Source organism: Crotalus tigris, unplaced genomic scaffold, assembly GCF_016545835.1.
Source record: "Crotalus tigris isolate CLP2741 ecotype Arizona unplaced genomic scaffold, ASM1654583v1 scf7180000018172.2679963, whole genome shotgun sequence".
NCBI classification, from domain to species: Eukaryota; Metazoa; Chordata; class Lepidosauria; order Squamata; family Viperidae; genus Crotalus; species Crotalus tigris.
This window is the reverse complement of record NW_024096864.1, coordinates 908,220-980,104: the sequence shown is the minus strand read 5'-3', so window position 1 is coordinate 980,104 and position 71,885 is coordinate 908,220. Positions and strand designations below refer to the sequence as shown.

Genomic DNA, 71,885 nt, shown 5'->3' with positions numbered 1-71,885 from the left:
GCCTGATCCGCCGCTTCACCGAAGGGCGCTTCGCCCAGGTCTCCGACCCGACCGTGGGCGTGGATTTCTTCTCGCGCCTGGTGGAGATCGAGCCGGGCAAAAGGATCAAGCTGCAGATCTGGGACACCGCCGGCCAGGAGAGGTTCAGGTGAGCGGGGGGGGGGGGAAGGCGTCGAAGCCAGGGGGGGTCCCTCGCTCCCCGATCGGTCCTTGGAGGAGGGGGGGGCAAGAGGCTTTACCTTTGCTTGGAGGGAGGGGCGGACCGAAGGAGGGGAGACCCTGCTGGGCCGGGATCTTGCCTGGGGGGGGGGAGAGAGAAAGGGGCATCTTTCATTGAGTCAGTGCTCCGGGGTGGGTGGTCAGATTTAAGCTCCCCCCTCCAAGGCCAGGTCTGTGGGAGAAAGCAATGATCTTACTTGCTTTCCAAGAAAGGAGGCTTCCCCCCCCCCACCGCACAGAAGGATCTCCAGACCTGGAGAAGAGTGGGGGGGCAGGGGTTCCCAAAATACGTCCCTTCCAAAGGTTTTGAGGCAGTAGGGTCTCCAGACAAGCTTGCTCCTGTCCTTTGACTCCTCCTCCTTGACGGGGAGGGGGGGGGGCTTGTCAACAATTTGGGAACCCAACTTCTAGCCACCGTGGACTTTGTGGGGGCCATGATTAAAGTGTTGCGTTAGAACTGGCCAGACCCGGGTTCAGATCCAGCCTCAGCTCTGGAAACTCATTGGGGGACTCAGGACCAGCCGTTTTTCTCTCAGCCCTGCAGACCTTGCAGGAATGCAGAGGCCTGCCCTGAATTCCGAAGGGGGAAAAAAAAAAAGTGGGATGTAAATGCACAAAAACCAAACTTAAACCTTCCCAGGGACGAAGGCGCCACGATTCCTCCATCAAGGGTCCATGCCACCACCTTGTTGTTGTGTGCCAGACAGGTCGTGCTTAATATTCTCGGTTACAAAGCTAGGGATGCCAGAATGTCCGAGGTCCATTCCTTCTGGGATGCAGATTCAGAGGAAGGCCACCTGTCTAATCGTGGCTTTACCCAACCTGCATTTTTTTCTTCCATCAGAGACTGTGTAAGGTTGACATATTCCAGGTGATCTTAATAAGTTAGGGAAGGTACTCATCCTGGATCTGTGTTTCAACGATCTACAGTCAGTGCCTCCTGCAAATATCCCCCCTCAGTTTCCAGCAGAATGCCCTTTCCATATTTCTTCAGAGAGAAAATCAAGGAGTGGGTGATGCCAACGAAACTCAGGACTGCTCCAGACCCCGTGCTGGAAAACAAGTTGAATCTTTCAGCCAGGAACATCGTTGAATAGCTGCCATTGTCTATAATATAGCTGATAGCATCATTGAACGTCGATTTCTAAACCGGTAGTGTCAAAGAGAGTTAAGAGAGATGCTTATAGAATCAACAGAGCGGAGGGTTCAAGTAAATTCATCAAAACCAGTTCTGGAAAGTAGGGTTGAAGCTATCTTCTTTGTTAAGATCATCTTCTCACAGAAGTCCCAACAGAACGTCCTAAATTCTTTCTGAGTTCTTCCTAAGTTCTATCTAAGAGGGCATCAAGAGATGATCCGGAGTAACAATGGACTGCTTACATTGAAGCCAGATCTGCAACTCTGAAATGGTGGCATGAAGGGCCAATGTCTCAAACCTTGGGAGATGCATCACCAATGAATTGAAAGCCAGCCACCTAGCAAAGGTCTTCTGGGGGGGGGGGGGAGAAGCAATTTGAAGAATCAGTCAACTCGGTTGTAGTGGAAAATATAAAATCCTTGCCCTGAACTCTAAAGGAGAACAGGTGTAGAAGACTTCCTTCTCTTTCAGAGGCCAGCAGGATAAACAGAAGCAAAGAAGGTTGAAGACAATCAGCTCTACATGAAGGAACCAATCGGTCCCAGATCAGATGATGGCAGAGTAGAGCTGCTTCCTAGACAAAGAAGCTTCTATGTTATGTTTTCCATTTGTTTATGGTGCTGAAGGAAACTGGAGCCATCTTGAATCTCAAAACTCCAGCCAGGCTTTCTCCCTTGAGATCCCCAGATCTGATGTGGAATGAGCCCAGTTCTAATTCAGCGCACTCCCTCTTGAACTAGCTTCTGTGCAAGTGATATTCAATTTATAACAGGACATCCTAGAACTCAGGATGGCCAGATCTGTTTACCAGAGCATCCTCGATGGAGAAAAGAGCAAGCAGATTCAATCTGATACTTCAGTAACTCCTGGAGCACATTTTCAGGGTGGACTTAATTCTGCACCATGGCATTAAGATAGAGAAAAAGAAATTTATCCTTGTTTCAGGAACAGACCTCCAGCGTCTAAGGACTGTCATAGAAACATCCAGGAAGTCAACTTTAAGGATGCTGGTAAAATGGCAAGGGATGATCACTGTGTATCTGGGCTCAATCTTATGGGACCATTTCTTCTCCTGTGACTCCAGGACCACATCACCTGTAAATTCTGTCTGCACATCATAATGTCAAACAAAGCATTATCTCAACCGATCAGGCATAAGGAATACTACTCAGAGAACCAATTAGGGATCAGATGAACAGAGACGCCAGCTTAATGGGATGGAGAGCAATTTCCAAAACAGGTCAATAAGGGACGAGTCCACTCTGTCTATCAACCACTAGGATGAGAGGACAGCACAGCTGGTTCTGGAGGTGCTTCCATAACAGATGGGTGGGCAGTGTTATAATTATGCAAATGGACAGGGTGGACCCAGATCAAGGGCCCTTTAGAAAGGGGCCACCTGATTAAAGGCATGAATGGAGAAATTCCTACTTTCCCTATCAGCAGAATATCCAAGAATGACTGAATACCATAGCTGATGGGCTGAGCGGTCAAGTCCATTGTTTCAGGATGTAGAGGTTCACAGCAGTGGATGCTAGGCAAGTGAGAAGCTGCTTCTGATTTCAAGACAACAGAACAGTGACCAATGTCATGGGTGGAAGCTTGTCAAAGATTCAACGTAGAAGAAGACACTTCCTGACAATGAGAACAATTCATCAGTGGAACAGCTTGCTTCCTTGGGTTGTGGGTGCTCCATCACTGGAGGTTTTTAAGAATAGACTGCCATTTGATTGGGATGGATAAAAGCTCCCGCCTTGAGCAAGGGATTGGATTAGAAAGCGTTCAAGGTTCCTTTTAGCCCTATGATTCTATATCCTAGTGGCCCATTTAGCAGAAAAACTGACCTGTGCTTTCCCTCCAGTTCCAGTGCTACCCAAAATAGTGCACAAATGAAGATGCTTGAGGCATGGGGGATTTTAATTGTTCTATTCTGGCCCCAGAGAACACTTTAATGCAGTGGTTCTCAACCTTTTTAATGCTGCGACCCCCCAACTGGTCGCAAGTCGAGGACTACTCAACTGGTGCAGCACCGTTTGCAGAATGGGACTTTTGGCAGGCTCAGCAGGGCAGAGACAGCCTGGACAATTCCTATTGGCTTTTGAAAGCCAATAGAATTAGACTCTATTCAAGAGAATCTATCCTATTGGTTTTCAAAAGCCAATAGAATAAAAGGGAGTAGCACAGCTAAGAAAAAGGGGGAAAAAATGGCGGACTGCGTTGTTTGGCGACCCCCGTGAAATGGTTGTTCGACCCCAAATGGGGTCCCGACCCATAGGTTGAGAACCACTGCTTTAATGGATGAGCAAGGAGGCTGAAATTCACAGATTTCCTGTCCTCCAGCAGAGGTTACAGCTTATATAGAGACGGGGCACCGCCGTCCTAGACAAAGGCGCTACCTGGTGCAATCCAGTTATTCATTGTTTTCTCCTCCTGGGACTTGTCATTGCTTCTTAGGGTTTTCATGACTGTTCCCTTTCAACTTGTCCGACATCCTCCCAGGAACAGGCTTGACTAGAAGCCAGCAAGGCCGTCCTAAATCCTGTCTGGGAGGATTGAGGAGAAATGAGAAGGGATTTGTGTGTATTCCGTTAAGACAGAGTGGGGCTAAGATTGGCTCTCTACTTCGTGCCCCTGGTCAGTTCAAGATTCCAGCAAATGTAGGAGATTGTATTTTCCCAGATCTGCCAGAATGAACCAGGCACAAGTCAGATGCCTGCAAGGGTATCAAGAAAATCCTTCAACTCAAGCAAGACAGAAGGTTGAGAGCCTATTTGTCTTCTACAGCAGAGGTCCCCAACCTTCTGGGCACCAGGGACCGGTTTCCTGGAGAGAAGTTTTTCCGCGGACCGGAGGGGATGGGTTTTTGCATGCTGCCTGCCTCATGCAGATGGGGCTTTGCTTGTTTGTGCAGACCGGTTGCTGGCATGCTGCGGACTGGGACCGGTCCACGGACCGGGAGTTGGGGACCCCTGTTCTACAGAACAGGAAGCCTGAATGAGATGAGTGACGTGATCCACCATCAGCAGGAAGGTCAGGAAACACTCTCGTCCAGTCAGCCAGCAAGACATCCATTGGCAACAGGATGCTTGGTGGTGGGTGGCTGGACTACCTTGATGGGCAAGACATTTGGAGTCCCATTAATGGACCTTTGTAGAGCAATTGCCTGGACAGAACTATTCATGTTCACGGACACATTTGCCTCCACAAACGCAACCTTTGAACACATGGTGCCATTTACTGAGCCTTCCTGGGAAATCTAACATAGTATATACACCCTTCGTGTCACCTATCTTTTCAGTAACCCAAGAATGGTGGTAGAACCTTTCAAGTGTACAATTGCGATACTGGATTGAACGCACAGAAAATTGGGCAAACCCGAGAAGGAAAGAAATACAGATTTAACGTTACAATCTTTGAAGGAAGGAATTCAAAGCTTCCTTGTTTAACATTCACAACAAGATAATGTGGAGTGGAAAGGGACTGATGCAAAGTTATCCAGAGAGAGCTTTGTTGCAGAATGGAGGATATGAATTTGGGTCTGCCTAATCATTACCTACAGAGGTAACTGGATTCACATTAGCCTAGGGCAGAATGTGGGGATATTTGGTTCTGATTTAACAGTTGTTTGAGTCCAACCTTTTTTAATTTATAGTTTAGCCTGCTGAAGATTCGGCCATTTGTGGCTTATTTCATAGACCGTGAATAAAATTATGGCTCACTATGATGTATGAATCCAGTTACAGTTGGGTTCAACATTCCAAGGTATAATGTGCTGAGCATGTTGTGGCCATTCTGGCTTGTTAAACCATGGTTTAGCAAAACTTTAAACAATACAGGCTATGTTAATATCACACTGAACATCAAGCCAGTCAACTATATTTTGCCTAATGTGTGTGAATTATGCTGGGTGGTTAATTGAAAGTGTTCTATGCACCCATGCGGAACGTCATATACAACAGCCAACACCTTAGTCACAATATTCTTTAACTTACTCTAGAAGGATCATGTCAAACTAGGAATCTTATTAAACATTGTGCTCTGCAAATCAGGTTCAGTTGATCAGTATGTGAACCCAACATTAGATACAGAATCCTGTCATGGATGAGTTACAGGTAGCAAGAATTTCTGTGGTTAAACAAGGCAGTTGTTAAGTGCATCATTCCCAATTTTATGACCATTTTTGTCATAAAATTGCAGTTGGTGGTTGAATGAATCGTATGGTCTTTAAGCAAATAATGGCTTTTCCCATTGACTGCTTGCTGAAAGCCAGCTGAGGTTGTCAAATAGCGATCATATGACTCCAGGACACCACAACCATTATAAATACAGGCCTGATGCCAACCAACGAAATTGTGATCTTGTGACTGTAGAGATGCTATGTCGGTTGTGACAGCTGGTTGTAAATCACATGGTAACTTTGAACACGCCCTAAAAGAATGGTTGTAAGTTGAAGACTAACATATTATGCTCTTGTGGGAACTGTTCTTCACAACAATGCATTTTTGGTGAATTATCTTTATGCTAGTCTTTAAAATGTAGCATTAATCAGGTAATGAGCATCAGCTGGTGGATTTGGGTAACATGTTAAACCGTGAATGCAATTGATAAGCTGGAATGGCTGGGTTCATTCAGCATAGTTAGCCAGGGTTTGTATAGCCAGCTTGTTAAACAAGCCACGGTTGATGTCTATACATAATCTAAATCAGTGGTTCTTAACCTGGGCGATATTGCCCCCCAGGGGGCGATTTCGTTTTTCAGGGGGGCGAAGGAACAAAATGGGGGCGATGGAGCGAGAAGTTTTGGGGACACTTTTGAGACTTTTTCATACAGTGAATCGCTGTATATCTGTCGTACAAAAACATCAGATTGCTCGCTATTAGTGGATTGAATTGTGTTTTCAAATGTTCCTCCAGCTAGCTTCAGTACAGAATGCCAGACATATGTGAATACGCATCGCTTATCTTCATGCACGTTGCGCAGCAGCCTCTACCCTTTTTATATTTATTTTTGCATCTTAAATTTCACTTGTAATTCAATCATTAAATGTTACTGTTTTTCTTTTCGGGCATTTCATTTTCTTGCAATTGAATTTTGTTTTCAGTGGTCATTACATTTAAGTATCTTGAATAAATAAGATAATAATGAAATACACGTATCACAAAGTTTGGGAATAAAGTGACGGGTGGCATCAAAATTTTTCACACAATTGAGATATGGGAAAAAGACTGGAAATAAATTATTTGCATCGATATGTCCTGATGATAATTTTAAAGAAAACAAAACAAGTGTTTGCATAAATTGAAGAATTATTTCCTATGTTGTGATTGAGAGGTTATGTGAGGGGAGGGGGGCGATGACATCTTCCTCATTGGCTCAAGGGGGCCATTCGTTCAAAAAGGTTAAGAACCACTGATCTAAATCACAAGCCATAGTTTTATTGCCATAGTGGCTGGGCCAGAACCGCACACTAAGCCCAAAGGAATCCGGCTTGGATTATAGTCATACGGCAAACCATCTTTGGGATTGAGTCGTCTCTGATCGGTGCCCGCAGGACGAAAAATAGCTGTGATTTGCTGCTTGCATTTTAATTCTTTCTGATGATCTTTCTTCCTCTCTTGGGTCTTTGCTCCCTTCCAGATCCATCACGAGAGCCTACTATAGGAATTCCGTCGGTGGCTTGCTCCTCTTTGACATTACCAACCGCAGGTCCTTCCAGAATGTCCACGAGTGGCTGGAGGAGACCAAGGCCCACGTCCAGCCTTATCAGATTGTCTTCGTTTTAGTGGGCCACAAATGTGATCTGGACACGCAGCGGCAAGTCACCCGACATGAGGCCGAGAAGCTGGCCCTCGCCTACGACATGAAGTACATTGAGACCTCGGCCCGGGATGCCATCAATGTGGAGAAGGCCTTCACTGACCTGACTCGAGACATCTATGAACTTGTGAAAAGGGGGGAGATAAGCATCCAGGAGGGCTGGGAAGGGGTCAAGAGTGGCTTTGTCCCCAACGTAGTGCATTCTTCGGAAGAAGTGGTGAAGTCAGATAGGAGGTGCCTGTGCTAACTGGGGAGTCCCCGTGAGAAGGAAGGAGGCTGACTCTTTGAGTAGCCCCAACGGGTTCCATTCTACTCCACAAACTTGGTGGGAAGGCGGAGAAGGTGCGGTTCGGGAGGCAAAGCACCAGCGCTTGGACTGCTGGAGGACAAAAGCCCCAAAGGAGGCCACAACCCCATTATGTACGAATCAATCCGGATGCATGTTAATGTGGTAGCGATAAGGCCATGGGAGTCTGGAAAACTGGGTAGGGTTAGTTGACCTCAGTGGGTTTTATGTACCCTGGTTTAAATAGATTCATATATCACCGCTTTTCTTTCTTTTTCTTTTTAAGCCACAGTCCAAGTCGCCTGCAATTAGGAAGCGTATTTAGAAAAAGAACAAGGAAAGAGACCGAAATCATAGCTTTTCCAGGAACCGTATGCTTGCTACCTTTTAAGAATCACCAGGGCTGAAATAATAATAATTATAAAGGGCTTGCTGCAATAGAAATTAAACAAGTGAAGACACTGCAGAGCCACTAAAACTGAAGCCAGAGAGACCGTTACTTTATTAGGAGTTGGATGTCGCAGAAGTTTCCCGGAATTTGATAGTTCAGGTTCCACTATTAATCTGGGAAGATCTCACCAGCTGATTTGGCAGGGTCAACATTTATTGGTTCTTTCTGAGGTGCACAGCCACGTTCCTTCAAAAGCCCTCGTGCTCCCCCCCCCTTATTTTTCTCCAGAAAAGCAGCCCCATGAAGAAAGTTGGGAGTGATTGGCCCAGAGCCAAAGTCATCCATGGTTGAGGGGCACTAGAAAGACTCTGGGTGTCCCTGGCCCTAGCCCAACGCTTCAACCATTAAGAATAGCCATACTGATTCGCAATCCTGAAAGGATTCCCAGGAAAATATTTGCTAACGGCTCTACGAGTTGGCTGTGCAACCCTTTCCATTTTAATTAATTTGCTTTAATTAAAGTAGAATTACACACAGTGGTGAGTCTTCCCTGTGTATTTCATGGTTTCCTCCCCTTATCACTTAAACTACGTCCAGTTTGAAGAAATCTTTCAGTTCTTGCTGGATCTTTCATCCAAGATCTGAAGGAATGGAATCTCAGTTGTTAGATTTCTGCCATGGTGCAAGAAGAGGTAACCCTATTGACTTATTACTAATAGCGGTTATTAAAATACACAATTGCATTTATATTCTACCTTTTTTCAGGGAGTTCCTGCAGGTTTGTGTGGGCTCTCTTTCCCAATATCACAAACCTTCAAAGCAGGTTGGATGAGGAGGTTAACTGGCCCAAAGTCTCGCAGCGAGACCTCGATCACCCCATGATCACCTCATTAGATCACCCTGATCTAACTCCAGTACATCTATCCACTACATCCCTTAATGAAATATTGAAGGTTGCTTGGGCCACCTGGAAAGTTACATTCCTACAAGTCATAGGAAGAGGAGGGCTGATGTGTATGTGTGTCTGTGTGTGTGAGAGAGGGGTATATTTTGATCAAGGGTGCTCTAATTTTCTTCTGGAAAAAGCCAAGATTGATTAAAGCTGAAGTAGCATTGAATCCGTGCTTCCTGCTCTTGGGACGTTGCATTTCCTGCAGGTCCCAGCTGAGAAGAAAGAGGATGCATAGTAAGATAGGCAAGCGAGAAGGGATGCAAAGCAATCGTTTTGCAACTCAGTGAACTTGCAAGAATTGTAATTTTAATGGCCTTTCTTTCCCTTCTGAACATATTATCAATCGTTTTAAGCATTGCTTAAAGAAAGCAAGCTAGATCAGTTAAGTGAGGGAGCTCATGACACAACCTGGAATTCTTAAGAGGAAAATCAGTGTTTACTAAATAAATAAATAAATAAATAAGATTGGTTTGGTTGTCAAGAGATAGGTAAGACGTGAGCAGAAGGAAGAAATCTGGGAGATGCTGAGTGATGAGAAACTGCTTTTAAAGGCAAGATGAATCTGCATTTTTAGCAGCAGTTCCACTTTTTTTTTTTTCTTGATCATTTTGCATCTGGAGCTGGGTTGTTTTTTTTTTTTATGGCCATCTGAGAATCTGAATGCAGAATGGAAGGAAAGGAGGGTTGGATTCCTCCAGAGCAGTGGTTCTCAACCTTTTTCATGCCGCGACCCCCAACCGGTCGTAAGTCGAGGACTACTCAACCGGTCGTAAGTCGAGGACTACTCAACTGGTGCAGCACCATTTGCAGAATGGGACTTTTGGCGGGCTCAGCAGGGCAGAGACAGCCTGGACAATTCCTATTGGCTTTTGAAAGCCAATAGAATTAGACTCTATTCAAGAGAGTCTATTCTATTGGCTTTCAAAAGCCAATAGAATAAAAGGGAGTAGAACAGCTAAGAAAAAGGGGGGAAAAAATGGCGGACTGCGTTGTTTGGCGACCCCCGTGAAATGGTCGTTCGACCCCAAATGGGGTCCCGACCCACAGGTTGAGAACCACTGCTCCAGAGCATTCATTCTTTAACATTTCTGAAGAATGTTTAGGAAGCAGCCAATGTTAAAGGAAACAATGTTAATTGGAGTGTTGGTTTCTTTTCACGAAAGTTTGCTCTGAGGCAGAAAAGGGCTACACTGTTTTTTAATGACCTACATACATGCAGAGTGTTTACTTTTCTTTCTGGAGGTGACAGTAATGATTTTGTGATCTCTTCCCCACCCCACCAGGCTCAGATACAAATAGATTGCGCCTGGCTCAGACTGCAAGCTGCAGAAGTCACAAGTAAACCTACATCCCATTTGCTAAGGACACTGGGAAACATTTTTATAGGGATGCAATAGAATAAGGGATGAAGCCCACATATACTCAAGACAATATTTTTAAATCAATAAGTCAGATCTAGACTAATTTCAAGAATGTTGCTAGCGTTGAACCCAGGAGTAAAATAGATTGTAGGATTGGTTATATTTTGCATGCTCTGGCTCAAATTGTAGCTTTATATACGGAGTAAAGCTAGAAAGGCAAACTCTTCTGCCTGTTAACTAATTAAAGACGTTTTAGTCAATCATCTGAATTTCTGCTGAATAATTGGGGGGGGGGACATTTCTATGAAACAAAGAACTTGGGTTCTTTTTAGATAGTATCTGCGTGGGTGTGACAAACAGACATTACTATTGTAGAAAAATTCCAGCTTCTTGCATAAAGGATTGCTGCTTATGATCTGGTATGTGCTTGCATTGAATATGCTTTTTTTTAAAAAATAGGCCTATTTCCCCAGGAAGGGAGGGGGTGTTAGCAGTTTAAGTCAATTAATCGAATGGATTTTTAGAATCACTCTATCCAGTTGACAAAATGTTGGAACTCCTTTAAAAACTAGTGTTTTTTTTTTTTTTCCAGATAGCAGAATAAAGGGTGGGAGGAAGTGATGATAAATCCACGTAATACTTTAAAAGAGTGTCAGTACGTTTGTTGGAACCTTTTGTATCATTCTGAGTTTTTGCTATAGTTTTCTGTTTCTGCATGATTCACAAGTGACTTCAAATTATTTCTGTGATCAAATTAAGGCAATATTTAAACTACTTTTTAAAATGCCTGTTTATCAAGTGTTGAAAGATATGCTTAAGTGTCTTAGGTTACAGTTGCTTGTAGATTTCACCTGGACTTGGAATAATTGGTCCGTTAAAGCAAAATAATTCAGAACTGATTTTATACATATGAACCTTATGCAGTATACTATTCCATGTGCTGTTCAAATTCTCTGTAGTATATTTCATATACATGTACATTGTGCAAATGTGCACACAGAGATTAAAAATTAGGCTGTTACAGACCATGTACATTAATGGGAGATAAACAGAGGAGAGCAACAAAGATGATTAGGGCACTGGAGGCTAAAACATATAAAGAACGGTTGCAAGAATTGGGTGTATCTAGTTTAATGAAAAGGACTAGGGTGACATAGCGTTATTCCAATATATCAGGGGCTGCCACAAAGAAGAGGGAGTCAAGCTATTCTCCAAAGCACCTGAAAGCAAGACAAGAAGCAACGGGTGGAAACTAATCAAAGAGAGAAGCAACCTAGAACTAAGGAGAAATTTCCTGACAATGAGAACAACTAATCAGTGGAACGGCTTGCCTCCAGAAATTGTGCGTGCTCCAACAGTATAAGTTTTTAAGAAGAGATTGGACAACCATTTGTCTGAAATTGTATAGTGTTTTCTGCTTAAGCAGGAGGTTGGACTAGAAGACCTCCAAGGTCCCTTTCAACTCTGTTATTCTGTTATATTCATTTAAGTGACACAACTCACTTCCTCTGGATTTGAGGATGCATTCATGCCCAGTTCGGTGGTGCTCTTACAGCAGTGGTTCTCAACCTTTTTAATGCCGCAACCCCCAACCGGTCGTAAGTCGAGGAATACTCAACTGGTGCAGCACCGTTTGCAGAATGGGACTTTTGGCGGGCTCAGCAGGGCAGAGACAGCCTGGACAATTCTTATTGGCTTTTGAAAGCCAATAGAATTAGACTCTATTCAAGAGAGTCTATTCTATTGGCTTTCAAAAGCCAATAGAATAAAAGGGAGTAGCACAGCTAAGGAAAAGGGGGAAAAAATGGCGGACTGCGTTGTTTGGCAACCCCCGTGAAATGGTCGTTCGACCCCAAATGGGGTCCTGACCCACAGGTTGAGAACCACTGTCTTACAGCATCCTAATCTTTGGTAGTTTTAAACTTGTTTAGTACAGCCAATGGCACTAACTGATGTTAAGACAAAATTTAACATGTGCAAATTCAACTAAATCTAATCTGAAGTCTAAAATCAAGAACATCTCCTAAATCAGCCTTTATGGAGCCATGTGCTAAGATTATTTTATGTGATAAGAAATTACACTTTTCTTACTCTCATTTAAAAAAGAGCCTGGATCCAGCACCAATCTAAATCAAGATCTATGAACTAGCATAGCAGAAAATGCCTTTTGAGTGGGGTTCTTTTCTATATCTCTGGGTTAATACTGACTTAAATTAAGAATAAACATCTTTGATTTGTACTACCATGTATTAGGATGACAAAAAGACACACATAAAATATATTTAAATGAAAAGGGAAGTCTTAATAATCCTGATAAAAAGCCGTGACCTAAGTCTTTTTCTAATGATTTACATTTTTAACCCCTGTATACATTTAGCAGTGTACCAAGGGTGGGGCAGAAAAAAAAGGATTCCTTTTTAAAAAAAAAATAAATGGAAGGGGCTTGATTTTGTAAACCTGATAGAAACGAGCCCAGTTTATTGGTTTCAAGTTCACAATCTTAGTCTGCATGCTGGACCTCAAGAAAAATCCAGACCCTCCAGATATATAAATATACTGTACATTTTTGCTAGCTTTCTGTTATATGCACTGTAATGAAATGTGATGCAATGTTGTATTTAGCTGTGTGTGAATGAAAATTATGCTCGTTTAGCAAAGCAGTTAGCGTGAATATGTGACATGCAATATGTGTAAAAATTACTTTTTATTTTCTGCCATTTTTCATGAACCCTCAAGTAACTCTGTATACATGAACTGTGGTGGGAGCTTCCCTCCCCCTTCCCCCAGATTAGGTTAAAAATAAACAGACCCACTGTTTACCATGGAATCAGTATTTTTTTGTTGGGTTTTACTTGTAGGCACGTGCCTTCATTTGAAACATTTTAAAGTGTCTCTTGTTAAGCACAACCGGGATGAAAAGATTCTAAGTGACATAAATAGGATAACAGTCCAATCGGACAACAGCCAAGGTAACCCTTTGCAATATTGGCTGATTGGTATCATGTGTAGTTACAACTTCACTGGAATGCATACGTTCAGTGGGTTTACTTTGCAGATAAGCAGCCCCTTTCTGACATTCTACAATTCCAGTGTCAAGTGAAGATATTTTCTATTCCAAAGATAGTAGCCTTTGCTGAACTCTGCCCCTGAACATTTCATGGACATTTTGGCAGTCCACGGAAGAGGATATGCTTTTGGTTGGCTTGGCGTAACTCTCTACTGGGACCCTGAAGGAGATGCAACCAGTTGTTAGACTCAGATCACAGAGACAGATTGGATGGCATTTTGGCCAGAACCTATTAGTTCTTCAAGGACTATCCTTTTTGGTTGACCTTATAAAAAAAAAATCCCTTGATCGCTCTTAGTTCAGCTAAAGATACCATGAGCTGGGTTGAAATCTAAATTATGAATTACGTGGCTTTTCATGAAACGTAAAGATGATCTGAGTCCAACAGATATTTGGATTACCAAGTTATTCTTTTCATTCAGCCTTTTTCACCTTGGTGTCATGATAGGAAGCACTGATCTTTAGCTAAATTACCTAGAAGATTGACTGAACACATTAGCAGGGCAATCAGAATATGGAAGCCTGGATTAATTTCTTCAGTCTGTTATCCTACAAGTTTTCTGAACATCAATACCATGGGGGGGGGGGAATCATGTTTCCCATCTCCCTTAGAAGATGAAAAAAAGATAGGACCAAAGAAATGGACAGATAGAAAAGGATACGACAGAAGAGATGATAAAGTTTGCAACACTGCTCCAGGAGAATGGATTGAGACTTAATTCCCAGAATTTTGCTTCAATAGCTGCCTATAGCCATCTTGAGTTCATTTTTATTGAGAGAAAAGACTACAGATCTTCATCAGTACACATGCACTTCTGATTTCATCATGGTGCAAAAGCCATTATTGATCTTAAATGTTTCTAAAGTATTATAGTTATTTTTAATAGTAATAAACACTGGTTTTAAGTAAGTTTTGATAATCTAAACCAAACTGTATGTTCACTTTGGCAGTACTGCAAAGAAATCTTTGGATTTTTTTAAAATAATAAAATAATTGGAAAGTTGCAGGTTTATTTAACAAAGTAGATTTTTGGCAATATAAGCAGGTTAATGTCTTGAGTTTTTCATAATCAGAAGGATTTCTTTTGTTCCTGTTGCAATTGAACTGAACAAAATATCCTTTTTTTTTTGGTAAAACACAAATACACACTTTGGAATCCTAAGGAGGTAACAGCTTGAGGCTCCATTCCTGAACATATCTGTATAGTCTTCATTTACTTATCCTGCTTTTATTTTTTCTCAGCTCAAGCACTGTACATGCCTAATGCTCCTGTTTTGTTGTTTCTCTCTTCATTATTTTAACAAATGTTTTAGAAATGTGAGCACATTTTCAGTTTCGCTGTTTTAATAGAATGAAATAATAGTACAAAACTTTACAGATATTGTTTATTAAATGAAACTAGAAGCCAGTTAACATTTGCACTGAACGGTGAGGTGAAATCTGAGCAGTTAGTTATACCGCTAATTTGGCCATCAGGTGTGCTTCAAAGCAAAGGTGTCAAGGCAACATTTTCGCAACGCTTCCTTAATAAGCAACATGGGAATAACGTTCAACCTGAAAACACAGCTGAGCTGCCATATACCAGTTACGTTCCAGAGGTTGCAGCAAGTATCTTTGCAAGAGTTGAGACATCTGGCCCAAACAGGAGGAATGGCCAGCATGCCAGTAAAATGGAGCAAAATATTAAAAATTCTGGTTGCCCGTTTGAAAAAACGGGAGGAATTGATATTTACGTATACACAGAACCAACTACAACCACAAACAGGAGTCAGTGTTTTATTATTTAACCTTTCAAAAGCCAATGGTGTTCTTTTGAAGTACTAAGATGAGCCATTCTCCAGAACAGAATTAAACAGAGAACGTCTGGAGGGCGAGATTAAAGGGATCATTTGCCAAAAGCACAAGGATGTATTCAATTCCCTGACACTCTTGTCACACCAGCTGTATGTTTGTCCCCAAGATATATTCTGTGGACCTCTTTAATAAATCCTAAGCATCAAAGAGTGCCTGTGAACCGTTGTAATGCCCCTGACTCAAACCCCAGATTGATGAGGGGCTTCTTCACTACATACTGTTGTGCCTCCTTTTCCAACAAGCCAATCGCATGAAGCATGCATGGGATCAAATAAGATTTGCCCGTTTTAAAAAGTAAAAACAAAAACAAAAAACAAAGATGCTCACCATTATGTCAACAACCAAACAGATTAAATTAAACACAGTCCATCAAAGGCTGAACCGAACGGTAGTTTAAAAATAAGACAAAACAAAACCGTAGTTAAAACTAGCAGAACTATGCCGTGTTCTTAGCAGGCTCATCCTTGTTTCTTCGCTTTACATCCCAATTATAAACTCTGGCCATATCTGCAGACAGAGATTAAGGAAGGTATGGTTCGAAAGCAGACGCAATTGCCTTGCATTTCCCTACTGCTTCGCTGACACCAAGGCAGGTTTATTTATGACTATAAAGAGCTCCTCAATGGTGCTTAGGGAACAGGAGAGCTGATTTTCTCAAGCCAATGCCTCCCAGAGGGATTTGAAACTCCCATAATGCCACAGCCAACACAGATAGGCCAAGGAATGCTGATAACAAATTTCATGGAGGCTTTTTCGCTACCCCCTGTGAAGTTCCCCTTTTAGTACATCCCAGATCACCTGCTTGTTTGGTGAAGCAGCAATGCTCATTTGAGTGAAATTGCTCTCAACTGAGAGAATAGAATATTGATAACCAGACAGTTTATTAGTCTGTAGTGTTGAAAAATATGTCTGCTGATATTTGTTTAGAGGATCAAGTGCTTCACCATCTACTAAAGAGAGACATGGGGTGAAATTCTTCCCACATGATGCTCAAGTAGCAGCTTATAATGATACTTGGGGGGGGGGTTTTAACTCCAGGCTCCAATTCATTAGAAGAGGGAATCCTTTGTTCTTTTAACAAGCAGCCCAGTGAGAAAATAGCAACAATACAGGAAAGAGCATAGAGATAGGCAGAGATGCAAATCGGTCTACTCAGCAATTTTCCATACCTGGTTCAGAAAAGATTCTATAAGTGACTGTTTGGAATTTCTCCTGAAAGGGAGCCCTAAAATAAGCAATATTTTTAACTAAGCACACGGAAGACCCATTTGCTTTTCCTGTACAGGTCAGAGCTTGAAGTCCAGGTTGAATCTGCACATCATCAAAAAAAAAAAAGTTAAAAATAATAACCTAAAGGCTTAAGTTTATGCAAGAAGAAAGAGCTATGTTATCACTGATCAAAATAGGGATATTTTGTTTACACAGACACTCCGTTGATTATGCATCCACTGTAGTTAAATGGATTTGATGGTACCTGGCTCTGAGAGTCCATTTTGGCTGAAATAGGCAACAGAAATACAACTTTTGGAACTGCAATTCCTTGACACCCAGTGCTTTCTTGAAGTAGCTTGAGAGCAAAGGCAACGAACAGCCTACCATTGGAACCTTAAAAAGGATACTGACTTCTGTGGTTGTAAATTGATCTCTAAGGAAATCCAAATCTTCTTCTAGGGACTCGAGGTTTTTTGTAGCTGTGCTAAGATTTTTTTCTAGCAGTGCCTGGGCTTCGTCAATGTCATATTCCAGCATAACATTGGCCTAAGGGCAGTATTTAAATGAAAAACAAATATTTTTTTATGAATTCTTGAAATCAAGGTAGAGTTGAAGCTTTTGCCATTCATATTAGCTCTAGGCGTTACGTAGAGGCATGTAATTGGGACTAAGGATGGTGAACTCTGAGCTCGCTTGTTCCTCTCCTTTTGTCGTGTTGAACTTTATACCACAGCAGAGATGCACCAAATGCCTGAGAAACCAGAAATCTGACACCTAATAGATTACTAAAAATTGAAAATTGCAAATATAATGGACCCAGATGATCTCTGAAGTATGTCACGGAAGATCAGAATCACGTTACTGACCAGCAACTTTAATTCTTGACTCATACTTTGTTTCAGGGTATAATTCTCTGTTTAACAAATATTTCTAAGCTGGCAAACTATGCTTTACAAAGAAGCCGTGGAAGAAAATTACATTACATTATAATTTGCCATATCAGATATAATAAATAGAAAAGAATAAAAAGAAAGAGTTTCGTAGTTTACTCTCAAATTTCAAAGTTTGGTGTCAGCATCTAAAACAGGGGTGTCAAACTGCCGGCCCACAGGCCAGATGCATCATAGCGAAATCGCGCCCACCCCATTGCCAGCAATGGCAAAAAAGTCACAATACGTCACAACACGTCACGTGACATTGCGAGTTTGACACCCCTGATCTAAAATAAGTTTGTTAAAATGACATCACTGGGCTTCCGTGAAAGTGACTTAGGTATTTTTGTGATTTAAAAAGTCCTGCCATGTAAACAAATGAGTCACATTAAATTTTTACTAGAAAATTCCCAATATGTTACAACCATATTTAGAAATACAATATATTCAGCATCAGAAGAGGTGCTTAACTTTCTACTAATTACTTACCCCTAACCAGAGACAAACTTTATCTGTAGGAGGAACTGATGCTTTACAGTAGACATTATCAGCCAGTAAGAATCTGGTTTCCATCAGATCTGTAGATTCCTTTGGAAAGAATAAATCAACATAATCAAAGTAAAGGTCTGTAGAGTACTTTTTAATTTTCTATCATGATGAAAATACTTAAGATCTAAAGCTAGCCTTTTTTTATAACTAATGACGTAATGATGTATACAAGATATTTCACTGAATTTGTCTAGGAATACATATATCGCTTAGAGCTAATGAATTCTTTCATTTTTCAATTGGACATGGAAAATGATACTACATTCCAATACAAATTCGCTCAGATAAATTATATGACTCAAAAGTGGTTAGAGTTAGCCGTAAAATTGGGCAAGACTTAAAAATCCCCTTGCTTACCAACGGAAATTCTGGGCCCATATGTGGTTGTAAGTCAAGGACTACCTGTACTTACCTTTTTCTTTTGCATGTGTTTTAAGATCTCTAGTGTCTGTTTAATTTCAGGAATTTGACTTTTTAACCTGTAAAATAACATATTGAAAATATTATTTTTGTCATTCTTTCTTTTGAAAGATTTGTATTAAAAGTGTAGAAAGTAAGGAAGATGACCTTGACAGAAATATACAGAAACTGTTACCTAGGCAAAAGAGATGAAGCATTTTTTAAGCTCTGAAAGATGAGATAACATTCAGAAGTGGCTCAGGTAGACACATCCCTGATTTACTGGCGTACAAGAAGGGGATGGAAGTACAGCACAATCAGACTTGCAAAACTGTGTTATTATAACCAATCTTAATAAAAGTACTTTTAGCCTTCTGTGGAATTGATTTCCTAGACAGTCCAACCAGTTGGGCTGGCAATAAGTGAGACAGTGGATGTTAAACTTTCTCTCAGGAAGAAAATAGCTGAGTCACAAATAAGTTACTTGCACACACCATTGTGACCATGCATAGCAACCCCTCATAACACCTAAAAAGAAAAGCATTCCCTTCAGATATAAATGTAGGAACCAGGACCTACTGCCAGTTTATCTATCTCTGAGCTGATACAGCATTCTTTTTTTTAAATAACTTTCAGTGTTCCCCATTACTGGATGGGGAATGAGCATCAAAAGCTCTACTTGTAGCAGAATAATTGTTTTACTGTATTTTATGCAATTTCTTCTATAGCCTCAAATGTATTTCAGGACATACAACATATATATGTGCAGTTATGAATATCTGAAAACCAGTAACCACAAAGCTAGTTGTAAATATGTGTAAATGTGGTGTAAATGATTTTGTTAAACTTTTCATATATATTTAACAAAATAATTTATACCACATTTATGCTTGGCAGAGATGGGCCCAAATTTTAGAACAGCCTTTGTAAAAGAATATTGGAAACATACCCACCTTCTTTTCTTCTGGGCAAGGTTAAGTTCCATAAATTTGTATTTTTGATATTGTTCATCCAGCTTCTTGAGCACTACATCTGCGGTTTCATTTCCTGGCTGTTTCATGAAAGAATCTACATCTTCCTTAAAATAAGAATACATATATATTTTAATTCCAAAAATGCAAGATCAGGGCTGATGAGCCAATATCTTGTTTGTTTGCTTTTTTCACATCCTGGCAAGAAGGATTGGCCAAATTGGACAATCGGCCCACGACTGAAATGCTCTTGGATCTGCTCCTCAAAGTCATTTCCACCTACTGGTTCACTTAGTCGGTCTCATTAGCTGAGAGGGAAACAAACACTGGTGGAGAAGACACAAAAGTAAAGCGCTGAACTGAACTCCTAGAAAATGTATAGACCTGTTCATGCTCTCTCCTAGGCAACTACACAATATGCTTCTTCCAGAAAATTTCCTGTCTTCCCAGACTGGTCCAAACTAAGAGCATTATAGCATAACAATAGAGTAACAGCCTAGATTTAACTCTCTTTTTGGTTACAAAATTGGTTGAGAAATCTTGGATTGACCATTATCCCTCTGCTTAGCATATTTTATGGAATTAAAAAAAAAAAAAGAATTAGGTGGATGAAGAACCAGCAGTCAATGGAAAAGACCCTGCAATCTAGAAAAGATGGCAGATGAGTATGATACAACCAAGAAAGCACTTTCTGTATTAAAAGAAAAAAAATTCTTGGACCCAAGAACTGCTCTGCCAATCAGGTTTGTGATGTAGATCCACACCAGGAATACAATAGCTCCATTCAGCTTGGCTCTTTCAGTATCTGGCAAGGCAAGCATTGGCAAGAATCCTGCTTTTTGGGGTATTTTTTTGTTGTTGTTTTGTTTTTTGTGCCTTTGAACCCGTCTTGACTTCTGGTCTTGACCTGAATGAGTCTTGCCTTGCTTTCTTCTTGGGTTGAGAATGACTGAGACCACAATTAACTGGCTAGCTTTTTTCTAAGGCTGGATAGGACTCCTGATGCCGAGCCTGGTGCCTTAGCCATGAAACCCAAGCTGTTCCCTACTGGAAGTGGCTTGTTCTTACTCGTCACACTACTTTCTTCATAAAGCTATGAGAGAGAGATTGCCCCAAGGTCCTCCAATTATCTTCATGTCATAGGCAGGACTGTAACTCAGTCTACCAGTTCCTAGTCTGGTGGCTCCAACCCCAATGTCAAACTGGCTGTCTTTGCCTTTAAGCCAGACACACTCTGGGCAACTGCCTAGATCAGTGGTTCTCAACCTTTTTAATGCCGCGACCCCCCAACCGGTCGTAAGTCGAGGACTACTCAACCGGTCGTAAGTCGAGGACTACTCAACTGGTGCAGCACCGTTTGCAGAATGGGACTTTTGGCAGGCTCAGCAGGGCAGAGACAGCCTGGACAATTCCTATTGGCTTTTGAAAGCCAATGGAATTAGACTCTATTCAAGGGAGTCTATTCTATTGGCTTTCAAAAGCCAATAGAATAAAAGGGAGTAGCACAGCTAAGGAAAAGGGGGGGAAAAATGGCGGACTGCGTTGTTTGGCGACCCCCGTGAAATGGTCGTTCAACCCCAAATGGGGTCCCGATCCACAGGTTGAGAACCACTGGCCTAGATGAGTCCCTGCAGGGGCTCTTTTGGGCAACATTTTTGGAAGTGTTTTGAAGATGAGGGAGAATGAGTGGCCCAAAGTCACTCAGCTGGTTTAGTACCTAAGGCAAGACTAGAACTCACAGTCTCCTGATGATTGGCCAAGAGGTACCCAACTAGCATTCCTGCCTCAGGGAAGAGTAGAAGTCACTGACTCCTGGTTTCCTGTCTGCTTTCTTTTGACTCCTGGGCCAAACCGGCTCTTGACCACCTCATCCTCCATAAACTTCCACCAACTCCTTTGAAGACCACACCACTTTCAGTCTCACCTCTACACTACAGGGTCCCAAAACCAGGCAGGAAAACTAAGCTCCCCCACTCATTCCCACCCTTACCTGCTGGGGATGCTCCCCCAAGGATAACAAAGGCAGGACAGGACAGATGCCTGGGGCAGTGGATGCCCTGGATCTATAGAAGCAAAACTGAACTAGCTCCTCTATAGGAAACAGTTTATTTTATTTATATCCTTTATTATATTTAATAATAATAATATTTTATAATTATTTTATAAAATTATAAAATAATTTTATAATTCAAGCTACCTAGAGTAGCCCCAGAGCAAAACTTAACAAATAAAGTGGCAAACATACCTAAAACTCCTTTCCCTCTTATTTACCCCAAAACAACCACCCTGTAAGGTAGGTTGGGCTGAGAGAAAGAGGGGGGTGGACTGGCCCAAGACGGCCTTTGAACGGAGCTGAGCCTCCACCTTCAAAGGCAGTATACCGGTTAAGTTAGGCAGCAGGTTCCCCCATTGTCACTTCTTTCCCAAGAAACGGGATCTTTCCCCAAAAGGTGCCCTTGACTACAGCTCCCACGGACTACAGTGCCCAGAATCCGCAACCAAAGCTGTGGGAGTCACCCACCCGCACCCCGGTCGGGAAAGGCCGCGGCTTCGGCCCTTCCCACCCAGGAACAAGGAAAGATCAGCCTCGCCGACCCCGGCCGGAGAGGAGCCTCCATGGAGAAAAGCAGTCTACCTACAACGCCCGGCCGCGCGGGCCCTAACCGTCCCTGACAGAAACGGAGCGCGCATGCGCAGGAGAAAGCGGGTGGTTGGAACGCCGCCGCCGCCTTTCCCCGCGTCCCGGCCGCTTCGCCGACCCTTTCCCCGCCCCCCCTTGCTTACGACGAAAACGGCCTCGGGGATGCCCAGGTGAGACCTCTTGCCGCCGCCGTCGCCGGTACCGCTGACCGGACCATCGCCGCAAACCGCCTCGCCGCCGGTGGCCGCCGCCATCTTGGGGAGGGAAGGCAACCGCGGCTGGCGCGCGCCGTCACGCCCGCGCCCGCATGCGCGCTGCTGCGGCCCAAGCCTTCCAGAGGGGGCGTTACCAGGTGTCACAATCGAGCCGGGTCCTAACGCTCCTATTGGCTAAGGAGGCGGGCGCTTGCCTGCCCCCCCCCGGATTTGTTTAGGGAGGGGGTGGCTGGAAGAGGGGGCATCCCGGACGAGGATGCCAACGCCCGTTGGCTTGAATGGTGGCTTCTTGAACAAGCCAGAATGGACTGGTTTAGGGGAGAAGTTGGCAGAGCTGGTTAAGGCTGGAATGCATCGGAGGGACCAGGTTGCAATCTCAGTTCAGTGCAAACACTGGGAGCTTGTCTCCTCTCCTCTTCCCCTATTCCTATTCCAGATTCCTAACTGCAAAACTTGACCTTCAGGCTGTTCCATCTTCTTTCTTCTAGTGTTGTGGCGATGCGTGGTGACCTGACATCCCCTTTGCATCCTGCCCTTCAGATATGCGTTTTCCTTGTGTGGGGTGTAGTTGCTTTTTCTGGACACGAAGGGGATCTTTATCCATAAGAATTTTTTTTTGTTGTTGTTAATTGCAAAGTCATGTCCAACCCATCGCGACCCCATGGACAACGTTCCTCCAGGTCTTCCTGTCCTCCACCATCTTCTGGAGTCCATTTAAACTCACGCCTACTGCTTCAGTGACTCCATCCAGCCATCTCATTCTCTGTCGTTCCCTTCTTCTATTGCCCTCCATCTTTCCCAGCATTAGACTCTTCTCCAGTGAGTCCTTCCTTCTCATTAGGTGGCCAAAGTACTTGAGTTTCAACTTCAGGATCTGACCTTCTAAAGAGCAGTCAGGGTTGATCTCCTCCAGGCCTTCCTGTCCTCTACCATCTTCTGGAGTCCATTTAAGCTCACGCCTGCTGCTTCAGGGACTCCATCCAGCCCCCTCATTCTCTGTCGTCCCCTTCTTCTATTGCCCTCCATCTTTTCCAGCATCAGGCTCTTCTCCATTGAGTCCTTCCTTCTCATTAGGTGGCCAAAGTCCTTGAGTTTCAACTTCAGGATCTGACCTTCTAAAGAGCAGTCGGGATTGATCTCTTCTAGGACTGACCAGTTTGAATTTTATAACTGAATAAGAATTTTAGGAAGCTTTAAAAACGCCAGTTGCAGTCGAAAGGTGCGGACAAGCTTGGAATTCCACTTCCCCCGCATCGCTGTGATTTCATTTGATTGAGCCCCGGAGTTTAAGAAGCCCTTCGTTCATTTATGCCTGCTGCAAGCCAAAACGTCTGCAGTCTCAAAGGACCAAAATTTTCCCAAAACAAACTGCAAACACTTTGTGGTGGGAGACAGAAAAACACAGGGAGTCTCAAACATGAAACTAACCCCTTCCCCCACCCCCAGCAAAAAAAAACCTTCAGGGGAAAAAAATTGTTCTGCTGCCCAAAGGCATGACTGTTCAGTTTGCAGCATCACTTGTCAAACCCAGTGTTGGTTCCCATATCACTAGATGTGCTGCCTTACATGCGCACACATCCACACATACCCTGGGCGAAAGGGATAGAACTAAAATAACTAGTTTGCTTCTTTCAGAACCTCTGCTTCATCTATTTTCCTTGCATATTTATAAGATGGTTCCCCATTCTCTAATTTTGAAGACCCAGCTCTCTGGAAAAGGCTTCTAATGCTGGGAAAGATGGAAGGAAAGATGACGGACAGCAGCAAGGTGGAGGGACTCGGTTGCAGTGGCATTGAGGGAAGGGAGTTGGCTGACTTGAAAGGGTCAGGCTATTCTCCAAAGCACCAGAAGGTAGGACAAGAAACAACAGATGGAAACTGAACAAAGAGAGAAGCAACCTAGAACTAAGGAGAAATTTCCCGATAGTGAGAATAATCAACCAGTGGAACGGCTCGCCTCCAGAATTTATGGGTGATCCAACACTGGAGGCTTTTAAGAAGAGACTAGACCAGTGGTTCTCAACCTTTCTAATGCCGTGACCCCATAATACAGTTCCCCATGTTGTGGTTACCCCCAACCACTTATACATCACCGGGTGCCAGGGGCGTGGCCAAAGAAAAGGGGGAAAAATGGTGGACAGCCTTGTTTGGCGACCCCCGTGAAATGGTCGTTCGACCCCAAATGGGGTCCCGACCCACAGGTTGAGAACCACTGGACTAGACAATCATTTGTCTGGAATGGTATGGGGGTCTCCTGTTTGAGCAGAAGGTTGGACTAGAGCAGTGGTTCTCAACCTTTTTAATGCCGCGACCCTAACCGGTCATAAGTCGAGGACTACCCAACCAGTTGTAAGTAGAGGACTACCCAACCGGTCGTAAGTAGAGGACTTTCCCTGCCCGGGAGCGCTGCGCATGCGTGGTGCCGCCCCCTGCACCGGCTGAGGCGTAGCTGGCAAGGGGCAGCGACGGTGCTGGGCAACCACCAGCTGGGCCACCAGCTGGCCCAGCCCAAGGGAGGTAAGGCACCCGCCGGGCCCCATGCGTGCCAGCAACCCTCCCTGCGCCCGCCGGCCTCCCACCTCCCACCCCTGGCCCTCTTTTACTTACATTTTTAGTAGTTGCTCAGCAGGGAGGGGTGAAAGCTTCCAGACAGCTCGCCTTCGCTGCAGATAACTTACCGCACCGTTTGCAGACTGGGGCTTTTGGCGGGCTCAGCAGGACAGAGACAGCCTGGACAATTGCTATTGGCTTTTGAAAGCCAATAGAATTAGACTCTATTCTAGAGAGTCTATTCTATTGGCTTTCGAAAGCCAATAGAATAAAAGGGAGTAGCACAGCTAAGGAAAAGGGGAAAAAAATGGCGGACTGCGTTGTTTGGCGACCCCCGTGAAATGGTCGTTCGACCCCAAATGGGGTCACGACCCACAGGTTGAGAACCGCTGGACTAGACCTCCAAGGTCCCTTCCAACTCTCTATTAAGATAAGGGACAGATCATTGTGGAGAAAATTGCTACGAGTTGAAAACGACTTGATGCATATATTGGATCAATTTTAAAACTGAAGTCCAGAAAGCCCTTAAAGCATGTGGATGCAATGAAGCAGAAGCAGAATCTGCTTTGCTTTCTAGGCCCTTTGAAGTAACCTTAATGAGCCATCATCTAGAATGGTTGGACTAAAACTCCCATCACATAAGATGAACTATGAGACAAACTGAAGTCTCTCTAGTTTAGCAAAGACTGATGCTAGAAGTGCTCAAAGATTACTTTCTGAAAACTAGTTCAAGCCCCAAATTAGTTGCTCTTTGCTGACACCTTTGAAGAATGTTTAGGCATGGTCTCTTCTGCTAAAGGTTTACAGTATATTAGATTAACATGATTAAATCTTCTAAGGAAAGGCAGGGTTGTTGTTGGTTTTTTTAAAGCTTTCCTCTTCAATAGCACTGTAGGGACTTAGCAGCTGACTAGCTAATGTTTCAGTTGAGCAAAATTAAAAATTATCAAATTGACTGAATACAAAACGGAGCCAAAACACTTTGTGCCAAAGTTTATTTTCCAAAACCTGTTTCATTAACAAAATGGAGTCTATACAATAGTCTCAACCACTTCCTTGTTTTATATGCTGTCAAGCCAGTTAGCGCCAAAATCTTTGAAGTGTTAACATGGCAAACAAAATATTTCAGAAAAATATTGGCGGGGGTGTGTGCTTAAACTGAAAAAGGTTTTGATGGCTAGATGTGTTCTCCAACACTTTTGCAATCTAACATGAGCTGGGCAAAATAAATACTTTGAGAAATTCAAACAGAAAATCACAACATACTTAATTATATTTCAAATGTTGAACAAAAATGTCAACATAGAAAAACATTTCAAATATGAAAAAATACAAACACTTTTACAGAAATTCATTAAGCATTTTCAAAATAAAGGTTACATTCCTTCAGTAGTGCCTTACTGACACAAAAAACATCTTGGAATTTTAATTGTACTTGGATTTTAGGCTTACAATTACTTCAAATAAGATCTACATACAAGTATCAATCCTGGTAAACTGCAATTTACAACTAAATGGTTCAAGTGGTTTTCACTAGAACTACTGTATGAAGTTCACAATAATTTCAGTTAATGAATGAGAGAAATTTGTGTGAATAACCGTACATTTCTATTATATTCTAATTGAACATTTTGTAATTTGGCTACATGATACTCAGACAACATTCAATAACTTTGTCATCTGTCACCCAAGTAACATGGCAACTACTGCCGGCCTTTGAATTCTAAAAATATGCATTTTGGAGAACCAAAACAAGGTTTTCCACCTACTGAATTTATATTCAACAAGAGTGGGTTATTTTTTCTGAATATCATTGGCTTCCTATAGGCAAGAGCTGTAGGGTAGCAAGGAGACTTCAAATTGCAGACTTTACTTACAAAGTATCTTTACCTTTATTTCCAGAATAGGTTTGTCGCAACCAAAGTACTTGTATTGGTGGTGCAGATACATACTTTGTAAAAAACAAACAAAAAATGGCTTACAGGTTAAGTAGAATTAGTGGTACAAGACGGACAATTTACCACAATTTACCCTGCTTCCACCAATATTGGGTGTGTGTCACTGGCTCACCAAGTTCACCAACATAAATGACAGGCAAAGTTCTCTCCTTGGCTGTGCCAGTCTACTTTGGCAGGGAGGCCTGGCACTGAGACAAGCACGGGGGGGGGGGTCTCCATCAACTACAGTCGTGAGATTAACTTAGCTTAGTTTTCCTGGCTGTTCAACTGAACACAAAAAAGGCCCTACAAACTAGACACCATGAGAAATGTGCAGTTGCATTTTATGTGCGTCTTAAAAAAAAGGGGGGGGAATTTAGGAGCAAAGCTGCAACCCTTTCCTAAATACTGTCATTTGTACAGGGAGCAAAGCTCTGATGCTTTTGGCAAACTTGGGAGTTTCACAACAGAATCAGTACCTAGCCAGTCTTAGCTGAACTAAAAAAAAAAATAAAAAAACTTGGGTCAAATCAAATTAGTACTTGGAGGTACTAATTAGAAATTAGAATTAGAAACCGCCAGGCTGTAGACTACATAGGAAGTCACACACACACACACACATACCCACACCCAAATTAGGCAGCCACAAACACTTCTACAAAGCTGTCCCAAAATGTCCATTTAATCCGAAGAATGTTAAGAATGACTCAAGGGAGTCTTCACCTTTTGGCCCAGAATTATTTTTTTCTCTTTTGCATGTGCATGTGGGGCAGGTCTTGCCCTTCTCACTCCCTAGCACAGTGTTTCTCAACCTTGACAATTTTAAGGCATGTGGACTTCAACTCCCAGAATTCCACAGCCAGCATTGCTGGCTGTGGAATTCTGGGAGTTGAAGTCCACATGCCTTAAAATTGTCAAGGTTGAGAAACACTGCTAGCAGTATCTTAATCCACACCCTGTCCTACCTGACAATGGTTTAAAAATGAAAGTAGGAAACGTGACCTTTGTTATTTCATTTGCCCTTCCAACTCTGCCCATTAACCGTCTAGAATAGATCAGTTTCTCAACCAAGGCAACTTTGAAGATGTCTGGACTGCAACTCCCAGAATTCCCCAGGCAGTCAGCAGCCTGGAAAATTCTGAGAGCTGAAGTCTTCCCAGGTTGCTGAGCTTAAGAAACATTGATCTAGACCAGGGGTGTCAAACTGCCGGCCTGTGGGCTGGTTGCATCATACGGAGGCTGCACCCACCCCAGCTCCTGCAATGCAAAAAAAAAAAAAAAGTCACGATACCTTGCAACACGTCACGTGACATGGCGAGTTTGACACCCATGATCTAGATCAGGGGTGTCAAACTCACTTTCATTGAGGGCCGCATCAGCATTGCGGTTGCCCTCGAGGGGCTGGGTAGGTGTGGCCAGGGTGGGTGAGGCCTACTGGGTGGGCATGGAGTGGGTGTGGCCTACTGGATGGGCGTGGCCAGCTCTACATCGTTCGCGTCAAGGGTGCCTGTGGGGGTCTGGGCAGGAGTGGGACAGATCTGAGGGTCTCTGGCAGAAGGGGGTGGGACAAGGGCAAGTGATCCTTGCTGTTTCCAGATGGCCTCGTGGAGCTAAGACTGAATGTGTTTCAGCATAGATGACCACCACAAAATTGTACATTGGCTCCAGGCTGGCCTGGGCCAGGGCCAAGGCAGCGGGGGCCGTTTCCTCACTGTTTCCAGGATGGCTTTGCGGGCCACATGAAACCACTTCGCGGGCCGCATCCAGGCCCCGGGCCTTGTGTTTGACATGTCTGATCTAGATAGAGAAGCTCAAACAGTTGTCAATTGCCAGATACGCAACAAAAGCTGAAGCTGCCCCTGCCTTCCCAAGTGAACAGAGTACCCGAGATGGGGATCTTCAGATGTTGCTCAACAGCAGTTCCCAGCAGCCCCCATAAATATGAGGAACAGTAAAGGGTGCTGAGAAGTAGCACCATCTTGAAAACTATTCAAAAGCTCCCCACTGCAAGCTTGCTGATGGACGTCTGCTCCACTAATTCAGCCTGGTGGGTTAGATGAAGACAAAGTTACTTTCATTTCACTCTTACCTGTTTAAATGGGAATCACATTACAATCTTTTTCAGCAGGATTCAAATGCCACTACTATCGTCTGAGTCCAACTCTACACACGGCCTAAAATCTGCTTTAAAGCTTAGCTAAACTGCAAGCCTTCTACGGCTTTCGTAGCAAAATACTTGGGGGGGGGAAACAAAATCAGATTTAACGATACTGCAGGGCTGGCTCAGGAATTCTGGGAGCTGAAGTCCACGGGTCATAAAGGGGCCATAGTTCCCCATCCCTGCTCTGAATCCTACAACCATTGGATACACGAATACAAATACACCCAAAGATTTATCCGTTTTGGAGAATACTATAGAAACAACTGTGAAAGACTAGGACAAAAGGAGAAGAAAGACTGCACCAGTTATTACAATATTTAAAATGAGTGACAGACAGCCATAGAGAAAATGAGTGACACAATACGTTTTTCAATCGGTACCTGACAATCAAAACGTCAAAGTACACCAGAATCAGAAGCAACCTTTCTATTTCTAAACATTTTCTAGAAACTGCAGTGAAAACATAGTTTCCCTAACTCAAAAATATAATCTTTAGAATGGAAGCAAGCAAGCAGTATGCAAAGCATTTCAGCATTATCCTCAAAAATGTAGACTGCTTGAGGGAAAAAAAAAGGATTACCCTTTCTTGTACAAATAAAAGCACTGATCCACAGTGCATTCCAGTCAAAAGCTGATATCCCAACAAATTCTCAAACCACGCCTGAAAAAAGAGCAAACCAAACCACAAAAGCAAAACCAGTTCCTGTACGTACACCCCGTATTCAATTTTAAAGATAACATTTCAACACCCCCCCTCCCCAAATAGTCTTGCCTTAAAAAATGGTACTTATCTTTACTATATACAGAGGACTAAAAATATTTATTGTTCTTTGTAAAATGTGTTATTTAGAAAAAGGAATCTTCAATTCAGAACAGACTTTTTCAAGTATGACAAAAATCTAGCTTTCCCCTCGTGTAGGGCCAGCCAGGCAGAACAGTGGGATGAGAAGGGCAGCTCAACTGGGATGCCAACATGCCATATGCCAATCAGGAGACACACACAGGACTTTGCCCCAAAATGTTAGTATTGGGCAGTTCACCAGCTGCAGGATATTTCTCTACACCAAGTTAATTTCTAGCATCAGGGAGCAACTGTTGGGGAGGGGGCAAAGGTAGCTAGAAGATGGCCCATGGAGACAGGAGAGAAGGCAAGAGAGAGCATATCTTATCTGTCACCTCATTTCTGGATGCCAAGACTGACTATACTACCACATACATGCCCAGCATTCTGAGAGATGTTGCCACTGTGCATGGTGCTGAAATAACACACTAGGCGTGCCCAACCGCATTTTCTAGAATCTCACTCAACTTCCTAAAAGCCAGACCGCAGTCCAATTGTCCACAGCTCTGCCTAACAGCTTAACATGGAGCTGTGGCTGTGCAAATGTTCCCAAGCAAGCATCCAGCCATCTTCAGATTCATCCTGCTTCTTTTGGAAAAAATCAAAAACCCAAATCCTAATGTTACTATTATAAGGGGGAAACAAGAAATCACGTTGACATACAAGGCCTTGTTAGTGTATGTATGTGCAACAGGCAGAACCTTTGATAAATATCTGAGTATCTACAGTTCATTTCTTTCTATCTTAATTTTGGCAATTCATAAAAGAAGTATTGACAGGATGTCCCAATTTCAGACTGAGATTACATGCAAATAAGGCCTGCTGGACTTAACTGGGCTGATTTCCCAGTAAATAATAATGGGTAGCATAAAACAGGCAAATTCATCTTATTTTGGGTTAGTTTTCCTTTTCTTTTTTTTTTAAAATAGAAACCTTAAATTCACCACTGGTGTAAAATGATCATAACAGGAAGCATCCTTTCTCTTATACCAAACATTTGAGAACTAGAAAAATTTGCAATAAAAAATGTTCATGGGTGAAATATTACATTCATTATTACATTATATTAATCTTCTTTGCATCACCAGTATATTTGCAAGAACGTGTTCAATACTGGATAGGCAAGTGCCAATTCTGAACATGATTTTTCCTCCTTAAAATTTTGTACGCATTATTTTCATATACTGCACTGCTGTGGAGCACTCAGGAGCACAAAGATGGAACTTCCTGGTCCCTCTTTAAAGCAGCACCGTCTTTTCCTGAGGCCCTGAGCAGAGAGCCACCACACAATCCTCCAAACTCAAGTGCTTTACAGAGTTGCAGTCAGGTGTTGCATTTGTACTCCGAAGCACCTACTGAGATTTATTTCTGAAGGTCTATCCAGCCCTAATGATAACCTAAGGCATATGAAATCAGGTGCATTACAATGTTAGTTCATGTGCTTAAGTCTCAGATTGGAGTGTTCCTGGATTTGGCTGGGATACAGTTGATTGATAACATTCTAGGAAGTTCACTTCGATCTATAAATAAATATATAAAATCAGGGAGAGGGGACTGTTTTAAGTATGCACAACATATACACTTAACTGTCCAACGTGTCAAGACCATTCAACTATAACAACACTAAAAATCACTGTAAACAACCTTTAGCCAACTGGAAGTTGAAAATGGTACAGTTGCCTCTGCAATGGTAATTTCTAGCACGAAGGTGCAGAAACACTTGCAATAAAATTAACATAGACCACTTACCCAGGTCTACTACTTGGGTTTGTTTTTTTAAAGATCTTGCAGTCTTGCAACAAGGAATTGCAGTGCTGCACCCACCGTCAGGGAGACAGGAAGACTCCAATTTTTCAACGCAGGGGTACTTCTACCAAACTGTTCTATGAAGGCAATTCCTGTCCTGGAGAGTCAGCTCTTCAGTTCAGTCACAAGCACTACCACCAAGGGCGTAGTGTCCAGATGCCAATTTTTCCACTGTCCATTCTTGTGCCAGTTTAATGGGAGGGGGCAATTCCAGGACACAGTGGCTGGTCAGGAGACACCGACAACTCCCACCTTGTCTAATTAAAGGTCTGGTAACTAAGCAATATTATTTAAACATCACCCAGAGAACTATATACTGGAGATTAATTCCAATTTCAAAGCTAATATTTACAGCCGATACACAACTAAGGACAGCTGTGGTTCAGACACCGCTGCTTGAGAGAACAAAAGCAAAATTGCTTATTGTCCGAACTCAGCTAAAATATAATCACATCCAGGACTTGGATATGATAAAAATAGAAGCCTCAAATTAAACCTGTTAAAGATGGGATGAGATCCTGATAGAAATCACACAGTTCAAAGGCATAAAAACACATCATCATGTTATCAACTGCAGCTCACGAACAGTGTTATTCACAGGGTCAACTGGATACCATGTTTATTTAGAAGATCACTGGAAAGGTGTGAGGAGAATACAATCTTATGTGTACCTTCTGAGAAAGAGGTTGCTACAGGTTGTGTGTGAACTGGTTAAAAGTTTTGCAGGCACAATAGGTTGTGCATCTTCAGTGGCTGAGCTGGAAGTAACAAGCTACAGAGAAATTAAAAGTCTATTTTTATGAACTGTACTGGACATTAAATAGAGGGAAGAATTTGTAAATATTAGATATTTTATACATCAATATGTTGCAATGGGAACATTGTGGTTATTATTATGAATTACTATAATTACAATAAAATCAGTAAGTACACATAATATTATATCAAGCAATAACATAAGAACATACTTTCATCTGGAGAGTTTCTCTCTCTCTCTCTCTCTCTCTCTCTCTCTCTCTCTCTCTCTCTCTCTCTCTTTCCTCTCTCTCTCTGATGAGATGGATATTGCAAGATGTTCCCTGCTGTAAGATTGCAGCTCGTAAATATAATAAATTAAACATCATTAAAATTCCATGATTAGACAATAATCTCTGGGAGTTAAAAAGCTTGCTGCTTATATTATGGCGTTAAACTTCACATGATCACAATGTCTGTGATAAAATATTTCTAATTTATTATAAAGCCTATGTTATTTCAAAACACATATACCGGTCTAAAGTGGATTGAGTGAAAATCAATGGGAAGGCGAGTTTGTACAATCTTATATATGAGGATTAGTTAAATTAATGCATGAAAATATCAATTCAAACAAAACCCACAAATAAATTGCTCCAGCCTATATGGGGTCAAAATAAATACTGGTTTGGGGGCAAATCTGGAGAATACATTAAAGTCAAAAGCCCTTGAAAATTCACTTTCCACATTTAATTACATGCATCCAGTTTACGTCTTTGTCAGTACATGTCGAAGATTTGGTCTAAAACATTTTTTTCCACTTGCACATTTAATCCATACAAAGTTAGTGGTTACAAATTGCAAACACATATGTAAAAAATGATTCTTTCCTTTAAAAAATCATGTTTAGCTTGACAAAACAAGTATATCCTTTTTGAAGCAGGCTTTTTTTTTTTTTTTACATTCTTGGCACAATATTAACAAACACAAAAGACACGTATAGAGAAAAAATGGTTTTCTGAATTTGACATTCTGATCTGCAAAAATGTTTTTTTTTATTTTCTTTGCTTTTAAATCCCTTTTTCCTAGGAACAAACCCCACAATTTGGCAAATGCTTGAAAGAGCAAGGTCAATTGCCGTATTTTAACAATATGTGATCAAATAGGGGAAAATTCTACAAAAGAACCACACTAACAATATTTGATATCCTTTGTCCTGTTATTGCTGTGGTAACGGGCCCAACACCAGAAGCCTGGCAATGATATAAAGGAGTCAATTCTTCTATTAATTAGAACTCTTCTTTGATTTTAAAAAGGGATTTTAAATCCTAATTTCTTGCAATCCCCTCTGTTAATACATCCTGAATAAGCTAGATCAAATCCCATGATACTATTTAATCTATCATTATTGTTATTGTTATCATCATCATCACCATCACCAGTTTTGGAGGAGAGTTGAAAATTATGGACCATCAGGCTGCATTACATATGCTCTCCTAAACTGCAGTAATCTCTCACATATTTTCAGAAATAATAGTTCGAGCTTTTCAATACCAAAGAAATTTGGAGCTGTGTATCTTTAAGTGGTAATTATTCATATTTTGAATGTTACAAAGATAAACAACAAGAAAAAAATTCTGCAATTCTGGAGAAACTCTGTCCTTAAAGGTTTACACATTATTTACACTTCTTTCCCCCTAAAAAAATGTTACCGTACGTAGTTGATGGGCACCTTTTCCTTGTCTCCCTCGTTGACAAAAACTAAGCTACGCCATGGATGGACCGTTCAGAAATCCACCTTTCCGGTTCTTAAAGTGCACCACGGAACGTGATGAAGCACAATGAAAAAATACAACCTCCCAGACTTACAACATCTGGCTGACCATTTACTGGCTGTTGTTATTTTTAGCCAGGATAGAAGTCAACTCTCACCAGAGTCAAAAACCATGCTACTCGCATCAAGTATTGCAGCTGTGGCCATTCACAACAGAGTCTCACACACTGCTCAGGAATACGTTATTCCAGCACCCCCGACCTGGCCCAAGGGTAGCCCTACAGCTGGGCTAAACTATCCCTCTGCTTGAATTCCAATTAATTTGTTTTCCATTCATGGCCAATTCAATTAATGCTAATGGCCCGTTTAATTAAAGTTGATTTACAGCGTTTCAAAACTCACAGTACAAAATCCATGAATCAGAAGAAGCTAGCCTAACATGAGGAAAAACAGCTTGGTTTCCCAAGATAACCAGCTTTACTCATAATACGGGATTTACTCCTGTCCAAGTCCTTCGGAGTATCTCAAAGGTTTATTGCTCAACTTTGCTCTATAGTGCCCATGATTAGTTTCGGGGAGAAAATAAATAGAAGTTTGAGGCTGTCTGCTTGCTTATTACAGGCTCAAAATTAAAGATAAACCCTTCCAAGGATTCCTAAGTAAGCTTGTCTTTAAAAGCAACAAGAAGTAGGACATTCTTTTTGAACTTGGATGACCTTTAGCTTCAAAATACTTAAAACTTCTCGTGGAAAACAATTCTGACCCCATCCAAACCCATACATGATTTCAGACCATAGGGACTGTTATAAAAAGAATCTCTAAAGCACAGCAATTAAAATTAATTTTATAGTATACGCGGAGCAAGTATGAGCTCTGGCAAAGGCTGCAGTCTGAAAGTTTCATCTTCTCTCTACCAGTATTTGGTTGTCAAATAATCTTGCTGTTTTGGCAGATTTACATAAACTGAATCTGTAACAGAAGAAACAAAGTCAAATTAAAGCTATTAACAAAAGTACTCAAGTTATTTGGGAGTTTCAGAGAATTGAGTTAAATGAGAGATGCAAACATTAACATGTTTTGCCCTTGCAGTAGTTCTTAGCACCATCATATGATGACAGACCCACTGCTAAAAAAAGACAATCGCAATTTTTAAAAATTTAAATATCACTTTCATAAGTTCTAACTCTATTAGAATTGAAGAAGCTTCTTGGATGAGAAGCAAATGTTTCAAGGAAAAACAAGCTAAGAAAGTCCAGTTGCCTTTTGACAAGCACCTTTGGGACCATCATGAGCTGGATGATTGAGAATTTGACATTCATCTGCCAATCCTGAAAAACAAGCCTGTAGGCCAACTTCAAGATCTATCACAACCCAATGCTGCTTTCTGTTTTTCACATCTAACGTCTGTTGCAATTCTATTCATGTTACTGATTATGTGTTTCCTTTTCCACGTTTTGCCTTAAAGGTGTTGGAAGTGTTTTGTTCATTTCTACCATCTCCACTTGTTTTCTTACAGTTCCTCACCCAATGCTCCACAATCTGTCAGTCAGATAGAATCTGACTTCTTGCTATCATTTTTTGCTGTCTCCATTGTGAAAGGCAGGATTTTAACTTGTTATTGTTTTTTTCTCTCTCGCTCCGCCTGGAGTCTCCTGGGATCTTAGGATTCTATTGTTTCTTTCTCCTATGTACTGCTTTTATAAATCCACTCATAATCTCACCGTGAAGTGCTAACCAACTCTTATTTAAAATCTTTCCCAAAAACTTGAACCAACTAAGGACCCATCAACAAAACACTTAAGGGGTTGTGGCAAAATCCCAGTAGCAAAACATTTTAACATTCACATTCTCATTTAGGGGGAAAAAAAATCACCACAAACCTGTGTTCCAGAGATAGGTGCAAAAGGATTGTTTGGCCTTAGACCGGTCTGGGTGTAAATCATAGGCTGAGGTGTCATAATAGGGGCAGTTCCAATCTGAGTAGGTACCTGAAGATAGAAAGAAGAATGAATAAAGTCATTCATCGCTCTCCCAGCTTGAAAAGTCACAATGTGATTCGTTTTCCTGCAGTCACAAATGCGAGCCAAACAACAGTGTACTGCAGGGATCTCCAGGTCTTCCCCAGCCAGGGATCATGCGGTTTGGGGGATTCTGGGAGTTGACGTCCACAAGTCTTAACGTTGCCAAATTTGGAGATCCCTGCTGTACAGCATAATCTTCCATTCAGGAGACACTATGAGGATTTTCCAATAAAGGACCATCTTTGGACAACTCCTGGAACAGATGTTATACCTGCATTCACTAAAGGTGACAACCTTAGCAGGCCACCACTGCATAAGAAAAAACTAGCAGCTCTTCTTACTAGTTGTTCAGGGAGAGCGATGCCAAACTCTAGCAACTGTCATGTTCATTTTCTTTTCTAGTCTAACGAAGTAGAACCAAGTTGTAGTTTAGTTAAGTTTATTTGAAAAATTGGATTGGGGGTATACTCGTATTCCCAACATAGTCATGATGACCACCTACCCAGAATTATTTAGCTGTGTTGGTTGTATCTCATAATGCCCTTAAACTGCATTCAGAAGCTTCAGCTAGTACAGGATGGAGCTGCACAGGTAGAAAATGATGTTGGTTACTCAACATCATGCTTCTGAATGCAATTCAAGACGCTGGCTGTCATCTTAAAGTCCTTCCTAGCTTGGGTTACCGTATATGCCGGCGTATTAGGCGACCCGGCGTATAAGACGACCCCCGTCTTTATAGCCGGGCCGCATTCCTAGAACGTCGTCTTATACGCCGGAAACTACCAGTATTTCCGGCGTATAAGACGACTCGGCGTATAAGACAACCCCCGTCTTTGGCGCCGATTTCAGCGCTCGCGGAAGTCGTCTTATACGCCGGCATTTACGGTACTTGAGGGATCATCTTCTCCCAGTTGTTTCCACCCAACGGTCTGGCAGAGTGGGGATGCTCTGGGTTGGTTAAGGAATGATGCTTGGCAGGGCCCAGCAGGTGTTGCCTTCTCTGTCTTAGCACCTGGAGCATTTCCCCTCCAGGTATTAGGATGGCCCCAACCCGTCTGACAAGGCCCCCAAATGCGTGAAGGATCGGATCTCCTGGATGTGCTAGCATTTTTGTATTTGTGATGCAATGTGTTTTTAACTGGTTTTAAGATGGTTTGTTGCCCAGAATCACTTGCGGAGATGGCTCTCCACACAAATAAATAAATAAATAATTCTATATATCTGGGATTCAGTCAAGATTGGGTAGTCAACATGGCTCAACAATATTCAATCCCATCCAAATATTTATACATTCAAACTTCTCGGCCACCTTTACTCATTATGGGATAATCAGAAAATACTTAATATTTGTTTCTCATTTAGGAATTATGCAAGACCAAAGGCATGTCTTCTAAATGTTTCAAATGTACCCAGCTCTAATGTTATTTTATAAAAAAAAAAATCCCAGCACAGAGAGTATGTTAGTTTTCTGTTATGCAGGTTTATTGTCCAAATATGGCATGTGCTTAATATAAAGATTATGAATCTTGCATAAACTTCCTGAGTAAGCAGATGCTACCCAATGTAGAACATGTTAAGCTGTCACGTGCAAAAGACTAGGACCACACATGAAATTACAATTAAACTGATTTATTGCTCATACCTATGCACAGGAATCTACTCAGCTAATGTTTAGCACTATTTGGACACTAGATAAAAGTTAAATGAATTCAAAGAGGGTTGGATTTAATCCATTTAAGGCTACAAAGATATTTTAGGCTGATTCCTCTTTTAACTCCACACCTTGTTCTGCCACTCCTTCTCCACATAATCTTAGAGAATGAGATATTAAAACTGGGGGGAAAGGGTATCTCTACCATATAAACATAAACTTATCAACCCTAAGTAACTTACCATTCCATACACAGGCACTTGAGGTGTATTTACTGGGTAGGTTACTGGAGCAGGTACCTATGATGGAAGAATAAAACAGTCTGCATGTAACATCTGACTACAGTATTACCTTTTCTGAAAACACCAAACAAGTTAGTTAAAAGATATATTTTAATGGCTGACTGAAGAAAATAACTGGATCATAGCACAGAAATGGGGAAGGAAAGAGATAAGTCCAAGGTTCATCCATTTAATACCAAATTACAGTTGATGGTACTGTAAATCTCAAAAAAGTGTCAAAAGTAGTTTATGATACAAGAAGAGTGGTAGTTTTATGAAAAAACAATTAGCTCTCTGCATTCTGGCCAACATTAAGCATACTGCAAATACATAGACAAGAATGTCCATACCATCTGTGGAGCAGGAGGTACAGGAACGGTGTTCCACGTAGTTGAGGTGCTTGTTTTTGCTTGCCAGTTGTTACCCCCAGTAAGTTTCTTCTCTGTAGGCTGATTCCACTGCATATCAGATCTAAAGGGAATTGCACAACAAAGCAGTTTTATTCAGCAACCTATCAGGGCTTCTGCCATATTCTCATCATTACAATTAGGGGCAAGTCACACAATCCTCTGAACAACTGCTAACATTCCTCAGATTGATTGATTTGATTTTTTATTCCATCTTTACTGTTTTTATAAATAACTCAAGGTGACACAAAACAAAGCAGTTGCTAAGCACCTGCATTTTGATCACATGATCACAGGGATGCTACAAAGGTCGTAACTGTGAAAAACAGTCGTAAGTCACATTTTTCAGTGCCGTTGCAACTTTGAACAGTCACTAAACAAACTGTTGTAAGTTGAGGACTACCTGTATTACATTGAGGCCTTTACTGTGTTAATCCTTGAATGTATTTTTTTCCCCTCAAGGTTAAAATACTCCCCAAATTCCGAAACTTTTCATTTTCACTGTTCAAACAATGCTATTCAACTGGGTAATCTTCTGATTATGAGATCTGTTTGAGCAATTAGAACAGAAACTTGATAGCAAGCAAAAGACTATGTGCTTTTCACAGGCTGTAAATGTTTGAGTATATTCACAGGCATTATAGTAAACTATATTGTTTACTAACATGAAACATTACAATGTCTCTTGTTTCAACAAAATGTAGCAAGCTTCTTCAACTGCTGACTTCTTATAATTGTTCTGCTGCAGTGGATCAGGCTGTGGAAAGCCGGCTTAAAAATATCAATTATAAGGGCTGTTTATCAATATATAAAGCAATTATTTCAAGATAAAAATATGTAGGTTTTCTCACTTTTTGGGTGGTGTCCCTCCAAATCCAAGATCTGCAAGAAAAGCCATTAAAATAATTTAATTTTAAAAAATGGGGATTCCTTTATATAAAAATATGGAATGACGTTGAAAAAAAGTTTTGTACTTACTTCCTACTAGATTAGCAAGTGAAGAGTCTAGGTCATTGGCCAAAATCTTCCCACTTTGTTGCCCAATTACATTTCCTCTCTGATTTTGTGCAGCTACTGTTGGTTGTAATACATCATCTGAAAATTAAGGGTAACTCATTAAGAACTAAGGTCATGCACAGGCAATACACAGAACATAGAAGAAGCTAATTTATGGCTTTCAAAGGCAGGGTAGGATAGCATGATTTAAAAGGGCTAATGTGACTTCTTGGCTTTTTCTCTGATATGAAGTGGCCATGTAAAAGCAGACAAGGTTCATTCACAACACAGCTTAACAAGCCACAATAGGAATATACCAGCACAGCTTTTAAATTCCAAAACCGTTCTGTAAGCTATTAAGTCATGTTTTACATTTTTACAAAAAGGGAATCACTGTCAAAGTACAAGATGGAGATATTATTAGTCAATGGGCAAATTGTTTAGATATTATAAACCTCTCCTCTTAAGAGCACGTGATTTTCCAGCAAAGCTTTTTAATAAATTACATTATTTAGAGAAGCGTAAAGCTAAAAGCTAAGCTAAGCTTTAAAAAAGACACGAGGAGAGAGGAAAAAAAAGAACTTTACCTGTTGTAGTTCCAAAATCATTTACAGTCGATTTTCCACCAAAGACAGCATCGAAGTCCACATTGATTGTTGAGGAGGTTGTTTTCTGTGATGCAGAATGAAGAGGGTAGCCTAGCAAAATATTGGTGAGATTGACAGAATTAAACAGCCTTGCAGGCTAAAAGAACAACAAAAACTATTACAAGGACCCCAAAACCAGAGGAGAAAATGAAGGACCACTACACTCATCTAGCAAAGGATGAAACTAAGCAAGGGCAGGCAGCATTTAAGTGCAGAATGTAGAAGTAAATGAAAGGCATCTCAATGTATTCTACTGATTATAAAAAAACATATCAAACACGAAACATGCACTTTTCATAGTTATGCCACTTGCCGTCCAAATGAAAATCACCATAATCATTTGTTGAATGAAATAGAATGTCAACGTATTTTTGAGTGGAAACTTAGGCAGAAACTGAATTTCAACTGAAATACATATATCAGAACCAGTTACAATTTCTAATGGTGGAAAAAGAAATTAAATTATTATTTTTTTTACCACTAAATAGTTCCACTGTTTGTTTGGAGCCAAAGGTGGAGCTCACAAAAGGAGTTGTACTTTTTACAGCTTCTTCAACTGGCTTCATATCAAAGACATCCAGATGGGGTGGAGACCCAACACAACCGTTTGTCGATGAGAAATGTCCTTTCAGCATTAGATAATAAGAAAGGGAAAGAAGAAAAACCAGAAGATAAGTAGTATTCAGAAGAGAAAGCATAGTCACAGATGAGGGATATTTCTCCCCAAATGGATGCCCTCCAGATGTGTACCAAAATGCTAGTTGGTTTTCTTGGTGCTGCAAACCCTTACATCTGGAAATTTCCAAGTCAGGGAAGGATAATACAGAAAAGCAAAGTTGTAATTTGTTTATTTTTAAAAAGAGAAATCTGATCTCAACCAACTTAAATTTGTTTGCAACTCATATCAGTTTTCTTGCTGTTGTTCTCCAGAGATTAACTTTGACAACAGAATTCTGAGATCATTTATCCCTTTAGGCCAGGGGTCTTCAAACCTGGCCCTTTTATGACTTGTGGACTTCAACTCCCAGAATTCCTGAGCCAGCTGTGCTGGCTCAGGAATTCTGGAAGTTGAAGTCCACAAGTCATAAAAGGGCCAGGTTTGAAGACCCCTGCTTTAGGCTTTTAGTATAGTTAACTGATTCGGGAGCCACCAACTTCATCCTAAAATATTTATTTTTATTTACTCATTAAATTTTTATGCCGCCCATCTCCCCTACAAGGTGACCCTGGACAGCCACTTTCCTCAAAGGCTGAGATCATTTTATTATGGTGCCAAGATTGAAAATGATTGTTGTAATTCTCCTGCTTGTCTTTTAAGTGATGGAAGGTCGGGAAGAGCCTGTCGCTCACAGAATTCTTGCCCACATATAAAAGCAAATGCACAAGCCGGAAAATTGTGCAGCAGAGAAATTCTGAGATCTTTATCAGGACTACTACTTGTATGTATCTGGAGAATCGGGGTGAAGCATCCAAGTCAAATGTTCTGCTGCTGTTTCAGCAGAATTAATTATGTGCAGAATTGAAGAAAGAGGAAACCCTGTGTGGCACTCAATTATAAGTACATCTTAACCACCAAACTCTTGAAAATCTGGGACACCGGGGGTTCTGTTCACATGTCATGCTAAGTTGCAAAACATGGTTTAAATATCACAAAGGCTAGGTTCATATACTGCATTAAGTCGATCAACCACATATGGCTTTGTCTGGTGTGTAAAAGTGGTCCGAATTTGCTACAGAATGTGTGATGCCGGGAAAGGGGGCTTGAAAATTTTATCTGCACTTTGCACTTGAAGCAATTTAGACTGGCCATCAGAAATTCAACTTTGCTGGCAGAATACCACCTGAATTTGTTTCTGCATAAGCAACTGAGAAACAGCAATGTATGTAGGAATAGGTACATGAACCCTTTTTAGCGCAATCAGAATGCTAGTAACCGAAAGCATTCAAATCATAATGTACTGAATTATTCAATGTACATCCCATCTTTCTTCCGGGAGTTGAAGACAGCATACATAACAGTCTCCCCTAATTTTGTCCAACAACAATCCAGTGGGATAGGTTAGATTGAGAGGAAGTGACTGGTCCGCAACCACTGTTCGCTTTGTGCTCGAACAGGAACCTAAACCAGAATCTCCCAGTTCAAATCTATAATTTTAAAGTATTATTCCACATTACTCTATTTAAGTAAGATAAGCTGAAATGACAATAGAAGTCTTTCTTATGCTAAAAACCCTTCTCTCAATTAGATCCAATCACACTTCAAATTCTGAAGAACGTACTTCTTAAGTCTCTTTATTTCACTCAAGTTTATGTTAAAATCAAACCACCTAGAAGGAAATAACAGTATCGCAAAACAGCCACTGTGTGTAAACAAGCCAAGCAAGAAAGACAGCAAAGTTAATGTGATATATTCTATGCAGAAGCAGCTCTCTTCCAGATTGTTAGCTACTAGTTCTCCGCTGCAGCTGCTAGTGGAAGCAAAGAGATACCTGAGTTGCATGGCAGCAGAGGCTTAGTTGTATGCTCAGGTGTTCAAGGTAAATTGACAGAGGAAAAAATTCCAAGTAACCTCACTGTTCTCTTCAGGTACAAAAGCTACTTACCTCCCCAGGCACTGCTTGCTGACGTTGCTATGGCTGGAGTACTTTGTACCGTAGGAACAAACGCAGGTTGAAGATCGAAGAGATCGGTAGAAAGGTTGGGCATGCTGAAAGTTTCAAAAATACCAGTTGTGCAAAAATCATACTTATTGTCTGTATATCTGAGGGAGCTGAAGCTGAAACTTAAATCTTCCAGAACAGCGGAAAACTGAATGAGGAATCTAACAAGCATCTCCAGCTCCACAAGATTTGTTTACGAAATAGTTCAAGAGGCTTTATTTACTGCAATACAATATTTAAATCTTAGCAAGAATCAATTCCATTTCAACTCCATTGTTGATTCATTTTGAGTATCAAAATATCCGAGTCTCTATCTCTCTCTCTTTTTTCTTTTTAAGCAAAGCTGGCAACAAAATGACTCCCTTTTATTCAAAGTGTCCTGAAAAAATGAAGAAAGTTTGTAGCTAGCATCTTGGTTTGAGCTGCCCATCAGATCCTTGGGGAAAGTCCCAAGCGTCTTCTGAAAATCCTCAAGATCCATTAGACACCTGGGACAGATAGATTTAATAGGTCTTTTCTCACTGTATAGAGGGGTTCACCCATAAATCTTCACAGAAATCTGTCCATGGCAAGGAGTGACGGTCAGTCTTCCCCACCCCACAAACATTTTCAGATCATGTTGTATCTTGTCCAAGACACACAAAAAAGGGGGGAGGGGAGGAGAGAGAAATCTAATAGGTAACTATAAGACGAATCAGGTATTATCATGGTGTCATTAATTCCTTAATGACTTAAACTCCTTAGCTTCAGACCACCTCGGAGAAGGAAGGCAGATTGGCATCTCCAGCACAAGCACTATGGAAGCCCCAATTCCACCCTTGAAAGGGGATGAAAGGGTGTGTGGTTGCTGAGCATCAGAGGGAGTGGGACACAAGCAAGGAATCCACCTGATCCTTCAAGCCCAGCCACATAAACAGGGTCTCACATCTCTTTATCCTTCTAGATGCCAGCAGAATCTCATGGATGACAACAGATGTTCCCACCCTACGATTGCAGCCAATGCCAAAGCCAAACCCCACAAGAACATCCCCCTTCTCCCCCACACAGATTTGAGTGATGCAAGCCAAGTCTCCCCCTCACTCACAACTAATCACAAATGAAGTCAATTTCACACATTGAGATCTGACATTTCACAATCACAGTGAAAACCCCAGGGTTCCAGAGATTTGACATTTTTGATGCTCTGGGGAGGAGGACTGAGAACTGGAAGGATCCCGGCTCTGAGCTTCTCATCATATCCCCCATGGCCTGTCCTGACTGCAATCACGTTTCCCCGATTGACTCCTCCCCATCTCCGCTCCCAGAAACCTCCCCCAACACCAGGCTGGGTTAATTTTCCAATGCAAAACAAATAAACAAGCAGATTAGGAATATTCACCCTCCTGTTACTTTTTTGGTAGCTTTTCCGTGACTAAAATATAAGCCCATGCCTACCTATTGGTAGTTGGGGCGGGGGCTGCAAAGAGGTCAACGGCAGGATTGGTGTTCACGCTCTTTCCAGATAAAGTGCTTGGAGAAGCAGAAGTGGAAGTAGAATTGGAAACTACAGAAATCTCTCTCAATCGCTGTTCCTACCAAAAAAGAAAAAGAAGAAAAAAAAAAAGAAGAAAATGACAGTAGATGCTGCATTAGCCTTCCTCACACACAAAAAGGTTAAATACACCAGAAGTGAAACTTCATTATCATGAGGAAATTAACCCACATCGCTGTCCTGTGACAGGACGATCCAGCAAAATAAGTCAACAGATTGCTCAACTTTTTCCACAGAAGGCAATGGAGTTTTTGCATGATTTATATGATTTTTACAAGCTGATGACCTAGCCAAACCTTTTTTTCAATGGAAAAGAGTCCAGAATTTATGTGACTCTCCCCTCACTGATATCAATGGAACCCAAATGTGTTGACTCGTGGATTGAGGCTGTCTAAGACACATTGTATGATACACAGAGATTAAGATGACACCATGTGATAAGTGACCGGAGTAACTCTCCCAAATGTCCATTAACTGGGGGGGGGGGAGGTTTAATCGTTCAGACAAAATGGTAAAAGCAAGAAAGCGATCCTTTTCTCAGCAAAGCTTGATTTAATGGCTGGAATTAAGGAAGCTTTTCTTAGGGATGTAGGAGAGATTGCTACTGCAAGTGCTCAGAGATGGGTGGCATGTAAAATTAAGAAGTGGCGGCAGCACCAGCAACAAAAGCAGCTTCTACATGTCAGAGCTAATTCGCCCTGGTGGCACAGAGATGAAAGTGCAGTAGTGCAGGCTGACTCTGCTCCACAGCCTGGAGTTTGATCCAGACGGGGCTCAAGGTTGACTCAGCCTTCCATCCTTCTGAGGTCAGTAAAAGGAGGACCCAGGTTGTTGGGGGCAGTAGGCCGACATTTTAAACCACTCAGAGAATACTGTAAAGCAGGGATAGTCAACCTTGGCTCTTTTATGACTCGTGGACTTCAACTCCCAGAATTCCTGAGCCAGCTGTGCTGGCTCAGGAATTCTGGAAGCTGAAGTCCAACGAGTCATAAAAGAGCCAAGGTTGACTACCCCTGCTGTAAAGTGCTATGGGGGGTGGTTCACAAGTCTAAATGCTACTGCTATTATGTCTACCAACGCAAGAGTTAATACCTTCAAAGCCTGCAGTCTAGCTTGCTCCTCCTCCAGGGCCTGCTGTTTCTCTCTTTCATCCATTTTACTGAAGGACATTCCTGTGTTGGCCAGGGTGGAAACGGCACTGGAGAGAGTACTTGCTCTGGATTTTAGAGAAAACACACAGACACAAAGACATTTAGCAGCTCTGAGGTTGAACCAACCGCCCAGAGAAAAACCAGTCTATTTTCTTGGGGGCAGGGGACTACCAAGAAAGAGAATGGACCTGTTGTTATACAATTAAACATTCTCAAGTCAAGGAGGGAAAAAAAAACACAGAGATGCGAGGCATTCAGACTGCAATCCTTCACGTACTTAACCAATCAAATGAAGATGTTTAAGAGTATCTGCAACTATGGGCAGAGATCTTCAAGTGACTGGACAGGTGGGATGGCTACCTGAGTTACATGAATAAATAATCTGAAATGGAAATATTAAGACACAAGTGATCGTTGACTTACAACTATTCCTCTAGTGACTTGTCTGAAATTACAAGGGTACTGAAAAACGTGATTTATGACCAATCCTCACACTTAAAACCACTGCAACGTACCCACAGTCACAGGATCAAAATTTGGATCCTTGGCAACTGGAATGTATTTACAATGGTTGCAATGGCGCCGTAATCGCCATTTGCACCTTTCCCAGCCAGCTTGACAAACACAACCAATGTAGGAAGCCGGACTGGCTTAACGATTTGCTTAACAACTGTGGCAAAATAGCCTGACTCAATTAACAACTGCCTTACTTAGCAATGGTCCCAACAGTAGTCATAAGCTGAGGATTGTCTATATGCAAATGGGAGTTCTGTCAGGAATGAACCACCTCAGGTTCCTTTCTCTCCTTTAATATCAGGTGTCAGAATCAACATTTTTGGACTGTGGCAATAACTGTTCAATGGGTGTCTGTGCATTTTAACTGCCAGCACCTGGTATCGTAACTTTTATTTTAACCATTGTAATCTATTCTCCTGAAGAAGAGGCAGGACTGGAATTAATCTGCCAGCTTTCCTCACATGAAAGGAACCTAAGAGATTTCGTCAAAGTAAGAAACCCGGGTCCAGAGAAGAGCTAAGCAAGTGCTAGAGCAGTGATGGCGAACCTTTTAGAGACCGAGTGCCCAAACTGCAACCCAAAACCCACTTATGTATCATCAGATGCTGGGTGGGCGTGGCCCATTGGGTAGGTGTAGCCAGTTGGGTGGGCGTGGCCCATTGGATGACCATGGCTGCAGTGGTAAAGGCAGACTGGGTGGGACTAAAAAGTTCAATCAATCAATTCCAACTTTGCGAGATATTTTTTTTTCCCACAAGAAGTTGAAATTGATTGATTGAACCTTTTTTTTTTTTGCACATGGCGGCGGAGGCCTAAAGCGAAAAGGTTTTATAAAACCTAGCTGAAGGCCTAAGACTGGGGCGACGGCGCATGTGCCCACAGAGAGGGCTCTGTATGCCACCTGTGGCACGCATGCCATAGATTCACCACCATGGTGCTAGACATTGACCAATGCTCCCAGATGACAGGTACAAGCCAACTTCAAGCCTCGGGCAATTACCTGCTGGCAGCGGAAACTTCCTTGGTCTTCTTTCCTTCCAAAGAAGCCAGATGCTGTTCCAGGGCTTCAAGCAGACTGCTGGGAGCCTAAAGTTAAAAATCTCATCAAATGTATATTGGATTCTAAAATTCATTTTTCTTCCTCTGCTTGCATTTTCTGTTCTGAACGCTAGAGATAGACATTCTATTCCAAGATATCACGGCAAGAACAGACGAATGGAGGAGAACCTCCATTTCTAATACATACTCCCAATTTAGCCTTTTCTCTTGCTTGCACCAGACAGAGATAAAATAATCCAAACGTGGTCTTCTGTATAACAGGAAGCAAATAACTGCTAAGAACACAGAAACTGTATCAGACTATAGGTCAGGCTATAGGGCATCAAGCCAAAAATCATTTATTCTAAATTGCAGCAGCTTCCCAAGCTTTTAGGGGTTTTCCTGCACCATTTTTAGTCAGATCAGCAAGGTGTTAAGATTCCTGTAGAATATTGTATTGACAATTTCTGTTATCTTCTAGACCAGCACTTCTCAACTTTGGCAACATGAAAATGGGTGGACCTCAACTCCCGGAGTTCCCTAGCCAATGTGGAGTTGAAATCCACATATCTTAAATTTGCCATGGTTGAGAAAGGCTGGTGCTGGCAAGTGGATGTCCCGGCTTTTGTGGAGAAAACTAGAGTTCCCCAATACAGCGCAAGTAGTCCTCGACTTACGACAGGTCATTTAGCTACAATTTTAATTATCGTTCAAAGTTACAACGGTACTGGGGAAAGTGATCTGACCGCTTTTCACACTCACAACCCTGTGGTCACGTGATCAAAATCCAGATGTTTGGCAACTGCTTCGTATTTATAACTACTGCTGTGTCCCCAAGGTCATGAGATCACATTTTGTGAGCTTCCAACAAGCAAAGTTAAGGGGAAATCCAGATTCACTTAACAAATGCAGCGTTTCTCTTAACAACTGTGGCAAGAAAGGTTGTAAATGGGGAGGGGGGGAAACTCACTTAACAAACGTTTTGCTTAAGAAGAGAAATTTTGGGCCCCGTTGTGGTCATAGGTTGAGGACTACCCGTATCGTTAGTACAATCTTTTCTGTTGCTCAACTTTCCTTGCTGTATAGTTATGGAAAGTACAAATTTTAACTGGACCCCCCTGGCCAGATTAACTATTACGGTCACATCCCTCTTTTCAGGGGACGCTAGTTTGGGTCGAATGCTCACACAACTTGATCCTATGGTCTGTTTTCTTTATTACAGGCACTTGGAGGAGAAAGCAAAGGAGCTATTTTTCAGCAACTTAAGTGTCACTTCCTGCAGGTGTTTTTCCTGTCTGAAAATTGGCCTGGCCCAATATCCCAGTTACACATATCTATAGGGAAACAATTTTGTAAAGATTCAGAGGTAAGAGAAAGATCATTTACAAATTGTAAACTCAGAACAGGATGCTGTAAGAGAATGAATGTATTGATTTATATCAAGTGAACTGTAGCTTACAAATTCTTATTAAATGGATGTTCTGATCGATCAAACGAAGTAAAATCTAGAGGCGGCATGACTCTTCAACACAGAGTATGGGATAAAGAATCTTTTCTATTTTGACCTTATTTCTATATATTTCAAAGCAATCTAAAGGCAACTTATCCAATGAAGTGTGCCCAAGGCTAATATTTTTATTTTCCTTACCACATTTTGCTTAATCCCCCATAATTCAATCAGACCTCTATTAAGGCGTTAACCACACCTGTTTCCCTTTTCCATCATGTTAAATTCCATACGTCCCAAATTGATGGTACCCTGGGGAGCACTGTAATTTTTAAAAAGTCTCAGCTTTCACTGAATATTGTGCTAGCAAACATCTAGCCATCTAGAGATGTAATTTCCTTCTCCTAGTGTTTAACACAGATAAGAAGCCCCAAATTGCTGACATGGCAATCTGCAGATAATGCAAGCCAAATGATTCTTGGATAAACTGAACAGCAAAGTAATAAAAAAGAGCTAAATAGCAACTGTGCAAACAGGAAGGAAAAGGGGTAAGATGGGAGTTGGTGGCACAGGCAAAGAGGCAGAAAAAAACTAAAGCACTGTGTCAGCATAGTGACAGATGGAGTCAAATGATAGGAATCTACAGAGGCATTCGATGGAACTGGGTAACTACTACTGCATCTGAATGATCAAAGTTACAAGCTGGCTAGCAAGAATTTCTCATATTGTCTATAACAGAGGTCTCCAAACTTGGCAACTTTTTAAGACTTGTGGACTTCAACTCCTAGAATTCTCTAGCCAGCATGGGAGTTGAAGTCTACAAGTCTTAATAGTTGCCACGTTTGGAGATTCCCGGTCTATAGAATCACTCTGTTGTGCTAATTCTGTAGAACTTTTCACACAAACATCTAATGCTACCTTAGAAACAATTAGACTGTCAGCTCATTTGTCTAGCCCTATATTAGCACCGTGAAAGAAAATGCCCTCCAAAATGTAAAATTTAAGATCCTGCCTTGTCCACTTAACACTATCTGGAAAACAGGAGCTTTGGGGCACTGAATCTTACATTTTTTCCAAGTAAAGATAAAGTTATCATCATACTTTTAGTCACTTAGATTTATAAGACTACCCAACTCAGCACTGACCCTGTACATTGTACAGATTAAAAACAGATACAACACCTAAAACCAAAAATAAATGTAAGTATAATGGAGAGAACAGACATGCCCAAATGAAACAAACACTATATACCAGATAGTTACACCCTACCTATGCCAAAGTTGGGGAGAAAAAAAGGTTTTCAGAGATTTTTTAATGGAAACTTGAAGATGTGTGGACCAGCTCCCAGAATAACAAAGCCAACTATGCTGGGAATTGAAGATCACACATCTTCCAGTTGGCAAGGCTGGGAAACTCTTGTTTAAACTTACAGGTTCAAAACAGTGCCACTGCCTGGTGGATGTTTTTCCAGGGGTTGACACTGTAGCAGAGAGGTTGGGGCTTCATACATCAGATAAGGTTACTTAACAGATGAGATATGAAACACACTCACTTTCTCAGACACTATGGAGTAGACCAAGGGTGTTAAACTGCCGGCCCGTGAGCCAGTTGCATCATGCAGAGGCCACGCCCAACCCAGCTCCGGCAATATGGAAAAAGTCGTGCTGCATCATGACGCGGAGCGGGTTTTGACACCCGTGGAGTAGACAGAACTGATGGCAGAGATAGCCATACCCCCCCCCCATGCCAGGAAAGGTTTTATAGGCAATAATAATCAGCACCTTGAACTGCACGCAGAAGCTCAATAATAATTAGTGCAGCTTTCCTAGCAGAGGTATTGCATGGGCATATCGAGATGCTTCCATAATGGCTGGTGCTGCTCCATTCTGGACCATCTGTAGCTTCTGAGTGGTCTTCAAGGGCAGCCACATGAGAGCACTGCGCAAGATGAGTGCCTGTGACAAGGGACTTGCAGTCCAAGAAAGGGCACAACTGCTGCCCAGATGAATCAGTGCAATGGCTCTTTTGGCTGTAGCTACTTTTGCCAACAAAAGTGCATATAGTCCAGGCCATGGTTTTCCCAGTTGCAATGTATGGCTGTGAAAGTTGGACCATAAGAAAGGCTGAGCGCCAAAGAATTGAGGCCTTTGAACTATGGTGCTGGAGAAGACTCCTGCGATTCCCTTGGACTGCAAGGCGTTCAAACTGGTCAGTCCTAGAAGAGATCAACCCCGACTGCTCTTTAGAAGGCCAGATCCTGAAGTTGAAACTCAAATACTTTGGCCACCTAATGAGGACTCACTTGAGAAGGGCCTAATGCTAGGAAAGATTGAGGGCAATAGAAGAAGGGGACGACCGAGAATGAGATGGCTGGATGGAGTCACTGAAGCAGTAGGTGTGAACTTAAATGGACTCCAGAAATTGGTAGAGGACAGGAAGACTGGAGGAACGTTGTCCATGGGGTCGCGATGGGTCGGACATGACTTCGCAATTAACAACAACAACAACCATGTGCTCACTGAACAGGAATTTTGAGCCCACGAGGACTCCCAAATTGTGTGCCAGTCTTGGATGGAAAGTATTACCCTATTCAGAACAAAAAATGGAGAATCTCTGACATTCGAACAAAAGCTCTCCCACAGCCACTCCGTCTTGTCGGGGTTCATTTTAAGCCTGTTCTCTCTCAGCCAAACTAAAACAGTTCCCAGTACGGGAACATTAACATTAGAATCATCCCAAAGGTGCTTTTCAAAAGGCAACTGGACTTTCTTGGTTTTTTCCCTTGAAAATGTCTTGCATCTCATGTAAGAAATTTCTTCAGCCCAATGCATTAATACCCATATCATCACAGAATGAACATTAAGAAATTTTAGATCTATCATCTACCTGAAAGACACAGTAACATACATTATATAGTTTGTTCGGCATCAGTTATCAAGCATTTCAACAGAAACATTTCCCATGAGCCTTTCTTAAAAGAGAGAACTGAAGCTATGAATCTATGCAATTCAATTGTATGGCCTAACCCAGGGGTAGGCAACCTTGGCTCTTTTATGACTCGTGGACTTCAACTCCCAGAATTCCTGAGCCAGCATAGTTATGCTGGCTCAGGAATTCTGGGAGTTGAAGTCCACGAGTCATAAAAGAGCCAAGGTTGCCTACCCTTGGCCTAACCACAGAACTATAACCTCTTCCCCTTTGTTAATCAGAGGAGGGAACTGTTAATGCACTGTCCTCAAGCTGACAAAATTGGAAAAGATGCTTGTATTTTAATAAAGGAGTTCTCTCCAACACAGCAGGAGTTTTAGCAAATCAGTCTGGTATACGGCAATATCCCTCAATATTTAGTAACAATATCTACAGAGTAGCTCATGAAAATATTTAAAACAACTTGTTACTGATCGAACACAACACAGGTTATTTCCATATATAATATATATGGAAGAAAATGAATTCTCAGAATGTACAGAATGGAGCACTCACTGTTAAAGCACAAATGCACAAAGGATTGGGATTAAATTAATATGAAATGTACACTGACCTGAGTAAGATCTGGAATGTCACCCTGATCAATTCCAACTTGCTGGGTTCACAAAAAAGGGAAAAAAATGTACATTACTACATGCAGTGGCAATGAAAATAAAGAACTGTGGACCTGAATGTCTACATAAAGCTAAGGGATCAGGGAGGACACGGACTGCTTTCTGAACTGGTACAATTCTAAATGCCACTTCCACAGAAAATTTCAATATTAAGTGTTGATCCATTTCAAATACCAGAAAGAGCAAAAATAGCTTGTGAGAATTTTTGACACAACTTGGAAAAACAACTTCAGTAAATACCTCAGCACAGACATGTCTTAACTACAATTACTAGAAATCAGACGTTCAAAATATTTCTTTCAAATGTGAACGGTTTAGGCGACATTTACATTCAACCACCACATAAAACCTACTTTTGCAGGAAATTATGGGGCAAGAACTACAATCATGCACTTATTACTGTACCAGTACAGAAAAGCTAAATGAAATACTGCTGATGTGACTGGATTTATTTACCTCTGCCACTTTGAGGAACTCTGATAGTTTGGTCATTCTGGCTAAAAACTTTTTGTAAATATCCAGACCTTCTTTGCACTGGTTCTTCTTCATATCAAAATATTTTTCTGAAGCATAAAATTCAAAGAAAATATATTGTAAATAAAAGAGCCCCAAAAATCCATATCTTATTAGAAGTTTAATAGGTTGAGAAAGTAAAATACATCCTAACCAAGAGCTTGATTAACATATAAGAATCTGCCATTTTTTTTAAATTATGGGGTTATAAGCTCCCACGTGCTATTACTGAGGACAAATAAAAACCGCCTGTAAATGAAAAGCTTTAGAAAAGGCTTTTATCTCTGTCAGACCACAAATTAATAATAGCAATATTAGAAAAAGCTTGGCCTTGTAACTCCGGGGGATTACGGTAAGGCTACTAGAACATTAATTATGCAAGCTGACAAAACATCTTTGAGAAATACATATTCATTCTTAAAAACATTTCTAACCTGTGGAATTCAATGAAGTTATTAAAAAAAACAGCAGATGGATCCTAAATTCAATTGTGGGTGAGAATTTAGATTAACAGAATCTAAATTAATATTTGAATTATTATTATTTAATTTCCATTTTAAGCTTTATTATAAATCTTAGTCAACGAAAGGAAATGTCAACTAATTTATTCCCAAGGAGCCTTTAGTGAAATTTAATGAGAAGTTTACTAACTCTATGGCAGTGGTTCTCAACCTGTGGGTCGGGACCCCATTTGGGGTCAAACGACCATTTCACGGGGGTCGCCAAACAACGCAGTCCGCCATTTTTTTCCCTTTTCCCTAGCTGTCCTACTCCCTCTTATTGGTGGCCACACCCACTTGGGGGTCACCACAACATGGGGAACTGTTTTATGGGGTCACGGCATTAGAAAGATTGAGAATCACTGCTCTATGGCATCTTCTGAACCACGCAAGTTCTTTTTCATAGTTATGGATGAATGCAAATTTCCACAATTTTATCATTACTATGAGGATTAGGATGGTCCCACAGAGTTGTATCTACATTCAGAATACTTTAAGAATTCAGTCTATATTGATATACAAAGAATCAAGTTTCTATCTCCTCCAAACCATCAGAGCTTAATGTGTATACATAATTTAAGTCTTAATTTCATTAAACATAATTAGTAGGTTCACATGTGGTTTACCATGTTGTTTATACTTTTGTCAATTTATCCCCTCTCCCACTTCAAAAATTCAGATTATTTTAATACCAGGAAACAACAAATTGTACAGATCGCAGCTCTAGAAAATTCTGTAGCTGTTGATTTTGGTAAGTGAAGCGTGTTTTTTCTGCGAACTAGTTATCCTGCTGAAGTATTATGGAACATTTCAACATCCAAGACGGCCAAAGCTGTACAATATCCGTGTTTTTTTTAAGAAAGTAATTTCTAACATTATGGATATGAGGCAGAGGAAGCTGTATGTGGATGTCGGAAAAGAATGCAACAGAAAAGAGCATAAGCAAAACTATTATGTGTTGGCCAAGGGATGGATACAAGTGTGTGACAGAAACAAAATGTGAAATAAGACAAAATAATAAACAAGTTAGAATATAAAAAAACAAAGAGGGAAGTTGTACATGGAAAATATCTAGAAAGCCTCGTACGTATGTTTACGTGTCTCCACTTTAAATTATTTCCATTTCACATACCTAACAGGTTAATGATCCCCTCGTTATAGGCTGCAAAAAGCCTAATGGAATCTTTAAAGAGGAGCATGAAGGCAGCATTGATTACGCCATTGGTTAGTTCATTTGGGTTTGCCTGCACAGAAAACGGCAAAAATGGAAAAGAGTTAAAACACGAGGAAGTAAAAACATTCCCTCATTCCCTTGGATAAGTCCAACTCTATTTTATAGCAGTAAAGAGCAATTCCTAGGCTTACATCAAAATCAAGAAGTGCATCCAGCTGATTCTGAATAATTGGCAAGGTTTTCAAAAGTTTTTCAGTATTCATTGTCCTCATCACACCATCAATCCTTCAAAGACATAATGAAAAATACTTTTTAAAGGTTTATCAGAATAACACATGCAGCATAACAAAATCACAACCTATGCGTCAGATTCTAATAAAACTGCTCCTTTCTGCATATGTACATAAGAAGAATAAGAATAAGAATAAGAAGAAGAAGAAGAAGAAGAAGAAGAAGAAGAAGAAGAAGAAGAAGAAGAAGTAGGAGGAGGAGGAGGAGGAGAAGGGATCTTGGAGGTCATCTAGTCCAACCCCCTGCTCAGGCAGGAAACCCTATACCATTTCGGACAAATGGCTGTCCAGTCTCTTCTTAAAAACTTCCAGTGTTGGAGCATTCACCGCTTCTGGAGGCAGGTTGTTCCACTGGTTAATTGTTCTCACTATCAGACATACTTGAGTATGTCCTCTGAAATCACGTAGAAAAAATAAGCAAAGAATGGGATTTTTTTTTTTCAATTTTCAAATCACACCATTGAATCTCTTTAAGGAATATTTCCTATTAATGTTATAGCTATGTTCAAAATGCAGAAAAAGTTAACTGGAAAAAGTATTGTAGATACTTTAAATCGATGTAGCAAATTGGATTTTTCTTTTTCTTCTCTATGTACAGTATTTCCTTTAAGCTGGTTCCGTTCAACTTCTGCCCTCCAAACACAAAAGTGTGAAAATCTAGGTGACCCTTACCCTCTTTTCATTTTGGTGAAATCAACTGCTACAAGTCTATAAGAAAGTGCTTTTTCGTTCAAGTATCTGCTATATCGTCTGATGAAGGTAGACATATCATAGCCTGAAAATAAAAAAATGTTCAGTTAGACATTTTTTTTATTTTTATATCCTTATAAGTTTTCTTCTGTATTGTTATTACACACACACACACACACACACACACACACACATATATATACACACACATACATATATATGAAAGTGCAAGGGAAATAGGAAGTCAGAATAAAGAAAAAGAAACATAAAAAGTTGCTTTGCAACTTCATCACAAGTATAAACAATTTAGTAATTCTTCATCCTTTCTAAAGTTACATTTATTTCTTCCATCTATATCTTAACTATAAGCAAATACATAAAGTATCTTTTCAATCCTGGTGTCAGCAGAAAGTTCATAAAAGATAGTCACAAGTAACAAAATATTGTATTTTAACCTTATTCAAATAAACCAAATTTATATTAATTCCTTTCAATTGTAAAAATTTTAATCTTTAGTCCATTCAAATATTGTCATAGAATTTAATTTCTCTGCATTTTTTTCTTTGTCCCATTACATAGAATTCCTCAAGAAGAAGCCTCTTCTGTAAATCCAGTAGGAAAATTTTATTCAGGTCACTCTCTTGGTTTGTACTTCCCTTTTAAATTTTAAAGACTCAGCCAATTTCTTTTGTAGATCCAGTGAAACATCCTTTCCAAAATTGTTCTCCTTCGCCTGTCAGTTTAAATTATTTTTTTTAAACCATTTTCTATGTCTTCAAATTTATTCTATATCCGACATTGTTTCAGTAACATCTTTTACTATACTGTAGCCTATCTATAGAAGCCAACATAATTACTTAGCTTGTTGATATTATGGCTACTATTTTCTGATTCCATTCTTCAAGTCTCCTTCAATATTTCTATTTTCATTATGTTTTCCATCTTGAAAACCTATGTATCTTTCGTACACCCCAAATCTTTAGTTCCTTCCAGTGTCCAGTTTTTGAAATCATGAAATTCTTTGTTAATCTGGTAAAAACCAAAACAGGATCTATTTCCCACAAGAAGGCCTGTGTTCTTCATAATTAATTCCAAACTCTTATTGTAAAAACTTCGCTATTCCAATTTTATTTGGACCCTTACTCTGTTTATAACTTTCTAAGATCAAAATCTTATTTAGCTTTTTGCTATTTCTTTCAGATTCTTTAAATTCTTAAGCTTATGATTAAAATGTTCTTTTTGTTCAGCATTAAAGGTAGAGTTATTCTAAAGATCTAGAATAAAGTAGTTACTAAGCAATTTCTGAAATTGATTAGAAAATGAGGTTTGTTGAGTGTCTCCACTGCAGTTGCAAGCAAGATGGCTAACACCACTGTCTCCTGGTGCTCAAACCCACAGGAAAGTACTGTCCTAGGATCTCCTGACATGAAGCAGCCATCCAGAACACATGTGGGAGATCTTCTGTTCTCTCTTTATTTATAGAGGTTCCCAGGAACTTATCTATTGATCTGTTTGTTGGTCTCTGGCGTGGTCATTCGCTCCCCTTTCAGAGCGCCATAGTTAATTGGCCATATCTCCCCCCAACACCTTCTTATAACAATTCTTCTGAATGTATTGGGATCCAAATTAATTTCAGTTCCTTGAAATATCCATCTTCCAGCTGTTTCAACTTGCAAACCTCTTGGCATTAGCTAATTGATGCAGTTCCTATGAATGGCAGTATTACCTCGTTAAATAAAAGCCAACAACATTTTGAGGAGTTTGTTTAGAACAATTTATGTCCTTATTATTCAGCTTGTGAATCATCAGTAAGCGGGTATTTTAGTAATTGACACTCTGACAAGCTGCGTACAATTCAAATCAAATTCTTGATTTATAGAGATCAGCAATAAACAAGCAAATAAAATCCATCAGTTAAAAAGAAAAGGCATGTTTCATGTTAATTGTTGCCTCAACTGAATTGACACTACAATAAATTTGTTTAGTGTGTAGGTGGTTTCATAGATTGAGACTGAAAGTAAAAAGTTACTGTAAAAAATTGTCTGTTCCCCAGGGGCACTTAAGTAATAAAAGAGGGATTATCCTGTCCTTTCAAAGATCCTTATAAAAGCTGCAGTAAAAAAATGTTGAATTGTCTCAATTTCACAAAGGCAAGGATGGAAGGATGCTGTGCCTGGCCCTAAAAAAATTCCTTTCCTCAAGTTAGCTGACTTGACCATTCTAAATTTGATGCTCACTTTTAAAACCCCAATCATCTGAAGAATCACTCTTTTCATTATCAATAACAAAACCTCACTAAGATAAAGAGACGCAACGGGCTAATCAAATATGATTCAATTTAAACCCAGAATATAAATTCAAACTTATTTTTAAAAGAAAAAGAATCCTTACCCTGCATGGCACTTTTATCCAGATAGTTGTTGAGATTAAATAATGTATTTCGAGATGCCAAGTATTGAATAAAGCGCTGTGAACAAATGAATCAGAATTCAGATTATCTTTATTATCTTTCTGCAGATTATTATCTTTCCATAGAAATATTTTATACTGCTAATTTCTAAGCAAGTGACACATGAAATACAGATAGTCCTCAACTTATGACAATTGAGTGCAAAATTTATGTTTGTCAAATGAGAATTTGTTAAGTGAGTTTAGGCCCATTTTACGACATTTCTTGCCACAGTTGTTAAGTGAATCTGGCTTCCCTATTGACTTTGCTTATCAGAAGGTTGCAAAAAGTGGTCACATGACTTGGGACACTGCAATGATCGTAAGTAAGAACCAATTGCTGTCTGAATTTCGATCACATGATCATGGGGATGCTGCAAAAGTTGTAACTATGAAAAATGGTTATAAGTCACTTTTTTCAGTGCCGTTGTAACTTTAAACAGTCACTAAGTAAACTGTTGTACATCAAGGACCACCTGTAGTTCCTTGATCACATAAACAAGAACTATTTCTTGTTTTTACTAAGGCAAGCCAATTATATCTATTAATAGTTACAATTTTGCAATCACTAACCAGAGAGATAAAACCGGAGCAGAATGATGTAAGAGAAACTGATATGCAATGTATTTCATAGCAACTCTGATTTACAAATGGTTCCATGGAAAAGGGGAATGGAAGCAAAACTCAAATATTACACCACTGCAGATTGCTCATTTTGCATGCCTTTCATCATATGATGATTATAAAGAATACTATTCTTTATACTATATACTATACTATTGTGAGATTATTCTCACGACAATTAAGCAAGATTTACATCTACGCATAGTAGGAAAATAGACTTAGTACAAATCCAAGGCAAAGACGTTTTACTCCTAATGCTTTAATTGCCGCAAGCTGACACAACTAACAAGTTATTATCTCATTGTCCTTTGGGATTCTTCCTATTCTAAGATATGATATATTTTTTAGCTTTAGTTTCCATTCTATTAGCTTCCTGCATGACTGAACGCTATAAACCACTTCAGGATTTGAGGTAAGATTGCCTTGGTCCTGTAAAAATCAGTCTTCTGTAAAGCAAATTCCACTCTGTTTTTCAAATCAGGGGGAGATATTTTTGCATGCTAAGAGTGGAGCTGATAGATTTTATGACAAATATGTCTTCTAAAAATAGCATATACACACACACTTTGGGAATAAAGGACTGTTAACCAGACAACAATGGAGAGTGCATTGTTCAATTCCACCACAAAGTGAGCTTGGGATGTGTATTCAACTCATTCTCATTCAGATTCCCCAAGAAGTTTGAAACAGGCATGATGTTGTTAAAATGGCAAGTGGGCAATAGAATCCTTGGAACCTTTAAAGGCAAAAATAAAACCTGTCAGGCAGAATCTCACAATGCAGGATTTATAGAAATTATACCGGCACTTGTAGTTCATTTAACACATTTGCTAATTTCGGGGGGGGGGGGGAGAGGGAGAAACTAACAAAATAACTTTCTATGCCAGTATTTGCTTTCTAATAAGGAGCTACATATGCAATTCCTCCTGGTTTTTGAAGCCTCCGCCATGCCTCTTTTGGAAATTCACCAGGCACTGATTTTGCAAACCCTCTCCTTTTGAAATGTATTGCAAAATGCTGCTTTCTTACCTCATTTCCATACATCATGAGGTGGTGTGTTGTAATTAGAGCTTTGAACACTACTACCCAGCTACTGTTTGCCGTCCTCTCAAAAAGCGTATCTGCTAACTGTGGAATATTCACATTCATCTCATTTGTGCATTGAATTAAATCTGAAATTAAAGAAACAAGGTGTTTTAATAAATATGTATTCATTTATCAAATGTGTTTGCCACCCATCTCACCCTTTTTATACCAATAAAAGCTCAAAAAGAGGGAGATGCTCAAAAGTATTCTGGAATCCTAAACTTCACTCTCATATTCAACCGACTGCAAGTAGTCCTCATTTAGCAGTTACAACAGTGATAAAAAAAGTAACTTTACAATCATTCCTCATAGTTATGACCTTTGCAGGTCTGTAAAGCAAAGGAAAGCTGAAGCAGCATCAAAAACAGTTGTAGTTTTAGTGACTGCTTTGCTTAACTATCAAATTACCTCTCCCTTCCCCAAGATTGTGATGGCTAAACAAGGACTACTTGTGTTCTTCATGTTCCACACATTAGCTAGGGAAATTACATCAAACACTTTCTAAATGTTTCATCACGATTCCACATCTTTAGTATCAAGCAACTTTCTTTTGCAGTGCCAGTTTTATTCTCTAGTAAAAATGATGCAGCAAGCTTGCTGAATCAGACACATCTATCCATCCTTTACAAACAGGAACTGATGTATATACAAGCAAAGAAGAAAATACAAATAGTGCTGGATTGTTTACAATCGTGTTACACTTAAATATCAGCTTATTACAACGAAGTCTGCCATCTTAAATTCAAACCAATTATAGCATTAAATCTCCAATGAGCCTAAAAAAGCCCCATTCCTTAATAAATATTTGTTAGTTTATAGCAATTTTACCTTGGAATAACCTAAAACTGGCCTAGCAGACTACTTTATAGGAAAAAGAAGAGAACTGTGTTACTTCATAAATGACAAGACAAGGATGAGGAGAGAAAGCATACAATAAGTAACCTGATAAACCAGCTGAGAAAAATGCACAGAAAATGAATAGGAGGAGGTTGGCCCGAAGATCCACAGCTCAGTTTTTTTCTTGGTAGCACACAGGAAACCCAAAGAACTGAACAAAGAGCCGAGGTGGCGCAGCAGTTAGAGTGCAGTACTGCAGGCCACTTTAGCTGACTGTGTTCAGCAGGTCAGCGATTCAAATCTCACCGGCTCAAGGTTGACTCAGCCTTCCATCCTTCCGGGGTAGGTAAAATAAGGACCCAGATTGTTGGGGGCAATGTAAATATATATATACATTGCTTACTGGTGTACACCGCTTAGAGAGTGCTTGCACTTAAAGCGGTATATCATAAATAAATAAATAAATAAATAAATAAATAAATAAATAAACTGAAGAGAGAACAGACAGGCAATGTGACAGTAGAGCGAATGTTTAATACTACTGGCATTCAGTTCAATGGTCTAACAGTCTTACAGACAAACTACTGTGTTTCTCCAAAAGTAAGACCTACCCCGAAAATAAACCCTAGCTTGATTTTGGGGGATAGGCCTAATATAAGCCCTAGTTTGGGGGCGAGGTACATGTCTAAATATCAAGCTAGGGCAGGGGTGGGGGGATGGAGCTACCCCATGCGCCCCGTACCGTTCGTTGCAGCCAGGCCTCCCATGAATTGACACCTGCCTTGCCTGCCCACTTCTTCTGTGGTGCCCCCTGGCTTGCATTTTGCTGTCAGAGGCCTTCCGGAAAGGTCTTTGACGGTGAAATGCAGGCTGGGGGGGCACCACATGCGTCAAGCCGGAGCTCTATTCTCAACTGCAGAGGCATTTCCTTCGGCCGCAGAAGAAGTGGGCTGACTGGGCAGGGCTGTCGGTGCTGCCGAGGCGAGGTGAGACCATGGAAAAGTTACTACCAAAAACTAAGACCTGGTGCCTCTATTGCAGGCAAAAAAAAAAAAAAATAAGACCAGGTCTTATTTTTGGGGAAACACGGTAAGATCCAGCATTTTTACTGGAACCTGAGCAGGCATGAATAATATTAGAAAGTCTCCCATTTTCCCCTCGTTATTCAATATTCCCTGTTTTCATCAAATGATTCAGGCTGTAAAACAATATATTGTTTCACTTTTCCTCACCTGGAATTTTTGTCACTGTGAACAAGCAGGATATGCAAGCATTCAAATTTAGCATTTCTCTGAAACTATAAACATCACCCGGATTTTATTTCTCTTAATATTATTTAACGTTCTTCCTCTCATGTGACCAAGCCGGTTATCATCCAAACTCAAATATTCCCAGTTTGCTCAGGCCTCTAAAAGTCACCATTTTTCTAGAAATTCCCTACTCCTTATTTTCTAAACCACAATTTCCTACATGAATTTTCTTGATACTGCTGTTCCTGGGAAATCACAAAGGAATAGCCAGCCAACTCAGTAATTGGGTAATAGAATAATTAAACACTTCATTTCTGCAAATGGTCCTGCCCAAATGTAGATGCAGATGAACTTAATCTTTGTCCATCTTCTGCAGCTAGTTTATCAACATGACCCAGCATAGCACGTACAGTAATTCTTCACCATCTACAGACAAGTCTGCACCATAGAGGTGATTGATAATATTCCTGATAATATTCAGAGAAAGTACAGGCCCACTGATGCCCTCTAAATGTTTTTGGTCATCATAGAGGGCAAAGCACAAAAAGGAATTTCTATAGTAGCCACTCCTCTTAACATCTGATCTTAAGGGATCAATATACAAATACAAGTCCTTGCAAATCAAATATGGAAGAGTAGTAGGGTTTCCATCTCTTCCCAACTCACGTTCTACTTTGAATTTAGCCTATCCTTCAATTCATTCACATACATATATCTGGAACAAGAAACTATATCTGTGCTTGATACTGGATGGAATGTTCCAAGCAAACATGGAGGGGGGGGGGAAATCCTCCCAAGAAAAACAGTAGTTATTTCAGAACCTGTATAAATATATTAACATATATTATTTTACGGCAATTATAAAATAAACATAAATACATTGCTGATCTGCACAAAATCCCAGCAAATTGGAGTTTGAGCCTTCTATTTCGTGCTTCAAGACCACAAATGAGAAAAGATAACCATTATCTGATAGCTATGATTTTGTTCAAACTGGACACCCTAAATCAGTGGTTCTTAACCTTTTTGAACAAATCGCCCCCTTGAGCCAATGAGAAAGTTGTCATCGCCCCCCTCCCCTAACATAACTTCTCAATCACAACATAGGAAATAATTCTTCAATTTATGCAAACACTTTTTTTGTTTTCTTTAAAATTGTCATCAAGATATATCAATGCAAATAATTTATTTCCAGTCTTTTCCCCATATCTCCCATATTCTGGCCAATGGCGCGCCACTGTATGGGTAGAGGCTGCTGCGCAACACGCATGAAGATAAGCAATGTGTCTTCATATATGTACGGCGTTCTGTACTGATGCTAGCTGGAGGAACATTTAAAAACACAACTCAATCCACTAATAGTGAGCGATCTGATGTTTTGGTATGACAGATATACAGCGATTCATTGTACGAAAAAATCTCAAAGGTGTCCCCAAAACCTCTCGCTCCATCACCCCCATATCGCCCCCTTTTCATTCCTTCGCCCCCACGTTGCCCCTTTTCATTCCATCGCCCCCTTGAAAAATGAAATCGCCCCCTGGGGGGCAATATCGCCCAGGTTAAGAACCACTGCCCTAAATTATAGTGCCAAGATGTAAAGTAATAGCTGGATTTTTTTCCCTCTGTTCATAAAGGATCACTTCATTAGCTGCTGATTATATGAATGCTGTGGTTATTCAAAGTGGCCCTTTGGATTTCCCAGCGTTATATCTATATATATTGCATTCCTTCATTTGCCCTAGATGTGCAAACTGGACTTTAGGGGAAACCCCCCCACCCCCCAGTATTTCTACTGCAGTAACAGTGTAATTCACTGCATTCATTTCAGATCCTAACATATTTTTTACATTGATAATTTTGTATTGCCTTTGTGTGTTACAAGAAGCTGCATTAAAACAGCATTTTTATGAAATGCTGCCTCTTAAGACTCCATCTAAAATCTGATAAAAAGGCCTGATAATTTTTTCTAGAAAACAGGTTTCTGCAACAAGTAAGGAATCTCTTTTATTTCCAGGATTTTGATTCACTGTTTTCAGTCTTTTTGACAAAGACTGTCCATTATTATACATTTTATATCTGTTGCCTCGATGGGCTTTTAATAACAGTCATCTACACACTAGACTGAAGCTAAACCTAGAAAAAAAAATCAGTGAATTAAGTGAGAATGAAGGCTTATATTAAATGTAATAGGCACAGAATCATAAAATGATGGTAAAAATGTGAAGTCTGAATCCTTATTCATCAATTATGATGTGATTTCAAGAAGGAACAAGATGCAGCACTCTGAAATGCAAAACTGCAATCTAACTCAGCCATGCCCTCTATGTCACAAAGCAGTAGTAACTTCTGAATCCACTTTAGAGATACTCATAATCATAACTTGTTTTCAAAAAGAATCCAGTAGTTTTCCTGTCCCAGCATGCCTACGAGTAATTAAAGATACGATACAATTCTGATCTCTCCTGTTACCAAACGCAAGCTATAAATCTGCAGACTTTTCTGCACTACTGATAATCCTGAGGTATAACTAATGTTTAGGGACCACCACTTGGCTCTACTGCATGCAAAACCCAAGCCATGTTGAACAGAAGCAAGCCATCACAAGAAGCAGCAAGTCTACCACACCCACCATCTGGGAGGTGTGGTAACTATACCCCCATATATTGCATGGCTGGTGTTGTTGTGCAGCATCTGGCTCATAATATCAAGCTATCCTCTAGCCTTGATCCCCGAATATGCTGGTTTGCACTGCATGCACTAGAGTAGAGTAGGTTCATTTGATATCGAATCAATTTGAAGCTTTTATTCCCAAATCAAAGCACTCTACAGAATGAGAGCTGTCACTTGCTATTATTTAAAAACTGTTTAAAAACTTTGCTGGGTAGCTAAAGCCACTATTGGCAAGTGAAGATAAACTGCCAGCAAGAATGCTGTTATAATAAATCAAGATAACTGCCCGATATTCACAATCATAATATGAAATAAAACCTTCTGTACTGAAAATCCATTATTGATTAATGAACATCACATCTAGCAGATAAGAAACTGTGAAAAATGCCTATCTAGAACCTGACAGCTAGCCTGAACTACATTCCTAAGCAGCATGGTTTCTGAACAGTTTTTAATCAAGCCATAAATCTGAGTTAACATTTTATTTTTTTTAAAAAAAAAAGCAGAATCCCATCTCTGTTGCAGCATAATTTGCAGCCTTCAACTGGGTAAGTACACTGGGTCACTATGGGTTAGTCACTGGCTGTGTCTGCACTACTGCCTGAATCACTGATAGGATCAGCCAGGTTTTTAGCCTAGTATATATTGTATGAATTCAGACTGGTATTTAATTTCTGGCTCGGTGTGCGCACAAAATCCAGAAATGTTAATTAGTAAACCATAACTCAGATCAAACATAGCCACTATGTCTCAGTCAAATCTATCTCACAGGGTTGTTTTGGGGGGGGGGGAAATAGAGTATTTATGTAGCTCACTCTGCGCATCTGCAGAAAAGACAAGGTTTATAGTTATGTGCCCATCTTCTTCACACACACACACATCTCATGTGTTATCAGGAAAAAAAACTAAGTAGCTTAAAGGTGCATAATTTTTTCGAAAGATGCAAAATGTTATAATTCTGCTTAGTATTCACGCAGAAATTTCCTTGTCATCCACAACTAAGTCAGGGGATTTGCTCATTTGACTGCCATGCCAAATTGAAATATCATAAGGCAGGTAAAAACCAAACTATGTATAGTTTAGTGGGCAATAGTTAATAGATATCCATAAAACATGTAAGTATTGATTAAAAATAAAAAGAACAGTTCTGTGAGATTCTAAGACTTCTGAAACATTTACATTGTATATAAGAAGAGGTCACAGTGGATCACCTTAATTTCTAGAGAGGATTTAGAGATCGTAATACTCATTTCTGATCTTGCCCTGAATTAAAGCGAGAACTGCTGACAATATGGAGAAATATAAGACTTCAGCAAAGCTATGACTGGGTACTAAAATGCCCTTATTCTAAGAATCACACACTTTCTAACAGACCTAGAAAGATAGGAACGCACACGGGCACTCTTAACCTTTAAAAATGTGCAGTCAGTGTTATCCACTGAAAGGATGGGGCTGTGGCGGGGGGGGGGGAATTATGGTTTAAAATAGTTTTCTGTGTTGGGATAAAAGTTTTACAAGTAGAAGTTATAAGAGTAGCTATAAGGATAGCTGAAAATTTTTTAAAGTTCTAAAGACTGGCTAGGAAAAATTGACATGCCTAAGCAATGATCCTAAAGGCAAGCACTCAGCACTAGTTTGAGTGTGTGCTTCTATACTGATCATATTATAAACATAAACACTCTAAATCACTCAAATTGAGAGGTAGCAGACACTCCACGATATAAAGCACAGTACAGTATTGTTATTTTGTTCTTTGGGCCACCTTCAGCTGAACCACAGTGATTAAACTCCTATATTGTGCCAAATAACAATGTCAGGGTTTGCACAATTGAAATGTTAAGAAACCACATTATGCATTAGTATGATATGTAAACCCACCTAATGGACAAGTTCATATATATCATGTAAGACATAATTAATTTGGTTTGGCCTAATACGGGAATGGAGTCACTGTGATTTATCACCATACTGAATCATAATACAATTTAACAAATACATGCCTGCACTACTGGCTTTTATATTCTCATAATTAATGCTAGGATACTAATCCTAGAGAAAACTGATAGTTTGAAATGTAAACAATGCAACAAAGAGGTAAGAATGAAACAACATATAGATAATGTAATTTCAAGCAACTAGTGTGAACTACCGATTAGGAAATGTAACAGTCAGTTTAATCAGACTTTTCCCTGCTATAAATAATAAATCCCTTGCTTTAAATCAATGCACATATAATATGCAGAAGCAATACTTAATGTGCATAAGAGCTAGTAAATATATAGTCTGAAAGTCTGTGACCTGAAGTGAATTGAACTGGAGCATTCTGAATTGTATTTGTCTTCTGATTGAAACCTACTTTCCGCTCTTAAATTATATTACTTTTCACTTATCCCCAATATGCTCTTTTAATAATCTTTATTGCTGTAAAAAATTTGAATGAAGGAATGTTCACAAATGTTCGTAAATCCTAGCTATTGTTACAGAAGGGGGAAAAATTTAAATGCAGCACTGCAATGCTTTTTTTAAAAAAATATATTATTCTATCCATGTGCCGCAAAAGGAATTCAACACAACAAAAGCAGCAGTACATAACATTTTTTAAACATAAGTATACAGTATGTATAAGAACCCTCCATGGCAGCATTTGTTAACCTTTTTGTACTGCGAACATCCAATGATGACATTCAACATCATATAATTTCCAAAAATCAGCTTCCCTTACATTCTCACCATTAAATGAGACATTTTCCAAACAAAAGAAACAGGGTGAATTAAGCAGCATTGTATAGATTTTTTTTCTACCATGTTGAACAAAAATCAAACAAGCATTTCATATGCCTTCTTGGATTTAATTATTTCTTTGCACTATGGCACAGACATAATGCTTAAATGGCTTTTTGAATGTAGTAGAACTCATTTGAACAACTCTATGTGCTGCAATAGATTAAATCTATTTCCTTTTCTAAAATATTGTTATTTTCAATGTTATTGAGCAACCTTATCCTGTTGTCACTTCCTAATTTCCTTGTACAATTGAGTTTACTGATTTTAAGCTGACATCTGAATAGGAAGTAAAAACCAGAAGACATACAAAATCTACAGACTATAAATGAAAACTATCTTGAGGCTGTAGTTAGTGGAGATGAAATAGCCAAGCATTTTAAGAATTTGAAGAAGCAAGAAGTTTTTAGGTGCCACAAGATTTTGCTGCTCCTACAACAATTTTCCTTCTAGAACTAAACAGCATTGATATCTCTGTTATCTTTCTGAGTCAAAGTAAATACACATTATCATGTACATCTTAAATAGATATAGAAACAGATATTATCCAGTACACCCACGGTATATGTAGAAGACTAGCATCTTCTATTACAACAACCACAATTCTACAGTCAACAACAGTCAGGCAAGCTGAAAGGTTAGGAAATGACAATCTCATATTAGCACTGCTAATTCCGACTGCAGGTGATGCATGCATGCTTTAGTGACAAAGTAAACTTGTTGCTAAGAGAGTATAGAACAGGTAGAATGATCTCAAAAGAAATATAAACATAAATAAAAATAAAAGTATACACATTTCTATGTGCAACATCAAATGTAAAGATAGATGTTTTACCACTGTGCCTTTTTGCAGAATAAAACATGAGAACGACATTAGTTTTGTCCTGTGAAATAAATACTGCTTTAGAAAGTAGAAGTGATGCAAACTTAATGCTGCACTGTAATTTTTGCTCCATTATAACAGGAACATATAGATGGAAACAGAGAAAATTTCAATAAAAGTACACGCCCTGGGATTGCATTTAATATCAGCACAATTCCAAAAAGCAACTAGAAGATTCCTAATTAGTCAATAATGTATTATCTGTGTTGCTTACTAAACTGCAAAGAAATATTATTGGGCTCGGATCTTTGGCTTACTAGTTGTCCTTGCTTAATCCTAGAAGCTAACCAGGGTTGGCCCCAGTTAGTATTTGAATGGGGCCACTAGGGAATCCCAGGCTGTTGGCTACCTTAGAAAATAAGCAAAAACATTCTGGGTTAAAGCAAGGTTAAGCCACTTTCTTAATGCTGTCAAGATAATTGCATGAATGCAATGAGAATCAAGCTTTTGTAAAATAATAGTAGTGATAGGTAGATAAAAATGCCAAATCCAGTATAAATACGAGTCTGACTGCAACCAACTATAATAAAATAATGCAAGATCATCACTCAGATTTGTTACAAAGAACCAAATAAGAAAGGTAGCAACAAAGATGCATTGGAATATCTGCCAGAAATACTACTTGCCTGCAAGAACTGGTGAGAACAAAGTAGAAAAAGTAATAGAAAATGAAAAAGCCAAAGGGCACTGGGACTTTAGAAATCAAACAGATAAGCATATGCCACATAAGAGACTTAACAATTGCTAAGAAAGACAAAAAAAAAGTCTGGATAGTGGATGTGGCGGTTCCTGAAAACAGCAGGAAAAAAAACTGGAGAAAAATCCCAAAATACAAAAAGAATTGCAAACCGAAGTAGAAGACTATGGTAAAGCAAAGACAGTACCAATAGGTGACTTGGGTGCAATCCCAAAACATCTGAAACACCACTTGAATACCATCAGCATTCACAAAATCACCATCAGAATTGCCAGTGGAAGATTTATTTGGAACAGCTTACATCCTGTGCTGAAAGTTTTAAGATTATTAAACAACAATGTCTGTCATCTATCACACTGTCCTGGGAAAAAACTCAACAGGTGGACAAAAACATCTGGCTGACTGTGCATCTATAATAATGGCTTTAAGGTTAGTAGTTCCATATTGATTCCAAGAAACTTCTCTTTTTCCAGCAATTTTCTAACACAAAATAAAAACTCTTCTTCCAAGAAGGCCATTTTAACTGCTATATAAAAAGCAAGGCAGAACTGAAATTATTTATATTGATGAGCTCTGAGAGCTCAGAACCACACTACCTTATCTTATCTGGCTGACATGTTAATAGAAAGCTTTAGACCTCAGTTCATTAGGTCAAGAATGTCATTTATTTGGAGGCAGATGTATTAGGACAAGAGTCACTTGACAGTGCTTACTTGATCTCTCACATAAAACTTATTTTAACTCTCAGTTACTTGGAAGAGGCATGTTTATTTGTACCACAAAGAGACAGGGGGGGGGGAAACAAACAAGCTCAGGAAATAAAACTCTTGCTCTGTTTTATATATTTTGGTGTTGTCTTTTTTAAACAAAGCCAAAACAGCAATTCTCCGTTCCCATTAACCTAACATAGGTAGTTGTTCTTCTAAAGGGCAGCAGAATATTACTGATCCTGTAAGATAGAAACATTTAACTTGATTCATATCTTCTCTTTAACCTTCTATAAAGGCTGGTCAGGACTCATTAAAGTGGCAACAACTCGTTCGTTTAATCATGCTTTCTCACAGTTTTATACCAAAAGTGGCTTCAGTAAATCTAATGGACCATGTCTGGCAAACTGCATCTTCTTTGTTGTCCCCAACTGTGAAGCAGTCTTGCTGGTCACCTTTGCACCTGCTCATCCAAGAAAGATATGGACTGGAAGCCATCTGATCAACCCAATGCTATTGATTTTTCCATTTAACCCAGAGCACTAGTTGATCCTCAATAACTGGTATCAGCTTTTCAAGATTCCAGGCGTCTTTCTTATCACCTGATGCTTCCCTCTACTCTTTTCTTTAGCTGACAATTAAAATGAAACCTTCTGCTTGCCAAACACATACACTACTTCCCAAGGTAGGTAGGTAGACATGTTAAATCTGACAGAGATTGTGATTTGGAGGCTGGATCTGAAAAGATGGCCTATTGTGCATAGCTCAGTACCCAGATACTTTTTTGACAACTGCTACAATAGAGATTGTATCCCTCTCCTCTCCTTCACCACTCTCCTCCCCTTTCCTCTTCCTCCAACCTTCCTACTTCCTTCTCCCCCTCCTTTACTCTTTTCTCTCTCCTCTCCTTTCTTCATCTCTCTTCAGAAGTAGGGAAGAGAAGAAAGGGAGAAAGAAGGTAAAGAAGAAGGAGTGTGGATACGGTGAAAGGGGAAATGGGCGAGCAACACCAAAGTTATGTGTATGTATTTATTTCATTTTGTTAAAAGTATCTGTATGTGAGTGTGGAGGGAATGTATGTTAATATCTGATAAGTATTATGGTATATGTATGGGGGAGAGTTTGGAAAAATAAAAAATTATTAAAAAAAAATAAAAAAAGAGAGATTGTATCCCTCAACTGACAATGCAGCCGAAGGAAGGGATGCCAACAACCCAGACAGGGGTTGCCAAACACCCCCCCCCCAGTACAACCCAGGATGCCAACAACCCAGGACAGAGAGGTGACAGATGCCCACTTACGAAGAGTGGCAGGTCATGACATCAGGGGGAACCATCACCACCTGACAAAGGGCGAAGGGATTTACGCTTCCAGGGGGGAGTAAAAAGAGGAAAATGAAATCCTCGCTGTTTGTTACGCACGAAATCTGAATCCTTCCTGCAAAATTGGCCAAAATTGCGTTTGAGTCTCCCCCCGCCCCCCCCATCCATCTAAGCGATTCTGTCAGTCTGTGCAGCCCAGCCATTAATGCCTTTAACCCACTGGGCCCATCCAGGGGGTGGGGCTCTGCCCAACCACAGCTTTTCCAGAGCCCCCCCCCCGGCCCATGCCCCACTGTTGTGGGCACGGGCCCAAGAGGCCCGAACCCGGCCGCTGGGCCTGGCTTAGTCCGGTCAGGACGAAGCGCCCCCCCGGGGGGGAGGGTTTCCCACCCAATCCTGGGGAAAATGGGAGGCTGACTGTGGAAACCCACCCTGGGGGTCCCGACACGGGCAGAGAAAAAGAGGAAGCGGGAAGAACGTGGGAATGCACACGCGTGTTGGGCGCCCCCCCCTCCCCGCACTCACAGTCGAGGTGCTTCTTCTTGGGGCCCATGACTTCGTGGGTGGTGGCCTTGCAGACGGCCTTGGCGATGGCCGAGCCGGTGACGCTGTGCTGCGCCGCCGTGATCCGGTCGGTGATCGACTGGCCCGACATGACGGCGGCGGCGGCGCTCCCTGTCCAGCTCGGCTCCGGCGGCCCCTCAGCAGCGGAGGACTTCCCCGACGGCCCTCGGCAGAAGCGCAGGGCAGGAGGAGAAGGAGGAGGAGCGGCGGCAGGCAGGCCGCGGGGCGGAGCGCCACCAAGCCCGGCCCAGCCGCCGTGCAGCCCGGGCTGAGCCGACAGGGACGCCCCTGTAACGCGATTCCCCTCCGGCCTCTCGCCTTCTCTCGCTCTCGCGGGCGACGACGACGCGGCTCTCCGGCCGGCCAGACCTCCGCCCCGCCCGGCCTGTCGGCGCCGCCGCCCCCGCTGCCTCCTCACCTCAGAGGCCCGCGCCCGCGCCAGACAAAATGGCGGCGCGTCACGTGACGCGGCGGGCCGCGACGCCTCGCCGCCGCCCGCCACGCCCCCCTCCTCGGCCACGCCCCGCGCGCGCCCCAGGGGGCGGAGCCAGGCGCTCGCTATCAAAACGCTTCGATCGGGGCGCTTTGCGGTCGCCGCGCCGCCCCCCCCCGGGACGGGCTTTGGGGACGGGAGGGGCGGGGTCTCCCCGCGGCCTCGCAGGAGGCGGGAGGGCGCGCAGCTGGGCTGGGCTGCTGCAGAGCTTCTCCGAGCCGGGCGGGTCTCCGGCTCCTGGGATCTGGGCAGCCAGCCCCGGGGGTGCTCGGGGGGGGGGTGCGCCTGGCTGGGTTCGCCCCTGCCACGGGGGTGGGGGGGGGGTAGGGATGGGCTGGCCCTTCTGGGCGGCTGCCTTTGCACGCCCGGTTGGAGGAGAGGAAGGCAGCCGTCCTTTTGTTGGTGGAGCCATTTCTGTGCAGGGATTCCCGAAGAGCTCCCTTTGGAAGAGGTGCAATCGATTGCACGTAGCAAGGCGAAGTCGAAAGACCACAGCAACGCCGAGGGAAGGGAGAAGATGGCCACTTTGCATGCAATCGGGGGAGGGGGCTTTGGGGGAGTCCTTAAGACGGCCTGGGTTCCGGCTGCGCGCCCGGTCG

General features: G+C 41.0%; 3 protein-coding genes across 4 annotated transcripts in view; 1 reads left to right on the top strand and 2 right to left on the bottom strand.

Annotated features, from left to right (window-relative positions):
* Positions 1-8,387, top strand: part of RAB39B (RAB39B, member RAS oncogene family) — an 11,235-nt gene extending 2,848 nt beyond the window's left edge. The window contains exons 1-2 of the mRNA XM_039348740.1: positions 1-148; positions 6,995-8,387. The exon at positions 1-148 is cut by the window's left edge and continues 2,848 nt beyond it. Of these exons, the coding sequence (XP_039204674.1) occupies positions 1-148; positions 6,995-7,421 (575 nt within the window). The 3' untranslated portion in view covers positions 7,422-8,387. The remainder of the gene's footprint in view (positions 149-6,994) is intronic.
* A 6,213-nt stretch (positions 8,388-14,600) lies between these two features.
* VBP1 (VHL binding protein 1) lies at positions 14,601-22,088 on the bottom strand. 2 transcript variants are annotated; one of them, XM_039348738.1, is made up of 6 exons: positions 21,934-22,088; positions 19,132-19,256; positions 18,192-18,258; positions 17,720-17,818; positions 16,706-16,844; positions 14,601-15,593 (listed from the first exon to the last, which is right to left on the bottom strand). In XM_039348738.1, the coding sequence occupies exons 1-6, from the start codon at positions 22,042-22,044 to the stop codon at positions 15,523-15,525; spliced, it is 612 nt and encodes a 203-aa protein (XP_039204672.1). In that variant the 5' UTR covers positions 22,045-22,088; the 3' UTR covers positions 14,601-15,522. The 2 variants fall into 2 exon arrangements, with proteins under 2 accessions (XP_039204672.1, XP_039204673.1); XM_039348739.1 differs by having other exon boundaries at positions 19,132-19,252; positions 21,934-22,077.
* Positions 22,089-32,763: 10,675 nt separating this feature from the next.
* On the bottom strand, positions 32,764-71,252 carry LOC120310381 (phosphatidylinositol-binding clathrin assembly protein-like). Its single transcript, XM_039348737.1, has 20 exons — positions 70,755-71,252; positions 59,026-59,168; positions 57,316-57,391; positions 54,907-55,009; positions 54,136-54,229; positions 53,903-54,014; positions 52,214-52,320; positions 51,697-51,738; positions 46,671-46,756; positions 45,096-45,219; positions 43,907-44,043; positions 42,416-42,519; positions 40,291-40,437; positions 39,753-39,863; positions 39,148-39,264; positions 39,021-39,051; positions 38,113-38,233; positions 37,724-37,780; positions 35,690-35,797; positions 32,764-34,778 (listed from the first exon to the last, which is right to left on the bottom strand). The coding sequence occupies exons 1-20, from the start codon at positions 70,882-70,884 to the stop codon at positions 34,764-34,766; spliced, it is 1,965 nt and encodes a 654-aa protein (XP_039204671.1). The 5' UTR covers positions 70,885-71,252; the 3' UTR covers positions 32,764-34,763.
* Between the last annotated feature and the right edge of the window lie 633 nt (positions 71,253-71,885).

Bases quoted from the DNA above. Each gene is read 5' to 3' on its own strand.
- LOC120310381 (XM_039348737.1), bottom strand. From the start codon at position 70,884: ATGTCGGGCCAGTCGATCACCGACCGGATCACGGCGGCGCAGCACAGC. The intron at 57,392-59,025 runs GTAAGAAAGCAG...ATTTGTTCACAG, and splicing joins TCATGATGTATGGAAATGAG to CGCTTTATTCAATACTTGGC. The intron at 52,321-53,902 runs GTATGTGAAATG...TTTATGCTTCAG, and splicing joins GGGGATCATTAACCTGTTAG to AAAAATATTTTGATATGAAG.
- VBP1 (XM_039348738.1), bottom strand. From the start codon at position 22,044: ATGGCGGCGGCCACCGGCGGCGAGGCGGTTTGCGGCGATGGTCCGGTC. The intron at 19,257-21,933 runs GTAAGCAAGGGG...TCTTATTTTAAG, and splicing joins TCCCCGAGGCCGTTTTCGTC to GAAGATGTAGATTCTTTCAT. The intron at 17,819-18,191 runs GTAAGTACAGGT...TTCTTTCCAAAG, and splicing joins AACACATGCAAAAGAAAAAG to GAATCTACAGATCTGATGGA.